The sequence below is a fragment of the Lycium ferocissimum genome, chromosome 2 (genome assembly GCF_029784015.1).
Source record: "Lycium ferocissimum isolate CSIRO_LF1 chromosome 2, AGI_CSIRO_Lferr_CH_V1, whole genome shotgun sequence".
NCBI classification, from domain to species: Eukaryota; Viridiplantae; Streptophyta; class Magnoliopsida; order Solanales; family Solanaceae; genus Lycium; species Lycium ferocissimum.
The window spans coordinates 70103189-70164136 of NC_081343.1; the positions used below are offsets into that span (position 1 = coordinate 70103189).

At 34.7% G+C, this 60948-nt stretch overlaps 6 protein-coding genes and 1 long non-coding RNA gene across 11 annotated transcripts; 3 read left to right on the top strand and 4 right to left on the bottom strand.

Moving 5' to 3' along the window:
• Positions 1–7068: 7068 nt before the first annotated feature.
• Positions 7069–10456, bottom strand: LOC132047212 (MYB-like transcription factor EOBI). The gene is made up of 3 exons (XM_059438172.1): positions 10239–10456; positions 9950–10079; positions 7069–7487 (listed from the first exon to the last, which is right to left on the bottom strand). Exons 1-3 carry the CDS (start codon positions 10372–10374, stop codon positions 7169–7171), a joined length of 585 nt encoding a protein of 194 aa, XP_059294155.1. The 5' UTR covers positions 10375–10456; the 3' UTR covers positions 7069–7168.
• A 7701-nt stretch (positions 10457–18157) lies between these two features.
• On the bottom strand, positions 18158–18842 carry LOC132048392 (uncharacterized). The gene is made up of 2 exons (XR_009412958.1): positions 18703–18842; positions 18158–18672 (listed from the first exon to the last, which is right to left on the bottom strand). It is a non-coding gene; the product is annotated as an uncharacterized LOC132048392 (long non-coding RNA).
• Positions 18843–22139: 3297 nt separating this feature from the next.
• LOC132047213 (peptide deformylase 1B, chloroplastic) lies at positions 22140–25813 on the top strand. The gene is made up of 7 exons (XM_059438174.1): positions 22140–22467; positions 22566–22704; positions 23240–23432; positions 24651–24761; positions 25201–25263; positions 25372–25502; positions 25582–25813. Exons 1-6 carry the CDS (start codon positions 22239–22241, stop codon positions 25471–25473), a joined length of 837 nt encoding a protein of 278 aa, XP_059294157.1. The 5' UTR covers positions 22140–22238; the 3' UTR covers positions 25474–25502; positions 25582–25813.
• A 154-nt stretch (positions 25814–25967) lies between these two features.
• LOC132047214 (shaggy-related protein kinase epsilon) lies at positions 25968–35693 on the top strand. The gene is given in 14 exon segments (XM_059438175.1): positions 25968–28054; positions 29498–29698; positions 29819–29911; positions 31956–32015; positions 32149–32421; positions 33466–33537; positions 33609–33668; positions 34363–34503; positions 34607–34657; positions 34724–34778; positions 34781–34818; positions 34925–35008; positions 35196–35298; positions 35395–35693. Coding segments are annotated over 13 exon segments (1257 nt in total). The 5' UTR covers positions 25968–28054; positions 29498–29578; the 3' UTR covers positions 35502–35693.
• A 3398-nt stretch (positions 35694–39091) lies between these two features.
• LOC132047215 (ATP-dependent RNA helicase-like protein DB10) lies at positions 39092–49652 on the top strand. 4 transcript variants are annotated; one of them, XM_059438176.1, is made up of 9 exons: positions 39092–39248; positions 43717–44065; positions 44611–44733; positions 45536–45604; positions 46111–46386; positions 46970–47320; positions 47510–47787; positions 48397–48816; positions 48899–49652. In XM_059438176.1, the coding sequence occupies exons 2-9, from the start codon at positions 43742–43744 to the stop codon at positions 49368–49370; spliced, it is 2313 nt and encodes a 770-aa protein (XP_059294159.1). In that variant the 5' UTR covers positions 39092–39248; positions 43717–43741; the 3' UTR covers positions 49371–49652. The 4 variants fall into 4 exon arrangements, with proteins under 4 accessions (XP_059294159.1, XP_059294161.1, XP_059294160.1 ...); XM_059438178.1 differs by having other exon boundaries at positions 48905–49652; XM_059438177.1 differs by having other exon boundaries at positions 39104–39248; positions 43693–44065.
• Positions 49653–50395: 743 nt separating this feature from the next.
• LOC132047216 (phosphoenolpyruvate/phosphate translocator 2, chloroplastic-like) lies at positions 50396–54229 on the bottom strand. 2 transcript variants are annotated; one of them, XM_059438180.1, is made up of 8 exons: positions 53687–54222; positions 52804–52956; positions 52254–52339; positions 51880–51964; positions 51536–51655; positions 51357–51434; positions 50835–50964; positions 50396–50687 (listed from the first exon to the last, which is right to left on the bottom strand). In XM_059438180.1, exons 1-8 carry the CDS (start codon positions 54143–54145, stop codon positions 50611–50613), a joined length of 1188 nt encoding a protein of 395 aa, XP_059294163.1. In that variant the 5' UTR covers positions 54146–54222; the 3' UTR covers positions 50396–50610. The 2 variants fall into 2 exon arrangements, with proteins under 2 accessions (XP_059294163.1, XP_059294164.1); XM_059438181.1 differs by lacking the exon at positions 51357–51434 and having other exon boundaries at positions 53687–54229.
• A 1827-nt stretch (positions 54230–56056) lies between these two features.
• Positions 56057–59754, bottom strand: LOC132047217 (uncharacterized). The gene is made up of 4 exons (XM_059438182.1): positions 59521–59754; positions 58369–58844; positions 56957–57201; positions 56057–56517 (listed from the first exon to the last, which is right to left on the bottom strand). Exons 2-4 carry the CDS (start codon positions 58818–58820, stop codon positions 56276–56278), a joined length of 939 nt encoding a protein of 312 aa, XP_059294165.1. The 5' UTR covers positions 58821–58844; positions 59521–59754; the 3' UTR covers positions 56057–56275.
• Positions 59755–60948: the final 1194 nt, after the last annotated feature.

A 60948-nucleotide genomic window follows, 5' to 3' on the forward strand; every position in this document is an offset into this window, starting at 1 on the left:
TAAATCAACCATATTTCACACAAATCATTGAAGAGTAAAATCAGGCCCTATTTATGGAACAGTTTTTTTTTTTTTAAAATTACGGGATTCAATTTAAAACTTCCCATAAATCACGTATAACGGTTGTTCTTCCATGAAAGCTTGCGAATCTCTCTCAACTTTTATCACAATCAAAATTTTTTGAATTCAAAAACCACTAAAGATCTAAAAACTTCCAAATACAGAAAAATATACACTGAAATATAATGAAATATGGTTAATTGTTTAAGAAATATAAAGTTGTAGTATGCGTATATACAATGGAATACAATGAAATATATCAGAAATCGTTTCATAAATTAGAAATACAAAATGCGTAAATACGAAAAATACAAAAAAGTCGTGAAAACAAAGTGTAGTAAAAATAGGCTCTATATTTGGAGCATTCACTATATTTACACCAAAAAAAGATAAATACATTGAAATACAGCGAAATAATGTACTGAAATACACTGAAACATTTTATCAAACACCTGGTGGGCATGAAGCTCCACAACTCTCATCAATGGTGTTCTCATGGGAAAGAAGCGAGTCGTCTCAGATTACTACAAAAAGGACGTTATTCGAAGATAAAAACTTTCAATTGTACTAGTTAATAAAGCTTCACTCCGTCGTCCATCACCGTTGTTAGAGCTCTTTTCTTCACTCCGTCGTCGACCATGTCTGCTGCTACTACTGTAGGATTCTTCTGATTTGTAAGAGAAAATGAGATCTAGGGTAGGTGATGGAACAGAGAGAGAAAGAGGGGTGAGGGAGAAAATAAATTTGATAGGTGAGAGAAAATCAATTTAAAAGACTAGCAGATGGAACGGAGAGAGTGTCACGGCCCAACCGGAGGGCTGCGACGAGCGCCCGGTGCTATCCCACCCGGGCACCCCTTAACATACTTTCACATCATATCTAGGTGAGCCACATACTAAATCATGCTTTTCATTCATCATTATTCTAGCCTCAACGGGCAACACACATCTATATCATCATTAACACTATGCCCGTATGAATGAACGTACAGCAAGGCTATCACAATAATATCCCAAAATATAGGCCGACAAGGCCGAACATATCTAACCATATACACATGTCTACGAGCCTCTAAGAAGGGTACGTCATATCATAACATACGGGCGGGACAGACCCCGCCGTGCCCATAAATATATACACAAAAGAATCTATACCAAAAGCCGGCGACTCGAATGAAATGGAGCTCCGCTATGTAGTCCCCGAGATAATACGGCTATGGATCAAGTCTGTCTCCGGCCACCCGCGGGCATGACACGGCGTCACAAATAAAAAGGACGTCGCACGAAGAATGTACCGAGTATGTAAAGCATGATCAATATCAATGTGAAAGCATAATTGATAACATATGAAATATCATAAGATGGGAGATAATAGCATCATCGTCATAGCACGTACTTGCTTTCCATAGGGACGTTCCATTTCTATTGCGTGTTCGTATACATACATTCATATCCGTACTCATTTACCTTTCGTATCCATTTTCGTATCCGCATTCATATTTCCTTTTATACTTATGCTCATATCATATACATAGCCTTTACTTGGCATTTACATAATCTTAACATATTCGTACTCATATTGATGTCATATACATAGCTTTTTATATAGCATACCCGACCACGAAGGTTCGGTGTTTCACATACACAGCCCTACCAAGGCTCGATTCTGGCCCCACCAAGGCTCGGGGTTGTTCGTACCCAATGCTAACGGTGTGGCGCGCGCGCATCGTCATATATAGATATACATATATACATATTCATTATATTCTACCCGGCCATATAAGCTCGGGGTTCACAATAACCCTCTCGCGGGCACACATACATATAAGCTCATATCTATCTTTAGCTTTTTTACTATCGTCATTCATTACATTCTATCTTTAGAGGATTACTCGTCGTATAAGGAACTTAGTACAATCGTATCATTTGAGCATCATAAGCTTAATAGCTTCTAAAGATAGGATCATTGGAGAGTATCATGAACTCGTAGAAGGATAAACATTTGGCCAAAGAACCATGCCTTATGAAAGAAGGGTTAGCCTTACATACCTTTCCGTGCAGCTATTCTATCACTTGTGCGTTCTTCTTCAAGGCTCACGTTCTACCTTCATTGAAGTGCATACTCATATTAGATAATAGATAACTTAGCATACATGGCTTAATCTAGAGAAAATCGGACAACATCTCCTTTATTTATACGACTTCTCCCATATCATATATCAACTCCCAAACATCAATAATAGCATTCACAATGTCATCGCCATAGCCTTTAGTCAACTACCTTACTCTTACTTCACCATTCACTTCAATTCATCCATATTCATAGTCATATCACATAATTCCGTTCATTCATATTCAAGGTCTATTCCACGTTCTCAACATCATTTATAACATGATTATATTCATAACGTATCAAGAATCATAACTCATTCCAAACATTTACTCAAAAGTGACACTATTCACACATTCATGACCCATTTCCTATATTCTTTTGTAATCCAAGTGTTTCAACTTTCAAATACCTTAAATAACATGGAAACATTATAAAACTTACCTTAGATGGTGTAGGATTGAACCTTGGTTGCATATACCTCACTTGAGCAAAACCCTAGATTTTCCTTCACTTGAATTCCTTGCTTTTAATGAACTTTAATGGGTTTTCTTACTTTGATTCACTTAGTTTGATGATAAGAACCTTTGATTTCCCTTGGATTCTTGTTCATGAAATGTATGTGATGCTCTAGAGACTTGAGAGAGAAGTGGAGAAGTGTTAGAAATGAAATAATGAAGTTGGAATCACATTTATAAACTTGGAACATTTCGGCCGTCGGGAGTTCCACGGATCGTTCCACGGTCCGTGGAACATAATGCTGGCCGTGAAACTGGTCGTGGTTCACGACCAGCCAGCCACCTTCTCTGCTGGCAGTTCCACGGACCCATCCATGGTCCGTGGAACATCGCCGTGAAACCCATTGTTTTACCAAAGTTGATCCCGTCGTCTCGTTTGATCTCCAATCCTTATGGAACCTTCTTAGCACTTGTTTATCACTTCATTAACAATCTAAGGGGTGTTATAACTCTTCCCCAACACATCCTTAAGTTGTCATCAACTTGCTACTCATAAATCCTTTCCGATACTTATCGCATACATGGCCTTCTCTTGGCAACTTTCTCGTCTAACATCGAATGTCTTTAAAATCTTATTTAGAATCATTAAATGCTATTTCTTACTTATTGAAACATCGCATACTTCGTACTCCTCATTAGCCTATTCACTGTGCATCAACGGAAAATTTTCCGAGGTGTAACAGAGAGAAAGAGGGGTGAGGGAGAAAATAGATTTGATAGGTGAGAGAAAAATACTTGGAAAAAAAAAAGATTGTGGGTAAGTGGGAGAGAGGTACCTTATTTTTAGGGAAATACACTGCAGTTACAAAAACAAGTTATAGATGGTAATTTGATAAATAATTAAGCTACCAAATATAATTAAAAAAAAAAAAGATAGCTATTACTAATAAATAAGTCTTAGAGATAGTTATGGCCTGTAAATTTTCCTATAAAATTAGCCAATGAAAATATGATCAACCCAGCTCATCTAAATTTGGGTGAGTTATTGACCCGTCCAATATTAGCTCAGCCTATTTCAACCCATCTAAAAATTGGGTTGATAAGTAGTGCAGTCTGTGCAGGTTGAACCATAAAAAACCTTGTCAAAATATTTTCAAACTTTTTTATTTGATATTTTATATACAGTCATTATAAAAGAAGAAGATTATTTTATTAGATACTTAAAACTTATAAACAATCAAATAAAAAAATTATAACTTTGTATGAATTGGATGGGCTGTGACTCGCTTTTCAGTGTATTTCAGCCCAACTCATCAGCTCAAGTAACTTTTACGCGAGTGGCGGGTAATCAATTTTTTGTGCGGAGTGCCCTTCAAATGCACTGTTCTTTAATTTTTCCCCCTCAAATTGGAGGTCTTTAATTTTTACCCCTTTTTCCTAACACCATGAGATTTGAGGTTCGAACCTCGGTTTAGTATAAAAAAAAAAAAAAAAAAAAAAGACAATTTCGCAAGGAAGATTTTTGTAGTTAAGTTAGGCCTGTTTGGGCCAAAGTTAGGCCTTACGGTATAGTTTTGGCATGCCTGAAGGAAAAAATCTACCTTAAGGTAGAGTTTCAAACTCTACCTGAAGGTCGTAAAATTCTGCCTAAAGGCAGAGTTTTGCACGCAAATCTCTTCTTGCAAATCCAAACTCTACCTTGCAATTTATTTTTTTTAATTTTTTATTGAGTAGGGGTTCGAACCCGAAACCAAGGAGTTCTAGCGAAGGACAAAAATTAAAGACCGCTAATTTAACGGGCAAAATTAAAGACCACCCCAAAATAAGGGCATTCCTGCAAATTGTCCGCGGATAATTGGCCCTCTCATTTATTAAATCAGCCCATTTTGGCTCTCTCCAGAACTGGCTGTGAGTGTTGGGCCATGGGCGGGCCTACTGGATTGGTGATGAAATAGTAGCAAGTGGGTCGGGGCGTGGGCTACAGAGCTGGCAGAAGTAATATTGGGGTACTATGCATTGTGTTAATCAGTTTTTTTGTTGTGATTTTTTAAAACACCTCTCTGAATAATTACAACAAAAATGGTAATCTATACGAATTACTTCTTTGTAGTTTCTAACAAATTTAAATTTTATCTAAACATGTCGAGAAATCAATGGTTAAATTCACAACGAAAAGTGAAATATATTGATCTTGGTACTTTTAGATTACATATCCCACATTATAAATAAATACATGTAATTATCTTTTTGGATAGCTGATATAGTGCAAAAGTCAAATGTCAAAAATCTTTTCCGAATGGCAAGCGTATACCATGGCCGACCCAACATGTGATATATATCATTCACGTGGAGAGTTATCCTTTATTGCTTCATATTTTACCCTTGAAAAACATGTGATGAAAAACAACGAGCGGACCAAAATTGTGGGGAATTTATTTCGTATGAACTTCGTACTACGAAAGCTTACAACAATATTCCTCTTACGTAAAATTGTGTGGTAACTAAGACCTACCAAGCTTCGTGACTTTTCCATGTCTTCTTCTCATTCAATATATTACCACTTCTTCTTAAAAGAAAAACTGTTCTTTCAGTGAAAAGTTTCGCTGAAATCTTGAAACCTTTTCACTACTTTTTTTCAACTTTGCGTCTCCTGTTTAAAATGAAGAAAACCGTATTAATACACACACACCCGCTAGTTAATCAAATTCATCTTCTAATAGCCACTTGGCGAAGCCATCCTTGTTAAGGAGTGTCAATTGACACCCCTTCACTGAAAAATTATACTGTGTAGATAGGTACGATATTTTTGTATATACATATACTATATGTTGAATTTCCTACTTTTTCGTGCGCTTACTTCTTTATATTTCGCTCTTCTCAGTGAAAATCTAGGCTCCTTCATTGCTAATTAGAACCAACCAATTCTTGATTGTTTATACCACAATAATGGGAGAAAAACCAATGAATCAAGACAATGGTCCATCAACGATAAGCTTATTATGTATGCTTCCTAAATTATAAGTATCAGATTAAACACCAAATATGTGTAGACTGTAGTTATTAATGATTGAAGTGCGTAAATGGGCTGTGTTTTTTCATTGATACATTGCCCGTAAATAAGTTAACACTTATGAATAAACATCAAGTACTTTTGATCAGTAGAGCAATGGGATTCCTTATAAAATGATGAAGCACTTTGTTGAAAAAGTTGGTGTGAATTGATAGGGACCATGTGGAGACTTCCTTAAGAGTACTTAAAGAGTTAGGCACACGTCGGACTTCATGCATGCAAAGCCATGCACAGAAGTAGTTAACTATTGAAAGCAAATATTGAATTTTCTCAAAATAGTTATATTCCCTTTCCACATGTCGATTTCTTGTGGATTTAGTTCGGTATATGTTGGCAGCAGTACATATTTATGAGTGATTTAATTTATACACAGATAAAGTAAAGATTTTTTACATTATCGGTGAACTTTGACCTGTGATAGCAGATCAGTTACCATTTTAACTAGATTACCAATCACTACTGCTCCAATACCTATAAAGAAACTTACCTGCACATAATTGTAATGTAAATTCTTAATAGTTTAGTGGTTGGCCTGGTTACCTTAGCTTTACTTGTTGGTGAAGGTTCAATTCCTCACTTTGTACTCCGCTTCTAGCTCGTTTTTCCTCTCTCCTATTAATTTTTTAAAAGTATCATAATTGTGTAAATATTTTCTACGTTGTTCAGTATACAATTACCAATTTCATATTTTATAAGTGATTACTTGTATTATCTTTTAAATGAACTATAAATTCTTATTTTACGACAACAGAGTATAGAAGTTAAACTTAAATTACATGTCCCATGCTCTTTTTGCAGATATGCATGCATGATGCATATGTCCCTGCCCATTCACATGCCATGGATGGTATATCAATATACCAATTACAATTACCTTTCCTTCTACAAATTAAAAGCTAACCCTGATGGACAACCGTGGAAACTTTATCTAATCTTCTGTTTAATTTCATAATCGAATTAAATCTCTCAGCAGTAATCTAATATAATCAAAGTGATGTCTTTGTCTAAACGATCTCTCCAATCACTGAGTAATTAGCTAGATGAGTAGTTGCTGAGCTTGAACATTCCTCAAATGATTATCTCAGGTTCCCATCACATTTTCGATTTAGACGCTGATCAAGACAAACATAATCATTTATGTTTTGTTTTAAGAAAACTATCCAAAACATAAAGAAAAAGAAAGAAACAACTAAAAACACTTTTCAAAGTACTGTTGATTTGATGGATTAACTCACCATCATTTCCCTTAATTAGTATTTGGCTAGATAATTATAATTTCCCCACTTCTAGAATATCTGAAGGAAAACATATGTACATCCCATTAGTATATAAATAGAGTTATAAAAGTTTATCCTTGTATTACACAGAGACTCACCCAAACAGCATAAATATTGGAATATAATTTTGAATTTTTAATGCTTTACATAGTAACTAGCTATAGCTCGCAGCTTAATTAATTGATGATTATTAATTAGACGTTGGTTGCATCATTAAGCAATTGCATTGACCAAAGGTCCTCCATGCTCCAAATATGTTCATTTGTTTCAGTTGGAAAAGTAGTGCCCATAATATTATTATTGTTATTATTTCCAGAGTAGGCTTCGATTGTATCTGCAGGACCAGTAGATGCTTGGCTTGTGCTTGCTTGTTGATCATTGTGTTCAGAAATATTTGATGATAATCTGTTCGCGTTTTCTGCTTGCTTTATGTGCTTCTGAATCCTTGTCCTCCAATAGTTCTTTATCTCATTATCTGTTCTTCCCGGCAAATGCTTCGCAATTTTTGACCACCTGCATGTCACAATAATTAATTTTATTTGAGTTTACAATAATTAATTTTATTTGAGTTTAACTTCTATATTTTAACAGTTTAAAAGAATTTATAATGCGAGGTCACTTTAAAGATGATTACAATAGTTATTCATTAGAAGCAAAATTAGCAACATGAAAAATAAAGCAAGCTGCATGCAATATGTTAAATTATACTAGTATATTCCATATTGAAATACTCCAAGTATTTCCAGTCACGTTTAATTTGTGGTTAAAATCAAGGGTGTGTCCATGTTCTGTGGCTGAATTCAAAGTCCACTTCTTATATACAGAATTTAGTTATATATACTGACAGTAATATTTACACTGTCAAATCAATTTAACTGGTCGTAAAAAGTTATTCTTCTATTTTTCAGATCACCAAATCAGGCTTAATATGAAGATTTACCAATCATTATAAGTAAACTTAACATAATAATGCAAAAAAAATTATATTCTGACTGTGCACAAAAACTAAAACTCTTCTTATATAAAGGGAACTCAAATTTCAAAACGTTGAAAGTTGAAGCTAGAGAAGGCCACCCAAAACTCCCAACTTCCAATTTAAACTCGCTTCCTATATTCTCCAATGCATCCAGAATGATAAAATGTTGACGAGAATATCTTATTAACGTCTTTGCTGTGTGGTAGCTCTTAACAATCTTTGTATTCTTTCTCTACTAAATTTCTATTTCTCTTTCAATTAGCATACGATATATAAGAGGTCTAATCTGATCAGCTTTTAGGATTGACATCCTAGCTGGCGGTTTCCAATTTAACGACTATCGATCTACCATTTTTCACCCTTTGTTTAGTATGACTGGTCAATTTCAAGTAAAATTTCATACTAAATACTATTCCTGAAAATTAGTTTCTGGTTAAAGAATATTTTGAAGATTAATAATAGTATTAGCAAACATAATCGGAGAGGGTTTAGCAAAAAAAATTAGTACTAAGGATTATTAATAATGTCTAATTATTAGTTAGATGGGCTAAAACAACTCAAAGATACTCTCAACATGGTGTCATATTGTCTACTTTGAATTAAGCCCACACGGTTTTCCGTAAAAAATCTCACATCATCAATTAAGAGTATCTAACACTAACTTCTTTCTCTTTTCTACTTTTCATGTCTGACTTTGTTCTCACACACCCAACAAAAACTTGTATTACGAAATTAAAAGTTAAAATAGCACTAGTGAAGAAAATAACTTCCGTCGTACCAAACATGCGCTTACTCCTTTGGATTTTCATTCCATTTTCTAGGATTATGTTTAATATACACTAAAAAACTAAGGTACAAGAGGGTCCCGCTGTCTTCATGAAGAGCCAAAAAAATAAGGTAGCTGTCTGCTTCAATCAAAGCAAGTTGGAGAGCTGGTGCTTCTGATATTTCATCTGATAGAACGAAGGCCCTTAGGTTTTTTGTCTCTCGTTCACAATATGTCATGAGTTTAATTTATATAATCTGATATATAACTATCAGGTTACGTACTTAGAAAATAACTATTACGTATGCGTAAATGTGCATAATAAGTGGAACTTATGATCTAGTATAACATAGTATTAAAAAATTCAAAGTGTATTTTTTTCTTACAAATAAGGAAGTTAGATCCATATGCCATATCCAGTGCTATAATGGAATGCCGAATTCCTGTCGAGCCACTGTCCTTGCTTACTAAATATGGTGACCGAATGAATCTATAATCATATTAATTTTTCCTATATTGTAGAGCATAAAATTAATGTAATTACTGTAGAACTGACATGGTTTTGTACTTTGTGCATGTTAATTAAATTGACATGGACGGAATACCCCTTTACGTGATTATGCTAAAAAAGATTTAGACTGTCAAATCAAGCCGCAAACCCAAAAATGGTTTCGAAAAAGTAATTGATGAAAGAGACAATCTTCCCATAAATAGCAAATAGTAGAAGATCGTAAAAGTTAAGCGCATTGATCATTAGAAATTATATGAGTATGTTCTTTCATACTATGGTCGTATTTCTAGTATGAAAAAACACAAGGGATTTCAATAACTTTGAGTAGAAAAAAAAGGGGGAAATGTGTACATCCTCAAAATTTTGCTCAAGGATCATCAAAAGGAATTGAAGGAACTAGGAAGAAGAATATTTGACAGCCAATAAGAAATACTTAATAAATAAAAATTTCAACTTTAGGTGGTGCATTTATATGATCACGTTGCAAATTCTCCATCACTCTCTCTCATGATACCAAATCTAGTACTATGAAAAGGTTATTTATTTTAAAGAAATTTTAGTGCACGAGTTCAGAATCATTTTGGGACAATTCCTCTTTATCCATCCAACACTTACACATGGGAGAATCAAAAACTTGAAAGAGAAAATTCCACAATTTTCCAATTTTCTTTTCTATGGTTAATTAATCATCAAAACCCTAGAAGAAACTAAAAACAACTCACCTGTTTCCCCACTTGGCATGTAGTTCCATAATCAAGAGCTGCTCTTCAGGTGTAATATTTCCCCTCCTCACATCAGGCCGGAGATAATTTAGCCACCGGAGCCTACAACTTTTTCCGGTACGCTTGAGACCTGCCACAATAAAAGTTAAATTATATTTACAACGCGCCTCAATCCCAGCAAGTTGGTATCAGCTATATAAATTGACCATTTTAATTTACGTTGACCATCAAAATATATAATATCTAAAAAGAGAAAGAAAAGAAAAAGTTATTTGGGGTTTTATAATACCAGCAGATCGAGCAAGGGAATTCCAAACACCTTCACCATGATTAGCTATGTAATTGATGAGAATTAAATCTTCTTCCATAGTCCAAGGACCTTTCCTAACTTCAACATCTTGAGAATTGCATGTTCGTTTATCCATTTTTTTTTTTTTCAGTTGGGAAATAAAGAAGAGAAGAGGAATGGGAAGTGAGGAAAGAGTATTTTTTGGATGTGGGATTTTGACGAGGAACTAATGTTAGTTGGGGCTGGTATTTATAGGGGCCAACTAAGATGAGGATTTAAACTAGTAATTCAGTCTTTAATCAGCCAGGCATAAAATAACTTTTAACCTAACTTGCTCAAACTATAATTCATATATAAAGGTCTTAGCTTAGTTATACTTAATCGATACTGCCATTGAATTTACAAATGTGGAGCAAGCTTAATTTGGATTTGATGAGTTGTATACACAAATAGTGTAAAAGAGAATTATGATATCACTGCAATTTAACATGCAAGTAATAAGTATATCAGTTACCATGCATGCTAAATCATATGATCGTATGAATATTTTTTACCTCGTTATTGCATAGGACTTCAACTCTGTCGCAGCGGATTTAAGTTAGTTATGCACACTTGATATTGCACATCTTTTTACATTGATTCATTATCAATGAATGGTAGCCTGGTAGCCTATTATAGTGGGTTAGTTACCATTTTTACCAAGTTGACAATTCCTATTGTCAAGAAATTACCCATAATTACCTATTATATAAGTCATCTAATTATGTAAATATTTTTCACACCGTTAATGCATAGAAGTTCAACTCTTTAACTATATGTACACTGACTGTACAATTATTTCTTAATTATCAATTGATTCTATCATGTTATAGTAGGTTAGTTAAAATTTTAACCAAATTATTAATTAATATTTTTCAAGAAATTTACCTATAATTATCCTAATTAATCATTTGATTGTAAATTTAGAAAACAATTTTAACTCTTCCACTATATGTATGTTACCAATTAATATTTGTTATGGCTATTTACTTGGTGATTTTCGCATTACTTGCGTAATCGCGGTCGTGGTTTAAAGGAGTTCTAAACGACTGGGAAAAAACAAGTGAACAAAATAAGTACAATATCGATCTTTTCCCCCAAAGAATAACTCACGTATTAATATAGAGTCAACTTGGTTCACTAACAGCTCGTAGCAATTATATCCCAAATTAGGGATGTCTGGCAAATTGGACTGAATTTGTGTGGATTAAAATAAGCTGAGTTGATATGTATTTGGATCATTAACCAATTAACCCGTCCAAAGATTACTTGGCTAAGATATGGATTGGTTCAAAATGAGCTAAATAACGAGTCATAGCCCTACCCACCACCCTCTTACCAAGTTTTAATTTATTTATTTCATAATTACCTATAACGTATTAAATAAAACAAATTTAAATTAAAAATATTTTGACAAACTCTATAATTTGATCAATCTTTATAAGTTGGTCAATCTCGACTACATATTTAACTCAAATCAACTCAACTTTTGAATATCTTTGAATTGGTGGATCAAAATGAATTGCGTTGAATGTTAATAAATGAATGGATAACCCGTCCAAACTTGAACGGATTGATCATATCATATTTTCACGGGCTGGTTTTTCTACGTGTTTGTGAAGCCTATTTCACCTTTTCAAGTATTTATTCTCATTACACTATAGAGTACTCTTTAATTATTATTATTATTTTTTTTTTTAGAAAAAGAAGCTCACAATGGCCAGTGTTAGACATTTGGTAGAGAGCAATCCTACGAACAAAGGCTTACTGATAAGGGAAACGAGTAAGGTTACTCCTTGACCATATAAGCACAAATTCTACAATTCCATTGCTTCATCGGGGAGGAAATTACAAGAAAGAAAAAAAAAACTTGCATAAATTAAACAGAAAAGTTAGGCAAAAGGTGCATGTTACTTACATGTGATTCCCTTTAATTAATTTGTTTGAACATTCATAGTCTTCCCAATTCAATGTACAGACACGCATAGTGCATCCTAGAAAAAGATAATCTCCTAATGATTTGTGATGACTGGATTTTTCAATGATGCCATTATATTGAACTCCATGACTAGCTAATTTACGTTTATTAGTTTCTATCAAAGCCTATATATGGTAATCCTTGACAAACAAATTCCTCATGAATTAATCAAATAATTTTTATAGTCAATTAACACTTAAAACGTATTTATAATTCGTAAATCATAATAAATGATATTGATAATTCTGTTTCAATTGAACGTTTAAATAGCCGCGGAGTTTAAGAAAATAATAGAGAATTTTAAATCTTGTGATTTAAAATTAAAAATATGTGTAATGTACGTATCACAATGTTCTTTAAATCATGTGGTCTTAAACATATCATGTAAATGTTGGAATGACAGAGTTACTAAATAATCATTTTTATTTTTTTATAACAGAAGAAAAGTACTCAAAAAATTATGACAAGTCATCTATTACACTAATATTATGAAGTACGCTAATAATGTAAATAATTCTTTTTGGATTATGATTTGACCTAGTTTGCTTCCAAGTTCCAACATAATTAAGTTTCCTTAGTGATGTCTTTATTTTAAAGTCAACATAGACTTTTTCTTACCAGATCTAAAAAGTCTAAAATAATCATGCATAGGGGCCGGATTTGAAGAAAAGTACTCATTCCTTCATTGAAAACTGCCCAATATTTAATTTCAACGACGACGAAGAAGCAGCTCTTCAACAAATTAGGACATGAGTCCTTTTGAAAGTACATTTAAAAAGACGAACACACAATCCCATTTTAAGTGCTTAATTTGACTGATTAAGGATAGTAAGGTAAGAGTTGAAACTTGAATATGTGCATGGGTTTATCACTGTTCATCACAAGGGGGAGAGAGTCAACATTTTGAAGTAGTCCTTAAACTCTAATTGATACTCCCTTCGGTTTGAAAAGAGTGTCCGCTTAGTCATTTACACATTCCTTTAACAAAATATTAATTACTAGGTAAAAATAAGTAATTTGACTAAAATGTCCTTAAATAAATAGGTATTATGATTTCATCACTTAACACTTAATAAGGGCAAATATAAAAAAATAATATTAATTCTTTCTTAATTTGATAAGCGAATTCTCTCATTTTAATCAAAAAGTAAAAGCTAAGTGCACACTCATTTTTAATCGGAGGAAGTAATTTTTAACAATCGGTATCCACCTTGTGTAGTAAACATAAATTGCTCGCCAATATGACTGTTGGATTAAAACCTTAATTAGTTGCATCTTCAGTTACTTTAACCTATTTAATGGTAATTGTCCTATAAAGTACAATGTGACTTAAGAAAGGCCATAGAAGGTAAAATAAAAGATCTAAAGTACAATGTGCCTCCCCCTCGCGCATTATTTATTAGATTTGAGTCAAATTCTAAGTTGAACCAAAAATATTATTCTAAATTAAACAACATTTCAAGTGACTCTGGCGTTGGATATTCCAATATGAATTAATGAAAATTCCACAAAAGTAATTAGAATTAAAGACTTCAACTGATCAACAGTCAATGAGTATTTGTTTAATGACGTGATGGCCCGAAGGGATCGTTTGGCTGCTCATTAGAGTTATGTATGTATTAAGAATGCAGGAATTAATCATGCAGAGTCTGGTCACATAGAATTAGTTGTGCATAATTTAGTTATTTCATGTTCTACTTTATATGAAATACTGCATAAAGTGACTCATACCTCATGTTTGTTTTATTTGTATGGGAATGTAAAATGATAGTCAAACTTTATATTGTGTGTGCTGAATTTCATACAAATCAACAAAAAGTACCAAATATAATATTTCTATATTAATTTAACACATGAATAATTTTGGAAAAAGATCCAATCAAATACAATTGTGTCAAGTAATGTTGATAGTGTAGGCTTACTTCGTATCACGTGTACCATAAAACAATTAATGGCTGAGATCCATTTCAACTCGTATGCTTATCAACATAATAAAAAAGGGCAAAATATACTAATAATATACTAACTGAAGCTGTAAACTATAAGCTATAACTCACATTTACTAATTGAAAAAGATATAATTCCCTACGTTTTGAAGTGGAAAATCATTTGGAGCTCCTGCAATCTTGTCATGAGAGGACAAATATTTTGTGGGGTAGGGGTGTCAATGGTTTTTTAAAAATTGACTCGACCGAACCACATATCGTGATATTGTGTTCCAACTTATTTACGAATTTTATATGACAGTTTAAACAAATACTGAAAAATAATTGTATCCTACCGATATGAAAGAGAAACCAACATGGTTTTACAAAGTCTAATTTTAATTATACAAAATTAAATTTATATAAATTTCACAAACTAATCGGCCAAATCGTACTAGTGACACCTCTATTGTGGAGTTGGATTAGTAAAAAAACAGCATTGCACTCCTTCTCTACAGGGGAATTCATTATTTTTCTTTCTCTAAATGAGGTATACTTATATTGATTGAGGTTAATGTTGTTGTTAAGAAATTTGACAATATTTGACCATTCCGTGAAATCCTTTATGAAGATCTTATTTATATGGTAAGAAATGTGGGTTATAGTTAACAGCTTCCGTTAGTATATTATTATTAGTATATTTTGTCATTTTTATTCTTTTGATAAGCATATGAGTTAGAAATGGATCTTAACCATTAATTATTTTATAGTACACATGACATGGATCTATAAGACCATTAAATATTATTTGACATAATTGTACTTGACTGAATCTTTTTCCGAATAATTCTCTTCCTAACCGGCAACCAAACGACTAGCGTTAGATAATTCTTGTTTTCATACTAGACTATTTGGAAAGAATCAATGTGGCAACGCATTTTATGATCCACGTGTCAGCCTCTCACTGACCTTTACCCACTTTCTGCTGCTTTATCCCCACATCTATTTCTTTTTCTTTACTCTTTTCGCCTTTTCCCTTCTTGGCTTCCACTCTTTCTAAAGTACCTTCCGAAGTAAACTCATTCACCAAAATTAAAAAGCAATTACAAACAAGCTCCCGATTTCACACATTAAGGGTGGCATGATATCTTCCGTGATTTAGTCAATTTTTCTTTAACTTTCTTTAATTTATAAAAAGTAGCCTAAAGTGTTAAAAGAGAAATATATGGCCATGAACTGGATTATGTCCAAATAATATTCGTATATCCCTATAAATACATCATTAATTTATGATCTTAAAAAATAATAATAATAATAATAAGCTGCGAGTAGTGTTGCTTCCAAAGAACTTTAGAAGTGAAGTATCAAGCTTTGTATAGTTAGGAATAGGATGATTAAGAAGACAGGTCCATTAATTCTTAAGTATTTATGAGTGGTTGATGATGCATGCATAATCCAAATGGAGGACCATTTAAGGGGTGAGATTTGTTAGGAACTAGTCTTGTTACAAAGATTCATTAATTTAGTGTAAACCATACTTCTCAATTGTATTGTTTTTGTTCCCTTCTTGTCTTTCTTCGACAAAACTTCTGTGTGGATGACAAATGATTATACCTAATTCTACAAACTCCAAGTGCACTTAATCAATCTTCTATCCATCTAATATGACTACGACTGCTCAAGAGACTTACCACTTACCAAAAATGGAGAATTACTTTTATGTCACTGGTTAAATTTTAAAGTTTGTTATAGCCTATTTTACCAACCTTCAAAAAAATTCTTATTTTTTTGTAATTAATGTTTTTCGAAAAAAGTACTTTTGAAAAATAGCAATGTATTTAACTAATCAATTTGAAAATTACTTTTGTCAATATTACAACAACATTACGTGTTTTACGAATGTTCCAAAAATACTTATAAGAAAAGCTAGCTACTTTTTGCAGCTTTGCTTCTACTTAAAATACTTACTCCCTTTGTCTCAATTTATGTGGCACCGTTAGGATTTCTAGAGTCAAAACAAGTTTTTCATTGACCATAATTTTTTCATATGCCTTTTTAAATATTTTGAATTGTTAATTTGTGACTTATAGTACTTCATACATAGTTTCCAAATATGTAACTTTTATTTTAAAAAAAATAAAATATTATATGTCGACTCTCAAAATTTAAAAAAGTGACACATAAATTGGGACAAAAGAAGTATTTATTTTCCTAAAAGTTTGGTCAAATACATCAACTATCTAAAATAAGTACGTTTTTTTTTATATTACAAAAAAAAAAAAAAAAACTTTTAGCTTCCCAAAAACTTGATATCGCCTTTATCAAAATTTCCTGCTCCATTACTATTAACATCCAATAGGTACAAGTATAATGGGGTGTCCTTAGTTGGAAAGCCAAGAAGGAAAAAGACACACAACTTAAAGCAATGCCAGTGGAAAATGAGATGTTCAATTGATAAAGGGTGCAGGGTGATGACACTGCATTTGCCATTAATCCAAGCCATTTTTTAAAATTTTTTTTGGGTAAAATTTTGGAATTCGAAGGGCTTTAAAATTGGCCACTTTTATTGAGTGGATGAGAGAGCATGGGCCATTAATTAACTAGCGAACTATGAGCCATAAGCTATAACGAGTCTATAATTAATCAAGCTTTTTGTTGATTGACCCTAAACGCCAAATTGAAGATGCATAATTAGTATCGATATCAAAGTATTATCCCTTTAACAGGGGATAAATAACACATTATGGTAGCAATTTGTTGTAATTATGAGATACGCCGTACAGCTATAGAGGATTCATACTTTAGTTTTGAATTAAAGTATGGTTGATTGATTGTTATGTTGATCGATTGTGTTGAAATATGATTTAAATCATTAAGTATTATCTCAAGAGTGAAGTTGTTATGGTCCTGTGACCACTAATGAACCTCTGTGGATCAGGATCACCATATCTCCTTGATTGTACTGTTAAGGTCGTTTGGTAAGAGTAATCGGATGGGATGGAATTATTAGTCCGATGAAATTGGAATTATTCCATGTTTGGCTAGTGGGATAACTTCTTTGGTATTCCACCTAATCCCATTTATACGGGATAAAATGTGGAATAAGTTATCTCATCCTAGCCTACCCAATCCCATCTACATGGAATAACTTATCCCTCCTATTAAACCACCCCTTAGGATTCTACGTGAAAAATTCTCCGGACGAAGAATCAATAACAACAGTTACAGTTGTGGGAATATTTTTTTCGTGCCTGCAGAATTGAATTAAAAGAGAGCCAAACAGAACACTGGGTCAGTAAAACTGCATATTTACTGATCCATTTTATTGTTTAGTTTTTTCCCCGTAATTTATTGTTAGACTAAGACAAAGGGAACGAGATGACAAGTGACTATTCATATAATAACCAAAACCAACCCCCACTTACTTGGCTTTGAGGCTTAGTAGTTATTGGTCTGCCTTGATAGCAATTTTTGTTGGAAACCAGTCAAGGCCCCCCTTTTTTTGTTTTGTTTTTCACCCGATGTCCGATACTGCCATTGGAACCCCTACTAATTTGGATTTGTGTCAAATAAGGCCCACATCACCAGAAAAATTATGGAATGAAGATAGGACTGCCTCCGGTGGCTAAATTCAAAACAGCAGTGCAAGCAACAAACTCTCTGTAACAGTTGTGCCTAAACTATCGTCAGATGTAAATGATCAGCAAATTTTTCTTCATACAGCACACATGTTTATGATCAAATGAAAAGGAATCTGCGGATATTGGAGGGAAAGATCAAGAAAGTGAGGAAGATATAGGTCTATCATTCATCATACATGGAGAGAGGAGTGATGGCATGTTAATTGTGTACTATTTCATTTATTCAAATTATTTACATTAATGTCATTATTTGATTGTCAATTAGAATAACACAGTGGTTACAAGGTACAATAAAGAGACTAAATATAAACAAAAGTAAAGTTAATCTAAAGTTGCTTTTTTTTGGTAAATAAATGATTTTATTACCAAGTGAGAATTACAAAGCTAAAAAATAGACTCTGGACAGCTCCCAGTTCTGTGCATAACTACTACCTCTTACTCCAAACTACTCTATCAAAACATAAGCTTCAGAGTATCACTAACACATGTATACAAGTCAAGCTTCACTGTGGATAGAAATTCATAAAATTCAGCAGCATGGCCAGTCTTGGTTTCAATCATCCCCTGATATGTACTTCCTGAACAATCTGCCTCACAAGTGTTGCAATATCTCTAGTCTTCCCTTGAAAAATTCCTTAATTCCTTTCCTACCATATGTAGTAAATAGTCCCAGCTAGTCCCATCTTGTAAATCTCAGCTGCTGGTTGTTTCCCTCGATATTGATCAATATCCCACTTCATTTCTTCATCCCAGGTTTGCGCTTGTCTATGGATATTGATCCAGTTCAGGATCTTTTGCCAGATCTGAGTTAAGACAATGCAACTAAAAAACAGGTGGCTTATTGTCTCCACCTCAATATCACATTGGTTTATTGTCTCCACCTCAGCATCACATAGCACACAAGTTACATCTTCCACACACTCTCATCCAGCCAGCCTATCTTTGGTTAGTAGTCTTCTATGGAAAGCTAGGTATAGTATGAACATCCATTTGGGGCAAGCAACTGTATTGCATATTAGTTTTCTCCAGGAAACCTTTTGATACTCCCCCTTGAGTTTGAGATATACTTGTTTGATTGAGAATTTTTCCAATTGCATCACATAATTTTCATTCTAGCCAAAGACTTTGAAAATATTCACAAGCTTGAGTATTTTCTCATTATCCGTAAGCTTCGAGGTGCCCCCCCCAAATTCCTTGCTTACCATAGTACATATGCACCTATTGAACCCGCATCTTATCCTTTTTTTTGCAAATGTTCCACAAAAGCTTACAGATTGCAGCCCTATTCCAAGTCTGGATGTCCAAAAAATTAAGACCCCCTGCAGTTCTACGACTACATCATGTCTCCCATGCAATCAGTGCTTTCTTTGATGTGTCCACACCTCCTCTCCACAGGAACTTCCTACACAAACTTTCAATGCATTTAATCACTTTTTTAGGCAGTATAAAGACTTGAGACCAAAATACTTGAACTGAGAATAATACACTTTTTATGAGCTGAGTTCTCCCTGCATAAAAGAGGAACCTGGATGTCCAATTCTGCATTCTTCCCATAATCTTATCTATCAAATGTTGGAATTGGAAGGATAGACTCTTTTTAGCACACACCCATGCACTCCTAAGTATCTAAATGGGAAAGTACCTTGCGAGAACCCCAAGTCCTGCAATATTTCCTCCTGATCTTCATTTGAAACACCTCCAAAGTAAATGGAGCTTTTATCAGTATTAGCAGCCAAACCAAATGCAGCTGAAAACTCTATGAACAAGCCATATAACAATTTAATAGACCCTGTATCCCCTCTGCTAAATAACAATAGATCATCAGCAAAACTTAGTTGCACAATGTTCATTCTCTCACATTTAGGGTGGTAATTGAAGTCTGGGATGTGTCTCAACTTCTTAATAAGTCTGGTTAAGTACTTCATAGCTAGCACAAACAAATAAAGGGACAATGGATCACCTTGTCTTAATCCTTTCTTTGCTGGAAAAGGGGGACTAGGTTGTCCATTGATGAGAATTGAGTATGAAACTATGCTAATGCATTGATATATCCAATTTACAAATTTATCAGGAAACTGAAGATGGACTAGGATTTGCTTTAGATATCTCCACTCCACAGAATCATAAGCCTTTTTCATGTCAACTTTTAGCATACATCTTGGAGACACCCCTTTTCTCCCATATCCTTTAACCAACTCATTACTCAGGATAATATTGTCATTAATGAGTCTCCCTGGTAGAAATGCAGACTGACTCTTATCTACCAATCCATCCATCACTAGTTGTAATCTATTAGTAACCCTGTACCACTTCCTGTCTTATTACAACTTCAATTAACTGTAGTTGTTGAAGCCTGTTTAATACAGGTCCCTCTCATTACAACTGAGTTCACTGCAGGTAGTTGGGGGGCACAAGCTCCTAAGAGTTTCTTGTAAAAGCTAAGTATTTCCTCCTCGATGTCCTTCCTTCTAGTGATCCAGTTGATGTTTTTAGCCTAGTTATTCTATTTTGAGCAGCTCTATTCCTCAAGCTAGCATGAAAATAAGCTGTATTTCCATCCCCAAGTTTTAGCCACTGAACCCTTGAATTTTGCTTTACTATACTCTCCTCAATCATCAACCACTTTTCCAAGTCTAGTTTAAGCTGCTTTTCTACATCAATTAGATTTTGTGGGGTCGGTTGCACTGCCCTCGTAGTGCTGAGGTCCCTGCATTCTTGCCGCCTATACACTTTAAGTCTCTCCTTCACTCTATGGTATTTAGACCAGTTTAGTAGTTTCAAGGCTTGCTTCACATCTTTGAGTTTTTACCATACTCCTGCCAGTTTATAGGTCCTCCTGCTCTTATGCCAAGCATCATTTACTATCTTTTGGAACTTCTTATGTTTAGCTAGGTGGTTTAAGAACTTGAATGGTTTTGGTCTTTTATCTTCCTCCTAATTCATAGTGATGCTCAAGGGTGAATGATCAGAGCACCCCGGGTCTGTTATTAGTACTTCTAATAGAGGCATATCAAGCATCCACTTAGCATTCACTAGGGCCAAATCAATTCTACTATAGGTGTGATTATTTGTTCGAGTGTATTCCCTTCCACTGTACTTCATTACTGCCATACTTGTATCCTCCAAGAATGATTCAAAATCTCAAACCCTCTGTTGCCAGTACAAGTGATCCAACCAATCTATCTTCAGCTATATATATTGCATTATAGTCACCCATGGATAGCCATGGTCCCTGTTGTGCAACATGAATTTTTCTGAGGCCCTGCCAAAGACTTCTTCCGTTCCTCAAGGCAGTGCACCATAGATGGCAGTAAATGCAAAGCTAAGGTTCAAATTTATGATATTAACTTCAGAGTTGCAAATTTAAGATGCTAAGCTTAATACCGTGAGGAATGCATTGAAATAAATGAGAGAACCATTAGTGGAGATTCCTTTACTCCTATAGTAGTATAGTGGATATATGGGTGTGAATCCAAGTTAGTCCGATTCAATAAATGTTTAAATAAAAAAATAGGAGGAAATGATCAAAATAGTCCTTAATTTACGGGCTTTGATTCGATTTAGTTCTTTTTTGTATAAATATGATGGAAATAGTCCTTAAATGTTTTTCAAAAAGTGATTAATTTATCCTAAGTAATATAAATAAAGATAATTGTTACTTTTGTTGTCAAAATAAATAGACACCCACGGCATGTGCATTGTACGTGTAGAGACGAATTTAGGATTTCTAAAACACGGTTGCACAATTAAAGAAAGGGAAAAAAAAACGCACTAAGTGAGAATTGATCCTAATTCTTATTGGTGAATAACTAAGCTATTAACCAAGTGCACCATTAAGCCTTTTCATAGCATGAGTTCCATCAGGATACATTAGATCAATTTAAAAAAATATGTACATTAAATATCTAATTTTGCAAAAAGACCATGTGTTCATGTGCCCTAAAATCACATAAATTTGCCTCTATGCACGTGAGCTGTGAGCTATTAAATTACAAAACAAAGACACCTTCTTGTATGCCTTCGATGAAAGGGTATAGCTTGAAGAAAATTGCAATCTTATGGTGGATATATTTAATGGAGTATGAAAAAAGCCCTAGAATATCTATTATGTATGGAGGAAGATGACGAGGGCCTTAGTTTATTTTGATAGCAAAAGTAACAATATCCTTTACTTATATGACTTAGGACCAAATTGATCATTTTTTGAAATGCATCATGAACCATTTCCATCAAAACCCATACATTAAGGACCATTTTGTTCAATTTCGCAAAAAAATAGCAAGCTTGATGCATCAGGAAAATATTTGGGGCAACTGAAAAATGGAACCCAAATGGTTAGTAAATCCTAAATTCGAATGCAACAAAACGCGAAGAACTAACATTACTTTGCTGCACATAGCCGAGATAGCGTGTGGCAATGGCTGCCGCAATTTGGGCCTCTTCTTCTTCTTCATTCGCTCGCGCTCTCCATCCCTTCTTCATTCACCGCACAGCTGTCTCCCCTATTAACTATAGTCTTCATCTATATAAATCAGCTAGCTGGTTATTTTTCTCCACAAGTAGTAATAAACCTCCAAAATTGGCTGTATACGCTCAAGCTAGGCGAACTTCATCTTTCAAAACCAAAGGAGACGAACTGGCTACTGGTAAACATATTTATACTAGTTCTAACCTAAATTATTCACTCACTTTCTTTTCGCAAATTGATATTTTTTTTTTTTGTCTCTGTGTGTGTGTGGGGTAGCTGCTGATTTGAGCTTTGAGGGGCCTTTGAAGATTGTAGAATATCCAGACCCAATCCTGAGAGCAAAGAACAAAAGGATTGCTACATTTGACGATAATTTGAAGAAGTTAGTTGATGAAATGTTCGATATTATGTACAAGTGAGTTCACTTGTTTCTTAAAAATTTTCACTACTTATCCTTTGGATAATTTATTTTAGGGTCATTTGCACTTTTGCCCCTATTTTGTGTTGCTCTTTAATTTTTGCCATTTTTTTCGCCGGTCATAAGTTTATATTTTCGCATGACCTACAAGTTATACCGCGCCCTTAAAGAACTTATGCCCCGCTAGGCATAAGTTCGATGATGAAGGGCAAACATTAAAGACCAGCCCATTTGAAGGGCAAACCCTGCAATTTCTTCCTTATTTTAATGCAAAAATTAGCTGCTCAATTAGTAAACTGGATAACTCATTCTATGTGAGCTTCACAAAGCATGACTGGAGTGGTAACATAGATTTAGCATAACGAAATCCAACTAGTCTGGAATTGAGGTGTAATTGATTGATTTATTGAGTTGGTAAGCTGGATTGTTGATGTTTTAGTTAGTAGATACTTTTTTTGTTTTGTTTTGGTTTATAAGAAAAGCTTGCTGTTTAGAGGAGTGTAAAGGATTGCTTGGTTTTGTTTTTATGCAGAACTGATGGCATTGGGTTGTCTGCACCACAAGTTGGAATGAACGTTCAGCTAATGGTATTTAATGCAGCTGGTGAACGTGGAGAGGGGGAGGAGATTGTTCTCGTCAATCCACGTGTTAGTAGATATTCTAGGAGGATTATACTTTATGATGAAGGTTGCTTATCTTTTCCAGAGATATATGGTGATGTTCAGGTATTTGGACCTATTAACCATTATTTGTTTGACAGCAAATCAGTCTACTACATTACTGTATGTGTGTGAGTGTGAGAGAGAGATCAAATATGAACCGCGTGGTCGAGTGTGATCAATTATGATTGAGTTCATCTGTTCGAATCTCTCAACAAGCTGCTGTGCAGTTGATACTTTTCTTTTAAAAAAAATATATATGTGTGTATGTGTGTATATATGTTAAATAAAAAATTAGAAAATAGAGAAAACTCCTAGTACTTTTTATTTTCTATCTTGTATAATATTGGTATATTATGAGCCTTAATGGAGCGACGTAGTCAGTGAGGATTTATATAGCTGAACCCGACTTGCGTGGGATTGACGGTAGTTGTTATTGTTCATACCATATTACCAGCTCATGACATGACGAGGTTAGTCGTAAATATATATGAAAGGATGGTAAGGTTGCTAAATTTCCAACCTGTGCGAGTCTTTCCTAGCATTTATCTTGTTGTATTTGGTATACTACACCAATGTGAGGAATTGTATTTGCTGTCTCCTGCTCTGGGAAATATTGCTCCAGTGAGCTGGTTCTAGCTTTCATGGAAGCCTGCACCTTCTCTTGATTTGGGGAAATGCAAATGTGATTCATACTAGCAGTTAAACTTATATGTATCTAATCGATACTTAGAAGTCCTTAAATGAAAGGCTGCCCGGTGCACTAAGCTCACGCTAGGTGCGGGGTCCGGGGAAGGGCCGGACCAGAAGGGTCTATTGTACGCATCCTTAAGTCACTCAATTCCAAACTTTTCAACGAATGCTCAATTTTGTTAAATAGGCTTGCGTGTATCCCATAAAGTAGACAGCATCTCAAGAACTTAACATCAAAAGAAATCCTAATCCTCTAGTTCGCAAGTGTCTCCCTATTCAACAAGGAACTTCAATTTATACGTTATACATCTTCTTCTGGCTCATTAACCCGGTAAAGAGTTTACATAGAGCTGCTTATTCTTCCATCTTTTGGATTATGTATTATGGGTGACTTGTGCAAACAGTGTCACTGTATTTGAAGTAGAAATGCAAGCCTAAAACACTATGCATTTTACAAATGCTTACCTGATAAATATTTGTTGGCGAACTGCTTTAGCGTCTAGAAACCTGAATCTGCTATTTGGATTGTGAAGTCTTTTGCTTTTCTAAATTTTTACTCACTAGACTATCTATATATGCTCTGTGTTGCAGAGACCAGACTCAGTTAAGGTCGACGCACAGGACATTAATGGTGCAAGGTTTGAGATAAGCTTGTCTGCGCTTCCAGCACGAGTCTTCCAGCATGAATTTGATCACCTGCAGGTTCTTTTATCATTTCCATGAATGCAGGAGCTGTGTTTAGCTGAATTTACCCAAAACTTATGGTTGTTTGGAATTTGCATGCTCTCTCACTCACACATTTTCCCTTTTCGTTTACTTTGATTCAGATATAATGTTGTATAAGTCTTTCTCACTCTCAATAAAAAGGTCTTTCCAATTGCAGTAACTGTACGTTGAGCAGTCCAATAAAAATAGTAAGAACTGGAAAGACTTGAATTCAGAATTCTTCCCAGTTCTGATTCTTCTTACTAGACTACGCAATAGTGCTACTGGTTGAATCCAGAAATCTGTATTAGTGTATACTATGTATGCAGTCTTTGATGAATGTTCATTAGAGAACACATGAATGCACAATTTGTTTTAAATACAATACTTAGTTCCCCTTGGACATTTCTTTTTAACTTAAGTCAGCAATGTGCAGGGAGTTCTTTTCTTTGAAAAAATGACTGATGACGTCCTGGACACCATCCGTGAAGAATTAGTGGTTAGTGGATGATTGTTAAAGTTTGGAGATATACATCTAGTTTTTTGTTGATTATTAGTCCTGGGCACCAAGTTTTTTGTTGCTTATCTTTGTAACTGGATTTCACAGGCTCTGGAAAAGAAATATGAGGAGAAGACTGGGTTGCCAACCCCTGAAAGCATAACTACACGGCAAATAAAGAAGGCAGCTGTTGGATTTGGCAAATCATGAGTTTACTGATATCTATGAGATATCCTCAGGTTTTTGATGCCTTACCTTTATTTCATTTGCTTATTGTCTTGCTGCATGTGCTTAATACTTGCTACTTGATGTATGCAGAGTTTGTGTGATGAAGCACAAAATGGGAATACCAGCTTTTCCTGAACTTTGGTCTGCCATTGATCGAGACACCTGTGCTATGTGGAACTTTCCAAAAGTGTGTCCTCTGAGGTTTATCCTTCTACTGATACTGCTCTGTTTAGGAATGATAGGGTTACCACAGTAATTTGTACTGAAAAAGAACTGTAAGTACATTTGATCAAGCTTGAAAATCAAGAAATGGCCTTGTTGACCTCTCTTTCTATTTAATTTTCCTTGAAAATTGCTATACCTCTGACAGGCAAGAAATGACCTACGGGCTAAATGAAGAGCTTTTAATGTATATGTTCCTTTTAGTAATTGGTAAATATCCCTAAACAGCCACTGCTGATGTTTGGTGATGGCAGTTTTCCCATCAAAATATAATTGATCAATCGTGATGGATTTTTTAAGTCCAGAAACTTGAATAAATTGAGTACACATGCTAAGCATGAGCCACAGTTTGTAGAGAGACTGTGAGGGTGCGGTACTGTCTTAGAGATTTAAAAAAGGGTGTTTGGGGGGGGGGGGGGAATATATTGTGGAGTTACGAAGTAAAGTTTGAGATAAAGCTTTAGTATCATCCTTCCCCAGACTGCCAATGCTACTTCCATGCCCAGGTCCACAGTTCGTTTGGTGTACGTGTGCTGCTGAACATCTGCCCTCTATGGTGCGAGAGTCGTCTCCTGCAAAATAACTTCAGCTGGAAATTACATGTCTCGGGATCGTCCTGTGTGGTGCATGTTTGCTTTGGCTACAGGAAATGAACTTAAATGTGTTTGAATTTGTCACACATTTGGTTAGTTACTGATGTACTACTAGATACATCATGATAAACAATGTCAGTCTAGAGCTGCATTTGTTGGCATGTTGCGAGCAAAATCTGGTGGATCACGTCTTGATCTTGAGTGGCGCTCCGCTCCAATAAAAGCTGAGTGTTTGGAGAAATTTTGAGCCTCCATAATGTCAGATTTTGAAAATGTTTTAACAGATTGTAGTTAGAGCTGTGGTCGCAATTCAGTTAAACTTGTGCTTGTGGTTTACCCATTGTTCTTCATATGCTGGAAGAAAGAATGACGAAGGGAGGGCTGGAACAATTAATTGATAGCATCAATCCAGTGAACTACTATAATTTGTATCTTGAAGAGTTTGCTTTGGGTTCTCCTGTTGGACTGTTCATCTTCGGTTTGAGTTCCGTTCATTTTTTTCCCTTTTAAAATTTGAGAACTATATAGCCATTATAGTAATCCTGATGATCTTCATGTAGCGGGGTTTGTTGGAGCAATTATTTTGCCTTCCAGTTGCAGGACTTGCTTTGTGTATAACTGAAGTAAATGTTTGGTTAATTGCAAAACGTTTCAAGTTTCAACTGGAATACTATTTTGAGTTGGCAGTTGTTTCCTGAGAATGAGATAGGTTTTGCTCGAAACACGAGCTCTGGTGAACCAGAATTATAGGTTTTCCTCTTTACAAGCAGCTTCCATAGCTGCTTCAAATACTTGATAGAATCTTAAGGAGTATTGGTTGACCTCTTTACAAGCAGCTTCAATCTCTGGAGTATTTACAACATTGGATTAAGGAGTTAAACAATACACTCACTGAAAAGTCCTCGCCTATGTGAGTTGAACAGCGCTATTGACTGATTTGGGACCTAATATAATTGGAGTACCAGTTTCAATCTTGATGGCTGTTCCAAAGCCTGTTTTAACCTCAGTGAAATAAACTTGTTAGAAATAGTAAAAAAAAACCAATATATATTCTTTTTTTTTTTAATAACAGTAAAAATAAAGTGAGAACGCTACATTCTTCTTTTTTTTTTCTTTATAATTTAACTTTAGCTGGCTCATGTTCATGTTTGATCGCCCCCAGGAAAATTCATCTGAGCCTTTTATTCTGTTTTTGGCAAAATTAAGAAATGGGAACAAATATGTGGTGTATATATTTTGTGGAAATGGAATATGCTTTTTAATTAAAAAATGTTTATATATAATAATAAACTCTTAAACGAGGTTTAACTAAATTCTGGCTGGCGGAATTATCGGCCACCTTCTGAATACTACCATAAAATGATTTATTTCATAAAAATTACTATCATGAATTAACCAGGAATGATCCTCTTTTTATTTTGGGTTTGAGGCTGGTAATCTGTGCACGCTCACAAAAAGCTTACACGTGAAACAGAAAAAAAAAAACACTCCAATTAAAAGAATCAGCTTACGTGGTTCTTCGCTAGAATTAATACTTTACCAGTCAACATAATGACACGTAAGCATACAACTCCATCTAGAAGCTTACACGTGGCCATCTCGTGCACCCAAAACTCCAATCAACTAAAATGGGATAAAGTTAGTTGGGGTCCGCTCAGCTCCTTCAAAATTCACAGAGCATCGAAAGTGAGAAAGAAAAAAAATAGAGTAATTTGCCGAAATGTGAGAAATTCACTTCATTGCCGCAGGTACATATCTTACATTTACTCTTTTTGTTGCCTTTTTTGCTCAGCTCAGTTTTATTTTGTTTGTATTTCTGTTTTCCCTGTCCTTGTTAATTGTTAAGTTGTAGGAGGCAAGTTATTCATCTATTAAATCATAATACCACTTTTGGTAATTTATTAGGAGGTAAGTTATTCATATATAAAATTAATACGGTGTTCGGTTTGTAATTTAAAAATCCACATAACTAATACATATATAACTTGTGAGAGAATTTATGTATTATTTTTTGCAGGTGGAATAATTAATACATGAATAATTAAACCCTGCATAAAGTAATACATAGATTCCCTCGTAACTAATTCCTGTATTAGTAATAGCTGCATAACTCTAACCAGCTATCAAACGACCCTTACATCATATAAATTTGGTTGATGCAATAATCATAAATATGTTTGCGGCAACAAGTTTGATCTCATGCATTTTTGTGGTTGAGAATGTAGGATGTTAGTAGCTTCCTGTTAAGGCTCGTAAGCTAAAAAAATGGCCGCAATTTAATGGAAAGCTATGTTTTCTTCCAATTAGAAAATTCCGGAGGCTTTATGATGAGCTAGCGAAGTTTTTGTAACGTCTAGGAGTTCTCTGAACAATGGTAGACAGTTAAAAAGCTAAGTTTTGGATCTTCTAGAGGCTCACTTGACTAACTTTGAGTACTTAAGCACGTATTTAATTGAGAGGGGTTTCAGGATGAACACAATTTTTGAAAGGAGCTGTTTGGCCATGAGAATTATTCACTTTTTTCGGGAATAATTTTTCACTTTATTTCAAAATCAGTGTTTAGTTATAAAATTTCCAAATCCAACTTGGAGTTGGATTCCAAATTTTGGAAAAGTGCTCCAAACCTTTTTTCCGACTTCATAAATTCTAAATAAAGGCGATCTCTTCTCTCCTTTGCAAAAAGTATAACAAAACACAACTCCATCTTCAACTCCAACTTCATAAATTCAAATAAAGTAGGGAAATATATTTGAAATCTATGGCCGAGCACCTACTTAATATATCAAACTGCTTCATGTTTGCAACAAGCACTGAACTTCTCTTTGTTGGTTGTCGATAATTATCTGAGTATTTATGTAATAACTTATTTTTGACTTATTCACCTCTCCTATCAAAATGTTAAAAGTGCCTTGGTATCAATTAAAAGATTTCATAAATGTCTTTTTATGTGGAAGTTATCCTTTCTTATCATAGATATGCCACAAGGACATTAAATATGTGAAGATAGCGGTAGTATGCTTTTTTATTTGTCTTGTTAGGGGACAAGGGTTCTGCTTGGATCAATAAGGGTCAATGTTATATGAATGTCTACATAGGGCGATTCTAGATTCGATGATCTGCTCTGACACAATACTGAGTGTTAGTATGGTATCACTTGCGTCCTGTCTAATTTATGTATCTTTATGATTCAGGTTTTGAGAAGCTGAAGATCTGTCATTTGAGTCGTAACCGTTTATCAGTACCATAAGCAAGTTTGTCTGTAATTCGGTGATATGGCCTCTGGCAGTATAATGCCTTCAGCAGGTGGCAAACCTGTAACTGATGCCATGCTTATTGACAACCTCCCTAAAGAAATAAATGAAATGAAGATCAAAGATGACAAAAAAGGAAAGGTTGTTCTTGGAAATAGGATGCATACTCTTTGTCTTGTTTCTTTTTTCTTGTCTATGCTTGGTTATCTTTCTTGTCTATGCTTGGTTATCTTTGCAAGTGTCACTATGATAGCCTGAAAGGAAATGGAAGCAGCTGTAGTGGATGGAAATGGAACTGAAACTGGTCACGTCATTGTGACAACTATTGGAGGAAAAAATGGTCAGCCAAAGCAGGTGACATTTTCAGCCATTTGATTCAACCTCAAAAATGTTATGTTACACTTGTAACTAATCTTTTATTGTTGTTCCTGCACCAAAACTGACAAATCCAGAGGATAAGAATTTGCATGCTGTGAGAAAAAATGGCATTTATTTTCGTGGATTTCATGAATAAATCCCTTTGCATTAGTTTCATTTTGGTTTGAAAATCAGTAAATAAAACTCAATCTATGCTACGGCTGGTAATTGATCTAAGGATCTGATGAGTAAATCTTTTCTAAATTAGTATTATTATGGCTTTGCAAATCAGAAAGTCAGATTATCCTGATTTTCGTATTATGTTTCCGTTGATGTAATTTAGACAATTGAAAGAAAGATATGTTCTTGGATTTTACCTCACGAGATTGCTTTATTCTCCTTTATTAATTTAGTATAGGTTTTTGTATTAGAGTACCAAGCATTTTCCCTCTTTTCCTTTATTCTTTTTACTTTTTGAAATTAAAAAAAAAATAAAAATAGGTCAAGTAACCATCGTACATTCGTACCATCTGATAGAGATGTTTAGCCATCTTATAAAATTAAAAGTAACTTTTGGCTAAAATGGTTCCACTTACTGGGGCATCCTTGCAGTAACCTCTTTTTCTTCAATTTCTTTTGACTTGCCTGGCAGTTGTGATCGAGACATTTTGTTTTGTGTATCACATAACATCCATATGTTTCTGCAAGGAACTTTAATTGCTTAACAAGTAACAAGTGACTTTGTTTACCATTTGTTTAGTTGAAGAACGAATCAATAAAGGTAATTCAAAAGCTTTCCAAATTAAGGCACTCTACGAAGGACCCAAAAATCAGTGACATGCATCTCCCTAGACGTGAATAGCAAATGCTCCTCTTTTTCACGGTTGAGATGGAGTTATATTTACTGTTCAACGCTACTAAAAGACGCTAAGGTTGACGGTGCTTTACATGAGCTTACATGACTTTTCTACTTTTGCTTGTATATTTTTTTATTTCCTAATGTTCTTTTCCTTTCCTCTGCTTACGCATGGGATTATCGAAAATTCACTTAGTATTTTTGTTCTTTCTGATAAATTCATAAAATAAATAGGACTATATTACTCTAAAAATCCTTATCAATTTAATCCGCTACCATGAATCAAAATAACTTTAATAAATCTTTCTCAAAAAAAAAAAAAAAAAAAATCTCAAAAAAAGAAATAACTTTAATAAATTTTGCTTTGTTCCGGTGCTTAATTCGGAAAACTTTTGTGTTGCCTTCTCTGGTAAAATCTTCAATTAAACAACGGCAACCACAAGTTCACTTGTCAAGCAATTAAAGTGTCTCACGTTACTTATGTTTGTTATGTGAGACATAAAATCAAGTTTCTTGCTGTAATCTAACAATCTCTTTTCTTTGTCCTCCCAAAAAAGGAAGCGAACATTATATATCAACTCCTTACTTCCGGAAAAGGTTTAAGGGCATGAAGTTAGTTAACCTTCTCATACCATATTGACTTGGTGCGTTCCAGATGTAGAAAAGTGTTTATTTCCCCGAAAAACTATTCATTCCCCATACGTTTGTTCTAAATTTTCCTGAATTTTAGATGTACAAGGTATTGCTCTCTGTAAAGTTCAGAAATTGGACCTACAATGGGCGTCCAATGACAGGAATAACTTTGCTTGACATTAAGTTGATAATATCTTAGGAGAGTCGGCGAGCACTTTGGTCTCTGCCTTATTTAAGATGTAGCTTATAATAGTTACGGAAAATTGCAAATTAGGTGAGGTTACACGGTCCTACTCAACATAATGTTGTATTCCTGACTTGGGTTGATAACTGAAATGCTCTTCAGTTACCATGTCTGCTAGACTGGCATTGTTTTTGTGAATAACCTATCCATACTTCATCCCACATATAAATAATTAAATAAAATGATATGAGCAAGTTCTTTTAAACTTAGGTTGCTGATCGTTTTTATCATTCCCTCTGCATTCTCTCTTTCTGGTGTGGGTTTTTGGTGTTAAAAGCTTTATTGCTAATTTTCTCTTTGGCTTTCAGACCATTAGTTACATGGAGGAGCGAGTTGTTGGACAGGGTTCCTTTGGAATTGTATTCAAGGTATAAGTGGTTATATGTCACAGATAGTCACTGCCATAATCATGATTTTTGTATCACAGGGGCTGGAAAAAAAGTAATAGTACATACCCCCTTCACTAAATAAATTGTCACTGATTTTGAAGCTAAATTGCAGGCCAAATGCCTTGAAACAGGAGAAACTGTGGCAGTAAAAAAGGTCTTGCAGGACAAGAGATACAAGAATCGGGAATTGCAGACTATGCGACTTCTTGATCATCCTAGTATTGTTTCACTGAAGCACTGCTTCTTTTTTACCACAGAAAAGGACGAGCTCTATCTAAATTTGGTTCTAGAATTTGAACCTGAAACTGTCTACTGTGTGTTAATACATTACAGCAAAGCAAACCAACGGATGCCTATGATATATGTCAAGCTGTACACATATCAGGTATTCTATTTGAGTTCAAATGCAAGTTTCTCTCATTGTACATAGCGAATTACACGAATGTTGCCTATAATGTAATAGAACTAAATGGACCTGGCCCTATAGCTTAAGATGATGGTGACTTCTGCTCTACGGTGCCTCAAGTTGTTATGGAGACCTCCTTTGCCTTTAATTTCCTTTATTGTCTTCAAATTGTTATGGTGTATGTAAAAAGTGTAAATGTTGTGTCCCTCATCAAAATATTATGTCAATACTAGCCTCTTCAATGTCAACCCTGGTACAAATTTTCTTAAGGGACCAAATCCTTCACGGATAAATAACAAGAAATAATATAGAAGGTTATCTTCGATCAGGGAAGCCCCTAACTCTACCCAATTAGTGCTCTTTTCTATTTTCAGAAAACACTGTAGTACTTATCTCATAGTCAAAAACGATAAGAAATAAATGAGAAAGGTATTTCAGTAAAATAATCTTCAAAATTAATGACTTGCTCTCAATTATCAGATTGGAGATGTCTCTTTAATTTTTTAAATCAAAGGAAGATTCTTTTAATTTCGGCTAAACTGCATATAGAAGAGGTTTGACTAATTCACCCCTGTAGCTATATCATTTTTTTCATATACCGCTTAATGTGATATTAATTGTTTTTTGGAGGTTAGTGCACTTCCCTTTCCAACCATTTTGTCCTACATGCAACCCTAATTTTTTTTTTTTTTTTTTTGATAGCCCATGCAGCTCTAAATTTAGGTTGTGGCCTAAACCATTGACCTCATGTGCAGTGGTAAAGGTTCTTCCATAGTTCTAATATCTTTTAATAACTAGTTCTCTGTTGTAGTAATAATTGTTAAAGATTATAATATTTAGAACTGTTGCCCTTATCTGGCACGAAGTAAAATCGTGCATCATTTTGTTTGTTGTTATTATGCTGTAGAAACTCGTAGAGTGAACAGTTGTTACTGCTTATGGCTCGTAGCAATACCTCTTCTTTACACCCACCTTAGCATATCTTTGTTGCGACCTATTTTTGATTGATGATGTACCTTACAGATATTTAGAGCTTTGGCTTACATACATGGGATAGGAGTCTGCCACAGGGACATCGAGCCTCAGAATTTACTGGTTTGTACTTGAAGCTAAACTCAATCAACTAAAAGCATTGTGATATTGAATACTCCAATTTACCATGGCAGGTCAACCCACACACACATCAGCTTAAGCTTTGTGATTTTGGGAGTGCAAATTTTTTTATAGCTCGCAAAAGTCCTGATATTACTTCTCAAGCTTGAGGCCTAAGTTGGACTTTCTCTTTCTGCTACTCGTCACTCCGAAGTTTAGTAGTAGCATGTCATCGTTTGATTGTGACTTGTCCGGAACACAAATATTCTATTTAATCATTTTTCCACAACTGTGAAACACTGCAACTTGTTATTTACAACTGTAAGTAGTTGATGACGTCTATCACTTCTAGTCATGTCTGCGGAAGAGGGTTTCTTAGAATGAGTTTAAGATGTAAATACAGCTGCGTTATTTTTGTTTGATAATTCAAGGAACACTGGTGGTTGTGGATTGTCATAACTATGACACATTTACAATATGTTACAAGAAATAGAGAAAGTTGTATGAAGTTATATTGTGTCCATCCTCAGGAAATGAAAGTGTTCCAGAAAATTATGGAATCTCTTTTGATTTTGTTTTATGGGGCTATAAGATGTTCCTATGCATTTGATTGTTTGGTTATTGGGATTTATCAAATCGAAAGAATTGATGAAGTACCTTTCAGAACTCAACAATATAAGAAAGAATTTTGCTGAAATAACATAACTTTGATTCTTTTCTTGACTTTATTCATCTTCCGTGTGTGTTGGGTGGGTGGAAGAATTGGCTTAGTCTTATCTAGTGATCTTGTTTAGATAGTTCATGATCCTATTTTGGTCATCCTCACAGGTCAAAGGCGAGCCAAATATTTCATATATTTGTTCACATTATTATCATGCGCCTGAACTAATATTTGGAGCAACTGAGTATACCAATGCAATTGACATTTGGTCTGTGGGTTGTGTCCTAGCTGAACTGCTTCTTGGTCAGGTTGCATTTCCTTTGGAGTTCAATTCCATTTATTTTGAGACAGGAAAAAACGTCATAGAAACTGATCGTTTTGTGCTTATCTTTTCTCTTCCAAAACCTGTAGCCCCTCTTTCCTGGTGAGAGTGGTGTAGATCAGGTCGTCGAAAAAATCAAGGTACCCAGCTAGTTGATTCAAATTTTTTGGCTTGCACAATACAATAAATCAAACTATTCTTTTTAGGTTCTTGGAACACCTATACGTGAAGAAATTAAGAGTATGAATCCAAATTACACTGAGTTAAGTTCCCGCAAATCAAAGCTCACCCCTGGCACAAGGTAAGAATCTTGAGCTATGTTCCTGTATAGAAGATACAGTTTCTGATGCATTGCATGGCATGCATGCGCATCTAAAAACTCATGGCCGCAACCCTGCATTATACAGATCTTTCATAAGCGGATGCCTCCTGAAGCTGTTAATCTTGCCTCAAGGCTTCTCCAGTATTCTCCAAATCTGAGGTGCACCGCGGTGAGTGTAATAAGTTTCTCTCTCGGTTTTCATTTTCCTTTTCTTCCAGTTGCGAACACAGTGATGAGAGGCAAAAAAAAAGTAGTACCTGTTGAAAATCCCATATCAAATTTGAGGCAGCAAACATTTGTGTGAGGAAATTTTAGTATATGATGTTTGTATGTGATCTATTTGATTCAATTTGCAGTTGGAAGCTCTTGCTCACACTTTATTTGATGAAATCCATTACCCTAATGCTCGCCTTCCTAAGTGTCGTCCATTGCCACATCTGTTCAACTTTAGGCCTAAAGGTTTCATTATTATCTTCTTCTCCAGTCTTAGGAATTGACTTTTCCCCCTTCATGTATAGTTGTTTTTCTTATTATAAGATATAATATCCTTTGCAGAGCTGAAAGGACCGTCTTCAGAACTCTTAAACAAATTATTACCAGAACATGCTAAAAAGCAGTCTCACTTGGTTTCTCGTCTGAAAGAATCTCTGTATCTTTTGTAAACTTGATCTTATTTGCTATTACTGTCTTTATTCCCTGTATATATTGACCAGAGAATTAGGAAAACCTTTTGACGTATCCATTCCATTATTATACCACGTTTAGCCATTATGTAATCAGCTGATTTTGCCCCTGTATTCTACTCCTTGAGACAATTATTTGTAAATAATAATGTATCGTGAAATTTACCTTATTCGTTATCTAAATTTTTATTTTTGTATGCCCAGCTTAGTCTGCTATTATCTTACTGCGTATTTTAGTTGATTCTATTACTTTACTCAACATTCTAACTAGAATCCCAAAGTTACCGTTAAATGAAAATAGACACGGTATTGTTGTCGTCATACGGTCATATTCCAATTCGATCTGTAACTTAAATATTGACATACATATGCTCATGCCATTTGATATTAGTTTTGATTAGTCAAAATTATCATAATACCTTTGTTTATTTAGGCAATTTTCAAATTGTATATACCTCCTCTATAATTATTATTTTATAAAATGAAACAGCATAGCAAGTTACAGACTGGAATGGGAAGCAAATATGAATACAAATTGCGGTTCTACTAAATCTGGATATCATGAGTCATTGACTTAAATCATGATAATCTCACCAACTTCTTGACAATATAACTACGTTTAGAAACCTTCGACATTTGAAAAAAATTCAATCTATAATCCAATAGGCGTGAGAAGTTCCAGTGTCTTTTTTTACCATTTTAGATCACACGCTTTGCGCTTCTCTCCCAATAACACTATTTTCTTTTTTGGCAAGTGTTTGACAATTGACATCATTCTATCTACAAATTGTAAAAATCTAATAAATCAAGCAATATGTTTACATCTATTTTTTCGTTTGTCAATCTTGCTTTTCAACGATTATTTACAACTAGGAAGTATGCCCCCATGAATGATATCATTGAACTTGCTACTAATCCTTTTCCATATTTGAGATTCTTATAAAAGTTAGAAATATTGAGAATATTCCAACATAAAACTAATAATAAAAACAATAAAAGGCAAACTCTCGTAAAAAATTTAAATGTTGAGAATATTCTAATTTGAAATTAAACAATTTAGCAGTCACATACTCACGTAACTCTAATGGATGATATAAAAGTTTTGTTCTTTGATCAAATTTTTATTATCTTCTATATATTCACTGATGTAAAATTTGTCATTTTATATATATTTGTGAACATAAGAAATATGGACTCTAGACAGCAATAATTATCATCTTTTTCCCTTTCCAAGTATCATATACAAAAAAAATCTAGTAAATAGTAATAACAAATAAGTCAAACCATTTTTTATCATAATTTTACACATAAAAGTAAAAAAATTGTGTTATTACTAACTAATAAGATTTGGACAAGCTGAAAATTTAAAATGCGTCGTTTACAATAACAAAATAATACTTTCACAGAGATTTATTGCGTTTCAAAACCCAACTTTTGTTTCATGAGATTTTAAGATTACTAAACAAACATATCTAATCGAAGCTTCCATAAAAAGAGTTGATACAAAAAGATAGAATAATATCTTGACAGAGCCTCTACGGTATTTTCTTTCTTAACTTGTTCAGTAGAGTAATCACCATTATCACTCTATTACTTGCACCTTAATTTAACCATGACAATTCAAGTGATTAAATGCACATAATTAAGTCACAATCTTAAAACATGCTACATAAGTACATTATCTATCTGGAAAGTTACACTTAACGACTTGCCAGAAAGATGATTATTAAAACGACTATATAATTGCATGAACAACACTTTCTAAGAAATAGCATGACAATAACAGGCATAACTGCTATTTATAGACATGGACCTAATAATACAATATCAAATTCATTTACAGTAAAAGGCGCGTTTCAACTTGAAAAAGTTCAATCCCCAGTTTTTCTCCTCTAATTTTTGTAGCAAAAAATTCTCGTGCTCCTACAAAATCAATAAATAATACAAAGTATTTTCATTTCCTTGATTAGTTTCTTTGATCATTCCTATAAATAATTAAAAGAATTGAAGAGAAAAGGAAAAGCTGAAATGGAAGAGAAAAAAAAAATACATGCACAACATATGATATTCAATCCCTAGTTTTCCTCCTCTAATTTCTTTAGCAAAATTCTTATGCTTCTGCAAAATCAAGAAATTATAAAAAGCACTTTTATTTTGTTGATTAGTTCCTCTTATCATTCCTATTAAATACTTTAACGAATTGAAGAGAAAAAGAAAATATCGAAATGTAAGAGAGAAAAAATATACATGCACATGCACAATCATAAGAAATTTTAAGAAGGCACAGAACTATACCCATAAATGGAAGCTAAAGTAATGTTAAAAAGCGAAAATAAATTAATAATTGTAGACCCATATATGGATGCAAAAGTAATGTTAAAAAGCGAAATTAAATTAATAATTAGTTTAAATAAAGAGAAAGAAACTTTATATTGATATCTAGGAAATGGTACCAACAACAACAACATACCTAATGAATTTAGAGAAATGATAGCGTAAAAGACAAATGAAGTCTTCAATTTTGAAAGTACTGGACAATTGAAATGGATGAATATAAAAATACATTGAACGGAAAAGAAACGTGGGAGTAGAAAATGGAGAGAGAAAAGCAATTTTTTTTGACAACTTTTTACTACGTAAAACTTAGAAGATACAATGTTCAAAAAGTGAACACAAATATTCGGAACAGATACATCAAAGTAATTTTTTTACTAATTAATTAATATAATTAAATATAGGATAAAGGAAAAACTTTGGGAACAACCGTACCACATCACCGGCTTTTGTCCCGGTGTTATAGAGATAGATTAATAATAATTAATTTTTTCTAATAAATTACTATATTATACAGATATATTATTAATGAGTATTTTTCGCATGAATGAGAAATGAACACTCCTATTCGCATAAGGGTCTTTTTTCGAAAAGACACATGCCTTTTCAGAAAAGACACACCTCATTTTGCGAACAAACACCTCTCGTTGGTTATAAATTTATAAACCTTGTCACAAATTTTACACACTAAAAAAATTGTTCTTCTTCCCCTCTTCTTCCGCATTACTTAGGAAAAAAAAGTGTAGGTCCCGTCTAAAATACTTGTGATTTTCTACTCTAATTTGTTACTCGCTTTGAAGACATAAAAACTTAGTTATTCTATCAAATCTGAATATAACAATTACTTTAGTTTTGACGGCTAATTAGAAGTGTATGATAGAAACTGCTTGTTTGCTATCAATGAACGGAGAGTATTTTATTTATCCATATGGAAATACTTTTCCTCTATTATATTGTGACTTTTTAGTAAAAAAAGGGTATGGTGGGCCTGGTAGTCATAAACTCATACGTTACAGAATACTAACCTAACCATGGTTAATTAACTGACATCAGGACAGAGTATTGTATTTTGTTGTGACTTGTGAGGATGTTTTTTGTTGGTAGAAAATAGGTGAGGTGGCATATAGTCATAGCGCAGAATACTAACTTAACCATGGTTAATTAAGTCCTGAATCAGCACACACTATTGTTGGAGCCAACAATTTGTCTGCTGTCATATAAATATCCACCTGTTAGCCCATACTTTTGTCCCTTCGCTTCTCACTCCACTATAAGAAGCGTAGGTTTCTCTCCGGTTCTATAGCTTTGTATATATCGATTTCTATATATATATATATAAATTATTAAGCAGTGAGAACGGACGGTGGAGATCATCGGAACGACCTTCGTTAGGTATCATTTCTAGTGGCGATGTTTTAGATCTGAGTTGAACTTGCTATGTTTGACATTTGAACCTTGTTATGTGTTAGGAAAATGATAATGTAGGGTTTTATATCGGATTTTTTAATTTTTTTTTTTTGATTTTTGGTTTTGAGTTGGTTTATTTTTACTTTTTCTTTTGATTGTTTGGGCTTGAGTTGGTTTAATTTTTTTTTATTTTTTATTGTTTGATTTTGAGTTGTTGATTTTTTCGTTGTTTTTGCTCCTTTTAACCCTGCTATGTGTTAGTAAAATGATGACTGTAGGGTTTTATATCGATTTTTTTTTTGATTTTTTGTTTTTGAGTTGGTTTAATTTTTTTTTTTTTTTTATTGTTTGGTTTTGAGTTTTTTTTTTTTTTTTGGGGATTGTTTGGTTTTGAGTTGTTGTGCTTTTCAAACTGTTTATTTTTCCATTATTTTAGCTCCTTTAACCCTGTAATGTGTTCGTAAAACTGATAATGTAGGGTTTATATCGTTTTTTTTTTTTTTGATTTTTTGGTTTTGAGTTTTTTTTTTTGAATGTTTGGTTTTGAGTTGTCGTCCTTTTGAAGCTATTGATTTTCGCGTTATTTTAGCTCCTATATACCAGTAGGTTTAGAAAATTTGTGTGTTTTAGTTTTCATGGCTGTTTGTTTTGTTTTTGCTATGTGTTAGTAAATGATAATGCAGGGTTTTAGATCGATTTTTTTGTTGATTGTTTGGTTTCGAGGTGTCGTCATTTGATTTTCCTGTTATTTTAGCTCGTATATACTAGTAAGTTTAGAAAATTCGTGTGTTTTAGGGTTCTATGACTGTTTGTTTTGTTTTGACTATGTGTTAGTAAATGATAATGTAGGGTTTTAGATCGATTTTTTTGTTGATTGTTTGATTTTGAGGTGTCGTCATTTGATTTTCCTGTTATTTTAGCTCGTATATACTAGTAAGTTTAGAAAATTCGTGTGTTTTAGGCTTCCATGACTGTTTGTTTTGTTTTGACTATGTGTTAGTAAATGATAATGTAGGGTTTTAGATCGATTTTTTTGTTGATTGTTTGGTTTTGAGGTGTCGTCATTTGATTTTCCTGTTATTTTAGCTCGTATATACTAGTAAGTTTAGAAAATTCGTGTGTTTTAAGGTTCCATGACTTTTGTTTTGTTTTTGCTATGTGTTAGTAAATGATAATGTAGGGTTTTAGATCGATTTTTTTGTTGATTGTTTGATTTTGAGGTGTCGTCATTTGATTTTCCTGTTATTTTAGCTCGTATATACTAGTAAGTTTAGAAAATTCGTGTGTTTTAGGCTTCCATGACTGTTTGTTTTGTTTTGACTATGTGTTAGTAAATGATAATGTAGGGTTTTAGATCGATTTTTTTGTTGATTGTTTGGTTTTGAGGTGTCGTCATTTGATTTTCCTGTTATTTTAGCTCGTATATACTAGTAAGTTTAGAAAATTCGTGTGTTTTAAGGTTCCATGACTTTTGTTTTGTTTTTGCTATGTGTTAGTAAATGATAATGTAGGGTTTTAGATCGATTTTTTTGTTGATTGTTTGATTTTGAGGTGTCGTCATTTGATTTTCCTGTTATTTTAGCTCGTATATACTAGTAAGTTTAGAAAATTCGTGTGTTTTAGGCTTCCATGACTGTTTGTTTTGTTTTGACTATGTGTTAGTAAATGATAATGTAGGGTTTTAGATCGATTTTTTTGTTGATTGTTTGGTTTTGAGGTGTCGTCATTTGATTTTCCTGTTATTTTAGCTCGTATATACTAGTAAGTTTAGAAAATTCGTGTGTTTTAAGGTTCCATGACTTTTGTTTTGTTTTTGCTATGTGTTAGTAAATGATAATGTAGGGTTTTAGATCGATTTTTTTGTTGATTGTTTGGTTTTGAGGCGTCGTCATTTGATTTTCCTGTTATTTTAGCTCGTATATACTAGTAAGTTTAGAAAATTCGTGTGTTTTAGGCTTCCATGACTGTTTGTTTTGTTTTGACTATGTGTTAGTAAATGATAATGTAGGGTTTTAGATCGATTTTTTTGTTGATTGTTTGGTTTTGAGGTGTCGTCATTTGATTTTCCTGTTATTTTAGCTCGTATATACTAGTAAGTTTAGAAAATTCGTGTGTTTTAAGGTTCCATGACTTTTGTTTTGTTTTTGCTATGTGTTAGTAAATGATAATGTAGGGTTTTAGATCGATTTTTTTGTTGATTGTTTGGTTTTGAGGCGTCGTCATTTGATTTTCCTGTTATTTTAGCTCGTATATACTAGTAAGTTTAGAAAATTCGTGTGTTTTAGGGTTCCATGACTTTTGTTTTGTTTTTGCTATGTGTTAGTAAATGATAATGTAGGATTTTAGATCGATTTTTTTGTTGATTGTTTGGTTTTGAGGCGTCGTCATTTGATTTTCCTGTTATTTTAGCTCGTATATACTAGTAAGTTTAGAAAATTCGTGTGTTTTAGGGTTCCATGACTGTTTGTTTTGTTTTTGCTATGTGTTAGTAAATGATAATGTAGGGTTTTAGATCGATTTTTTTGTTGATTGTTTGGTTTTGAGGTGTCGTCATTTGATTTTCCTGTTATTTTAGCTCGTATATACTAGTAAGTTTAGAAAATTCGTGTGTTTTAGGGTTCCATGACTTTTGTTTTGTTTTTGCTATGTGTTAGTAAATGATAATGTAGGATTTTAGATCGATTTTTTTGTTGATTGTTTGGTTTTGAGGCGTCGTCATTTGATTTTCCTGTTATTTTAGCTCGTATATACAAGTAAGTTTAGAAAATTCGTGTGTTTTAGGGTTCCATGACTGTTTGTTTTGTTTTTGCTATGTGTTAGTAAATGATAATGTAGGGTTTTAGATCGATTTTTTTGTTGATTGTTTGGTTTTGAGGTGTCGTCATTTGATTTTCCTGTTATTTTAGCTCGTATATACTAGTAAGTTTAGAAAATTCGTGTGTTTTAGGTTCCATGACTGTTTGTTTTGTTTTTGCTATGTGTTAGTAAATGATAATGTAGGATTTTAGATCGATTTTTTTGTTGATTGTTTGGTTTTGAGGTGTCGTCCTTTGATTTTCCTGTTATTTTAGCTCGTATATACGAGTGTTTTAGGGTTTCATGATTGTTTGTTTTGTTATTTGCTTTGTGTTCCAGCATTTCAAAAGCTTTTAAACTAGTCCATTTGCGCATACATGCATGTGGGCATGTTTTTGCTTGAGAGGAGTCCACCTTCGTGTTATGATCGTAGGCATTTGGCCATAGGAAACAAATACTTTTCACTTTATTTGGAATTTTTGAAGTTGGAGTTGTGTTTAGTTATAGTTTTTGCAAACAACCTTTGGTTGTTTGAATGTACTGAAAGTGAAAACACGTTTTTAGGTGTTTTTCAAATGTTAAGTTGTATTTGGAATTTTCATGGCCAAACGCTGATTTTCAAATAAAGTGAAAAATTTCCGGAAAAGAGTGAATACTTCTCACGGCCAAACGGAAACAGACAATATTTACTTCCGTAACTAGTGGATGATAATGTAGGGTTTTAGATCAGTTTAATATTTTTTGATTGTTTGGTTTTAAGTTGTGCTTCTGAAGCTGTTGGGGTATCGAGTCACCAGGGGAGCAAAGTGGCAAAGATGTCTGGGTCGGGGTTTTTTGGTTGGTGAGGGGATTGCGACAAAAATAAATAAATTATGGGCTGCGTTTTGCTTTTATCATACACTTTGCAAGGGGCCCGTTTGAAAGTGTTGCTTTGTCTCCGTTGAGACCGTACCGACTACTGTTGAAGTGACGTGCTCTCTTCCGTTGTGTAGTTTGTCGTCTTTCTCTCTTTCGAGAAGCCCTTATTTTGCTGTTTTGACTGTAGTACATTATCAATAGGTTTTGAATAGTTTAAGTTAGTCCATTCTTTGACCTTTTAGTGACTCCTTTCAAAAGAGGTAACATCCGGTGAATCAGAGACAATTAATTAAGAATTCAAACCTTTTTTTTATGGAACAGACATATGAATATGCGTGGATCATAGTCTAAAATAACGATTTTTATTAGTTGTAGCAAAGAAAGAAACTTCATGTAAGTCAAAATAGGAAAATAAAAAAATGCCTAGCAACTTCTTTCTATGGAAATAAGGGCTTAGTTGATCCATGATTTATGTTTCTTCTTTCGTTTCCTTTTCGTTTGTTTCGAGATCGATTCTTTCTTTTTTTCTTGATTCTTTTCCGATCGAGATGTATAGAATCCACTTTTTTTTTTTTGTTCTTTCTCTTTCCTCCCTTGTTCTAAAAAGGGGAAAAGAGAAAAGAGGGGGAGAGGGATTCATCACCAATATTGCTGTTTCTATATAACACTTTTGTCAATTCTTCGAGGTGATGGAATATAATACATGAAAAAAGTGACTCATGGAGTCCTTTTCCAGTATAATTGCTTCTTTTAACTCTAATTCTCGCGCTTTAAGACGTCGTGTGTTTTCTGGCGCCAGGGGTCATTGGAGACTGAAGATTGAGATGGCTGCTACTGCAACTGCATCTTCTGCTGGTCCACGTTATGCACCAGAGGACCCCACCCTTCCCAAACCTTGGAAAGGTCTAGTTGATGGTAAGACTGGATATCTCTATTTCTGGAATCCAGAGACCAACGTTACCCAATACGAGAGGCCTGTTGCTACTTTCCATGGGGTTACGACTGCACAACATAAATCGTCTGTATCTGTAAGTTCATCAGTTCAGAGGCCTTCTCAAAGTCAACGTCCTGACCGTGATGATGACAATGAATACAACAGAGGTCCCAATGGTGGCTTGAGCAAGCTTTCCTCTGGAGAGGGTATTCAGGTATCTAGTTCTAATTAATATATGTGAATTCAATTTTCTTTTCTGTCTGACTTTTGGTGACTTAGTTACAAACGACAGGCGACATCAGCGTACCTTTGTGTTGAATATTATCTTGGATTGTCCATTGTCATTTTGAGAATCACTATCTCAGATTTGACCTTACCCAAAAAAAAAAATGGAATTGTATTCCTATGCAATAAATTTCCAGAGGTTCAATACGTTCAACAAAGAATTTGCAATATCACAAATGGTTTGATGGTTGTATGTTTAAGAGGAGATTCATCCGTGTTCTTATGCGGTTGTAGTTGTTGTAAAAGCCCTTAGTTTGGACTTTTGGCTTTGGACTAATTGCAATTATATCGTGCTTACACCACTCCTGAGTAATATGCAAAGGATAATTACTGAACCTCTTTTAGTCGAATATGCTTGGTTTCAGCCTCAGTAGATTTCTTTTGATCTCAGCAGATCTTTTCTTTTGCCCTCAAACAGTTTCCAAAATTTTCCCGTGTTTTTGATAACATAAGTTTTTCCCCGTCATTTTGTAGACTGCAAGAGGGAGTGAGCCTTCCCCCGACGTAACATCTGCTCCTAAAGGTTATAGTGCTCCAGCTGCTGCAAGTGACATATCTCCAGATGCCTATCGCCGTCAGCATGAAATTTCTGTTGCAGTAAGCATCTGTACCTTTTTAATCATGTAGAAACCATTCGTTTATTAGTCATTTTTCTTCAAATTGGGAAACTGGAGCCCCTGTTGGCCTTTGATTTAACTTTCGGAAATAATTGGGAATTAATTGAGGTAGTTCTATAAACTTCATAAAAACTTTGAGGTAGTTTCATGGATTTTTGAATTTCAACGCTCGAGGATCGGAAGGAACTTGTGGATATTACTAATGAAGTTGGTACCAACTTAAATAATTTTCTCTATCTTGCTTACCAGGAATCAATGAGGACACTCGTATTTTTGTTGGCCAGCGGCCACAATAATGGCTATGGGTAGTGCATGAAATTATGTTGATGTGAATAACAAACTTTTTGTAGATTTCAGAAAACACAAATACTTGCAATGTAATAGAAAGTTAGGAGGCAGCTACTATATCTTTGGTGACAGCAGTAAGGAATTTATTTCGGGGTGGTTCTTTGTTTGATGAAACAAGAAAAACAATACAAAAAATAAACAAATTTAATGAAACAAGAAATGCAACTCAGACTGGCCTTTTTGTTTGGTTCATCTAAGCCAAAGATCAACTGTTTTTGGTTTCTTTGGTCTGTGATAATCATTGTCAATACAGAGTTGACTCGTAGCACTGAGTGTGGCAAACTCATATGTATGATAACTTCATTACATGACTCATGTTGTTCATTGAAAAACCTGCGTATTCATCTTTTATCATCTTTCAAGATCCATCCTTCCATGTAAACAAGCCCGAAAAGGCATGTCGGTCATACTCATGTCTTATTTTATTTTTCCAGGGAGGTGATGTGCCGCCACCTTTCACGTCATTCGAAGCGGCTGGGCTTCCTCCGGAGATTTTGAGGGAGGTATAAATGTAGTCCGCTAGTTTGTTTTAATCCCTTTCGGGAACATCTCTATTGGAGAGCTTATTTTTTAAGGATCAAGTCTTCTGTTAATTTCAATGGCCGCTGGAGGTCCATTGCAGTACTCATCCAATTTTTCCCTCTATACTTTGACGCAGATGCGATATTTGCTCCAGGGAGGAGCTAAATGTCGTACGCTGTGCGGCCCTCTTTTTGGTCTTCCATGTATTTGGAGTGCCCTTATTTGGTGGACCAATTTTGAAAGGCTTTCTGAACCATCCTTGTTCATGGCTGGGACTGCTGTTGGTGGTGTCAGTCTGCCACATGGTCTGAACTGAAGAAGAGGCGTCCTCCTGCTCTTGCTTGCATATGCAAGCGTTGGCTGCCTGCGTAAGGGGGATATGCTTCTTCTTGTGTTGGCCACTTAAACAAATCGTAGAAGTAATCTAGGAGTAACTTCCAAGCTTGTACAATTGCTGATGGAGGTTTTCCAACTTTTTCATTTCCAGATTCGTCAAGCTGGGTTTCCTGCTCCTTCCCCAATACAGGCACAATCCTGGCCCATTGCACTTCAGGGCCGCGACATAGTAGCTGTTGCAAAGACTGGCTCTGGGAAAACTTTGGGTTTCTTGCTTCCTGGCTTTATTCTTCTAAAGCGACGTCGGAGTACTCCTCAACCAGGCGCAGGCCCTACTATTTTGGTTCTGTCGCCAACAAGAGAGTTAGCCACACAGATACAAGACGAAGCTGAGAAGTTTGGTAGATCTTCAAAGATATCTTGCACGGTATGAATTGTTATTTGACTATGTTTAGTGTAAAAGTTTGATACCAGAAGCAGATTTTTCTGTAGATTTCCATTTACTGATGCTTGGCCTAACTAAGTTATTAATATCTAGTAATCAGAAGGCAGCTAGCGCTGTCACGTCTTTTACTATACTCAACTCTGCCATATTTTTCAGTAAAGTGTGATTCTAAAGTTCTATCTTTTCAAATGGTTGTGTGGCCAGAAGTGAAACCTAGGGTTAATCATTGTGTTTTTAGTGTTGTTATACAGTATACACAATTGTTTAAATGCATATCTGATTCTTTTGGTCAACCATAAGTTTTATAATGTAAAGGCCCCATATACCAAATGATTATATTAGTGTTTACATCAGTGTATTCTTCTGCGCCTGCTCGTAGAACAATTAACAAATATTGACATGCTCATGTTTGGAACAGATGAACTAAGTGAATGTCTGTTTCACATTTTCTTGAAAGTTGATAATGCTGTATGGTTTTTGGTTAGTGTCTAAATGGAGGCGCCCCAAAAGGCCCTCAGCTTTGACATTTCTTGAAAATTGACAATGCTGTATGGTTTTTGGTTAGTGTCTATATGGAGGCGCCCCAAAAGGCCCTCAGCTACGAGATCTGGACAGGGGAGTAGATATTGTTGTTGCTACCCCTGGTCGTTTGAATGATATTTTGGAGATGAGAAGAATTAGGCTGGATCAAATTTCTTACTTGGTGTTAGACGAAGCGGATCGTATGCTGGACATGGGATTTGAACCTCAGATAAGGAAGATTGTGAAGGAGGTGCCTACTCGGCGGCAGACACTGATGTATACAGCAACATGGCCAAAGGAGGTTCGTAAGATTGCAGCTGATCTATTGGTTAATCCAGTTCAGGTTAACATTGGAAATGTTGATGAGCTTGTCGCGAACAAGTCTATAACTCAGGTGCATTTCTGTTTTCTTTTTCTTGGACGTTGCTCATTGGATGTTTCTAAACATTCTTCCTCTCTCCTAAACCGGGTTAGAGGACTGATGTGTCATGGTAGAATGTCTCTCCTATTTCCCCGAGCCCGAGGGCGAACCTGTACTCGACATAGTGAGGTTACATTATATTGAATTAATTTTCTTGTGCAGTACATTGAAGTCTTGTCATATATGGAGAAACAAAAGCGGCTAGACCAGATCTTGAGATCCCAGGAGCCTGGATCAAAAATCATTATCTTCTGTTCAACAAAGAAAATGTGCGACCGACTTGCTAGCAATCTTACACGCCCATTTGGAGCTGCTGCAATTCATGGTGACAAATCTCAGGGTGAGAGGGATCATGTATTGAGCCAGTTCCGCACTGGTAGGTCCCCCGTTCTTGTTGCCACTGATGTTGCTGCTCGGGGCTTGGATGTCAAAGATATCAGGTTGGTGGCATTAAGAATCTTGTAGTATGCTTCATTATTTGTGGGTCACATGCAATTCTCTTTTGATGGCTAACTGAATGGAAAAATAGTATATGCCTTCACTTTCTTATGGAGTGCATTCAGACTGATATATATTCTTTATAAGTTCTCTTTCTATGTTAGTTCCCCTTAGTCAATAGGGTACGAACAGTTGTGTGGGGTGTGGAGGTATGTCTGCTTTTGTTTTGAGGATTGTTAGGTGATTTTGGGAGAGCATATGCCAAAGCTGCACCTTTATACCTTTCTTGCAACCAAATCACAGGTGAATGTCTGATGTCATATTTAGTTGGAAAAGTTGATGGATGAGTAAAGTTCAGATTGTATCTTGTCCTAGAAATTACATTGTGAGTTCTTCCAGTTTGCTGCCAGGATACCCTATAGCTGTTAAGTTAGATAAATAAAATGTACTCTGGCATGGTTTGACATCATCCTGGGATTTATGGTTTTACATTTGAAATATTGTGCATCCTTATAAATATTCTTTAAAAGAGTAGTTTTTCTTTTTCTTTTTTTGTCGGCGGGGGATTTGTCTTTTGTGTAAGTTAATAGTTGATGAAACATTTGTGGCAGGGTGGTGGTCAACTTTGACTTTCCTACTGGAATAGAGGATTATGTTCACAGAATTGGAAGAACTGGTCGGGCTGGTGCGACTGGTGAGGCCTACACATTTTTTTGTGACCAGGATGCTAAACATGCTTCAGATCTCATTAAAGTTTTAGAAGGTGCAAATCAGAAAGTGCCTACTGAACTACGTGATATGGCTTCTCGAGGTGGTGGTATGGGAAGGCCTAAGCGTCAATGGGATTCTGGCCCAGGTGGACGTGAAGGAGGACGTGGGGGACGTTATGATGGCGGCTATGGTGGACGTGAAAGTGGACATAGGGGACGTTATGATGGCGGCTATGGTGGACGAGATGGAGGAAGGGGTGGTTGGGAAGCCCCATCATCGGAAAAAAGTGGACGTGGTTATGACTCGGATTCACGTGACAGGTCCCTAGCTGTGTATTTAATTATACATGTGTATCTTTTCCCCCCTTTTCTCCCATGGTTCTGACTAGTTTTTGTGATTTAGTGATAGATATGATCATGGCTCTCATGGTACCGATGCTCCAGCTAGCTTCCACGCTCGTAGCTTCCATGAAACTATGATGCAGGCTTCACAGAGACGTGGTCGAAGTCCGAGCAGAAGCCCAAAAAGAGGTTCGGGATGGGGTGATAGTAAAAGTAGGGAGCGCAGTCGCAGCCGTAGTGCTGAAAGATCTGATCGGTCTCCTCCTCGTCGAGGCCCAGTTGGGCGCAGTTTTCACGAAAGCATGATGGGGCACGGTGGATCATCCCCAGTGGCCTCAAAACACCTATCTCCTTCAGCCTGTGATTCCAGAGAAAAAGTTGGAGGGTCATATGATGATAGCCAAAAGGGCTGGGAAAGAGAAAGATCTCCAGCTAGATCGGAAGGTAATGGAAAATTTGGCGATGGACCTCGTGCTGACAATGGAGAGGGGGAAGAAGGTGTGATTCGCGAAGAAGACAAAACAAGGGCCTAACTTGGCATGCCGTATATTCTGTGTTGTTTTCTGATGTGTTGTAGCTACCCCGTAGGAATTGCTGGAAAGAAAAGGACCCCCGTTTTGTTTGGTTTAACCATCACCGGTACATTTTTTGGTAAACAACGTTTTCCGATAGAAGCTTTTAGCGTATTTTGGAAGTAGATAGCTGAAAGTTTGAAAGTGGATAGTTTTAGACTGATGTAAATGTATACAGTTTGACATCAAACTTGGTTTTAATGGTACTTAAACCAATCATGCAGTGCTATGGAAAGCCAACTTCTGTTTGCGTTGATTCTCCTTTATCCTAACTGATCATTAAGTGCATGAGTTAATTTCAGTGGTTCATGCATTACTTCAACAATGTGATTTAAACTAAGTCTCAGAAGCCACGAGCAAATTTTCGATCTCATTTTATTCTTAAGGAGGAGGTATTAGATGAGCATTTTATAACAGTTTCACATTATTTTACTGGACAATTTGTAGCAAATTTTGTGGAGTGTGTCAATGTAATGAGCGACTATATATCTTGTTAAGCGATGTCGTGTATTTTCCTGAATTTTCGCACACTCAACCCACCCTCAACGATATATATATATATGATTTTTGTCTTTCTTTCTAATTATTTGAGGGGCAATACCATTTCATTTATGACTTTAGTTCTCTTAATAAATTCGTGGCTAATAAATCTTTCAGAAATAGAGTTTATATATATATATATATATATATATATATATGATTTTTGTCTTTCTTTCTAATTATTTGAGGGGCAATACCATTTCATTTATGACTTTAGTTTTCTTAATAAATTCGTGGCTAATAAATCTTTCAGAAATAGAGTTTATGTAAGACGCAGACACAGGACAAAAAAAAGTAGCAACTTGAAAAAAATATTGGATTCTCATAAACAGTTTTGCTATATATCCTTCTATCCCCTTGTGTAAGATGGTCAAATTTTACTTTCGAGAAGCGCTTCATTAGAGATCTGTTACTTCTTAAATAAATGTAACGATGTAGAAGGCAGATAAAAAATGGATTGCTGATTTTCAGAATTAGACCTTGGTGCTGCTGTAGAATTCAAAGGGGCATGAACAAAGGGCTGAAATGACAATGATCAAAAGGTAAAAAGAAAAAGGGGTGAAATGACTATATTCTATATGAGAGTGTTTCCTATTCTTTTACACAGTTGCAAATTTAGTTCTGCATTAAGGCCACAGACTTTGGTAATTTTCTTCACTTGTTATGCAACTTTTGACTTCCGTTGTAACCTCTTTGCTCTTGAATAAAGAAAGACTCCAGCTAGAGCCAAAGCAGTCCCTGAGAACATTGAACAGTTTCTCAAGCTAGTCAATTAGTAATAAATTCACTCAGCCAATCAACAGAAAAAAAAAAAAAAAAAAAAAAAAAGAGAAACTGATATACTTTTAAAAAAAATAGTGTAGTAAGTACAGAATCAATATTTACCAAGGGAATTAATTGGTGAGACAGGTGTTTGGAAAAAGATGACTGAGGATACAATGACCACCACTCTCTTCACACAATTGCCAACTGCATGTGTCACTGGTGATACCATTTGTAGGATCATATATGAAACCTTCCAAAAAGAAACAAATCAAGTAAAGAAAAAAAAAATACAGAATCTAAATTTGGCGGTTCAACTTTTTAGGTTTTTAGCACTAAAATAATTGTGCTATTGTAATTATGCGTGCACATTGTTTTAGTGGGTTTTCAGATATATATATATATATATATATATATCTATGCTCCAGTCGATAATACTAAGTTCAGTTGAACCCAATGCACAAAAGCTGCATCAGCCCCTGGTTAGAATGATAGTGCTTAGTAATATAGTTTTCACTTTTCAAGAGATATTAAAGCATTGAGAACTAGAGTTAAGTTTCGATGCAGATGTAGAAATTATGCCCTGAAAATGGGCAGATATTTGAAAGAAAAGCAGATTATAATGTAAAATTAAAGGAAGCTAACCTGTTGGTAAGTGTGAAAGCAGAATCCAGCTAAAAGAAGTCTCATACACATTTCCCTGACATTTAAACCTTGGCTTGCCTAGATTGACACGGAAGATGAATATCCACATTGTAGCAAAAGTAGAAGATAGAAATCACTTCAAACATGGCTGAAAGTTAATATATACTACTACTACTTACAGCATATTGTAGATAGGATGGAGTAAACTTGATCCCTTCCATCAAAATGGCAGCAGGTACCAAAAGGATGAATGAAATGATTGTAATGATAGAGAAAAGATTGATATTGTCCAATGCCTCCTATTTGACAGTCTTTGCTGGTTAGTGGTTTCACAAGACAAAATATTGCATCTCCAAAAACTATGATTAATCAAAGACTAAAAAGGGCGGACCAATGCACAAAGCATCTCAGGGGCTATGGCTCCGTTTGTTTTTATTAAGAGTAAGATGTAAATTTGAATACGTATGATATTAGAATAATTGATACTTTTGTTTCTTAGCATCCAAATGTTTAGTGTCTATACCTCCTCTTTAACCATGAACTTTTTGCTAAATACATTGCGCGATTGGTTAGTTAGATTGGAAGCCATTGCACTGCCAAATCCTATCCTGTTCCAAAGACAGAGAATTCATAATCAATGTATAACTTTTTATTAGGAAACGTAGTAATAACAACGAACGTGCTAAACTATTAGTAGGAGTAGAAACCGCGATGGTTAAGAAATTACAGCCTTCAAAATAAGAAACAGTGAATCCGTGGGTATACCATGAAGTTACAAAGGTTTGTACTTGTGAATCAATCCCCTACAGCTAAATGTAGGCATAAGAAAAGAGCAATAAAAAGGACTAGCCTATGAAAATGAAACGACAAGATGTACAAAAATAGGAAGAGGCATACCAATTAAAAGAGGCCTCTGTCATTGATGCTAATGCTACTCCACCAACAATGGGAACCAGGGAAGATACAATCCAGAGAGATGGCCGCTACTTGTGCACAAGAAGACATCATTTTAGATGCTAAATAATCTAATAATGCTTAAGCAGGCTGAATTTCTAATGTAATTCACAAAGGATAAGAATAATGGCATGTTTGGTCAAGCTTTCAAAATCTGTTTATTATTTAAAGTGTCAAATGTGCCTTTTAAAAAGGTACTTTTTGAGAATAACAATTTGTATTTGGCAAATCAATTTGGAGAATAGCATTAGAGCAATACTTTGTTCTTGGCAAATATCTTTTAGCTTTTGAAATACAGTTTCTCCTACAGGCTATAAGACTGTTACTATTAGAGATAAATGAGGGTGTTTTCGTAAATTTATACTACGTGGTTTTAGCTTATATTACACGTTTAGTAAACATAAAAAGTGCTTATAAACTAATATCAACTGAATGTGATACATTCAAAAGAGTAACAGCTAAATGGTGCTACGTGGTTGAAAAAGTTTTATACCTCTGCAAGAAAAAGGGCAGAAAGAAGTACAGTGAAAAAAGGTTCCATTGCTTTGATAGTGTGAGTGAAGGAAACTGCTACTCTCCCAAGACTGATGTTCGTTAGAAGATTACCCAATGTGTGAACTGCAGCTAGTGAAAATATTGCTCTAAACTGGAAATTCAATATACACAAATCAAACAAAAGAAGGTTAGTTGTACCGAAAATAAATTCTCATAGAAGAAAAATGGATCATTGTGTAAGTTTGATACGAATGGAAGTCATTTTCTATGGAAAATGCTTTCCTAGGGAAACGTTTGCTGTGATTTTTTTTTTTTTTTTTTGTAAAATGATTTCCATGTTTGGTTGGTGAGTAGAAAATATATTCTAGGAAAAATATATTAAAAAACTCTCTTTCTTTTCAATTTATGTGTCCTGATTTGGAGTACAAGTTAGGCTAACTAATTTTCGGTGTTAAATTTATTTAGAAACTATATAAAAGTAATTATAAGTTACAATAGTTAACAATTCAATATTTATACAGTATTTGAAAAATCGTGGTCAAAGAAAGCATCTTTTGACTCTCAAATTAGTAACTACTGAGCATAAATTGATACAAAGAGAATAATATTAACAAATCGGAGTGTGTTTTGATGAAAATTTGGAGTGCTAAAGATTAATTATAATGTCCAATCAGTAGTCGAAAAAAGTATTATGAAGTTTAAAGTTAAGGTAATCGTAAGGAAAATAACTCAGATTCATATATCAGTAAACATTATTTCCCTCGTTGATCAAATACCAGAAAATGACTTTTAACAAATTTTTTTTTTTTTTTTTTTTAAGAAAATGACTTCAGAAGTACAAACAGAGTAGAAAAAAAAAAAAAAGGATAAGAAAGAGTAACTTGAGATTTAGTGATCTTGGGTATTGGATGGAGACGAAATCCCCACATAAACAGTATTAGCATAGTGCCACACCCAAATTGGAAAGCCGTAACACTTGCCGGAAATGGAAAGACCTTGAGAACCTGTTTGTTGTAAATGTTGTAATATATATTCAAAGTGTACCATGTTCCAAACATAGCACCCAATTGCATAGTATTTACAAATTCACGTGGCTTTGCAGCCTCAGATTCTTCAGCATTTTCTGCAACTGCCTTAACTTTGAACAGAGCAAATCGACATCGATTTTTGAGCAAATTAGGAACACTAAGTTGGTGAATTGAGTTACTGTTTGGCTTGTGGAAAGCATAATGCTGATGAGGTGAGTTGAATTTATTATTACTAGTAAAGATTTGATTGGGAGGCTTATGAGGCTTTAGAAATGGTGTGGAAAGAGACATGTAAAATGTACAGGTTTCCATTTTTGCAAAGCCAAAAATAGTCTGAATCGACTAGTGGGGAGCTTATAAGTGAAAGGTGAAACTTCTTAACGACATTATGTTGGAAGGTAAAAATTTAAATTTTCTGCAACTTTGGTGGGGACGAGAAGAACCATTATTATACTCCCTCTATCTCATTTTATGTGTCTTGGCCAGAGGCGGAGTCAATTTTTTTACTAGGGGATTCAAAAATATAAAGAAGTAAACATACGAAAAAGCTAAGGAATTCAACATCTACAATATATACATAAAAAATAATTTCAACTTTATATATACAAAGTAATTTTTCGCCAAAGAATTCAGATGAAGCCCCTTACCCCTTACTGGCTCCGCCCCTGGTCTTAGCGTAACTAAGCATAGACAGTGGCAGAAGTACCTTAGCCAAGGGCCTTCGCTAGAAAATTATCGCGTAAAAAGGTTTAAAAAATATTTTCTATGTATATATATATATTATATAATATTTGTTGAATTTCTTTGGCTTTTTCGTGTGTTTATTTCTTTAAATTATGAGATTTTTCTTTGTGAAAATCCTGACTCTATTAGTGAAAAATTTAGAAAATAAAGAATACTTTTGAATCTTATAACATTGAACTAAAGATGTATATTATGTATCAAAATATATCTTGACTTGTATTTTTAAACATGTTACGTGGGATATTGAAACTGAAAGTTACTAAATACTATAGTAAATAACATTCCTTTTTAAACTTACTTAAAAAGAAAGTCAGAGGATATTATTCAGAGATATACCTTAATATTGGCTTGTAGTATAAGTTAATAGCTGTGATAAAGGGAGTGGACACTGGACTAGTGGTGTGTGGTGGTTTAGGTCCTTGGCGAGTGAATGGAGATCAGTAGTACTATTTCCATGGTCACAATCTATTGTGAGCCGACATGCATTTATTACTATTGATGTGGCTAGGGAAGTTCCTTTATGCAACATTTGTACAAAGTTTATTTACCCTCTTTTAGGCATAATACATAAATAGGCCCTCAAAATTGGCCTCAACTTGTAAAAAGTTAAACACATAAACACAAATGTTGATGTGGCGATAGCGTGGTATTGACGTGGCACATACTTTTGGAGCTGCCTAGATGATCATTTTGTAAGTTAAAGTGTTTAATTGACAAAGTGGAGATAAGTTGAGGTGCCTACCTTTGCACACTCAAAGTTCGAAGGCATATTTAAAAAATGAGACCAAGTTTAAGCGCCTACTTATGTATTATGTCCCTCTTTTATGTTGGCAGCTAGGTAAAAATTAATTGCATGTGACTTTGGCGGGACCAGAACGAACAACTGTTATTATTATTATTATTATTATTATGATTATCACTCAAATCAATATACCAGAACGTACAATTATTATCATCATTATTACACAAATAAATATCTTATTATTGAGTTAATATCAACAGCCTGGGCAAGGGACTAAAAGTATGTGGCATGCTTGAAGATTGACAGAAGGATTGTGATCAGAGCTTTGTGGTCGCCATCTAATATGACGAATGATGTCGCTTTCCAGGTTCCTCACTGTCACACAGTTTATTTGCCCTCTTTTGCCAGTAAGAGCTTTCAACAATTTATCTCAAACTTTAAAGCAAGATTTGAGCTTATCCTAATTTATTTGACATTCGACATTTTGACATGTTTTTGACAATTGACATTTCCAATTTAATTGGTTAACCTAGCAAGAAAGCTAGCAATTCCAGGAAAATGACCTGACAATATTTACCTCCTCTCTGTCCAAAAAAAAAAAAAAAAAAGGTTTTGCCATTTATATCATTTCATATCACTTTCTAAGCAATGGTAACTCATTCTGCTTAACAATTCAACATGGAAGATGAACAAAAAAATAAAGTAATGCAGGCAGCACAAAATCTGATGCCGTAGGATGACATAAATAGAATTTGTAATATTGAAAACAAATCCCCTTCAGGTAGAAGCAATTAGTTCGTTTTTTGTCAATCTCAAGCCAAAACTGTCGGATATCACTTCTGGACAGTCCGCTCCTTACGAACCGATAACTACAAGGATATCCACTCGTAGAATCATCAAGAAATAACCACAAACAGTGTGCTTGACCACAAAATTTGGACCTTCATTGAAGCATATTACACAAAACATTTAAGTCTGGCAAATGTCAAATAGCCAGTATGACCTCTTGCCTCACCAGAAGGCCTAATCACAACCGTAGGAGAAGAAAAGCATTCATTCCCATTGCTTCCTTCCGCAGAACCCTGCCTCCTCTTCCGTGGAGGGCGCTCAATAGAACCTCCTTCATTTACTGGGCAGCTCTCTAGTATCTTTTGTCTAACTTCATAGGTGCGTAGAAGGACTTCAAATGTTCTTATATCTACACAAACAAAAACACATGCCACATGAAAATCTGTAGTTTCTATAGCAGCTTTTTAAACTGAATGAGATCAATAGCCTATTTGGCTAAGCTTCCAGCTTCCAACATCTGCTCATTTTGAAAAGTGCTTTTCGAAAAAGTACTTTGGAGGGTATCAGTTTGTGTTTGGCTAATCAATGTGAAAAGCATTTTTGCCAATATTAGAATAGTACTTTATGCTTGTCCAATTTTCCAAAAGTGCTTTTAGGGAAGAACTATTATTTTTAGCTTCTGAAAAGCAGGTTCTGCTAATACTCAAAAGCACTGATTTTTCTGTACAAGCTTGGCCAAGCACCTCAACTTTCTAAGATAAGCCTTTTTTGGAAGAATAAAAATAAACACTTTTGGGTTCCCAAAAGCCTGGCCAAATAGGCTACAAGTCTCCAGGAGAATAACTTACCTGTAAAATGTGATTTGAGTGCTTCACAAGAGCGCTGTACTTGCTCAATACATGGCGAGAAGGAGCACAATACCCCATCTGGTTTCAACATTTTGCCAGCAGAAGGAATGGCAAGCCAAGGTTGAGGAAGGTCTAGGAATACTGAATCTGTCCTCCCACAAAATTCATCAGGGAACCCTTCGCCCTGTATATCTCTTACTCCTACTGTTACCAGATTGCTCAACCCTGTCTTTTCAAAGTCCTCCCTATATTCGGAAATATTAAACACCAAGTTAAACTTACATAAAATGAAAATTATAAATTTATAATGAGCTCCTCTAAAGGAAAATTATAAATTTATAATGAGCTCCTCTATCTCATTCTCCTCTTTTAGATGGGCGTGTAGAGCTGAGGGAATTTGGACAGATCTTAGCCGACCATACAATTACCTTTCTTTGGGAGTTTTGATTGTGTTACAGTGAAAACAACACATAACGAAATAGAAGAAAGCAAATTTAAATCTTGTTAACAATAAGCCATTAAGTTCCTTTCAAGAAACTTTTATTGATAGCATCTAGGGTTATATGTGCCAGCAGAAGTTTGAGTCAAACAACCATCTATTCCTCACTGTACAGTGTCTGCAGACTTATGATAGATGTTTTTTTCTATTTTTGGCCTTAACTGGGTAATACCACAGAACACTAAAGAAGCCTTTGAAGGTTGATGATAAAGCCATTAAGCAAGTATAGAAGATGATCCCTGCTAGTATTTTTGGTGTATTTGGACAGAAAGGAACAGAAGATGTTTTGATGGTTTATCAACTCCAATCCATTTCCTTAAGGCTACATGTTTAGTGTATTTATATAGCTGGAATAATGCCTCACCTGTCGATCCCCTGAAACTTCTGTCCTTTGTTAGCTCTCTGATCCTATCATAGTTCCTGATGTATAGCAGCTAATAAAGTTTTATTTTGTCCACCTATCATTTGTAACTTTTGCATCTACTTGATGCCAGTAATGATATTACTATTACTTAAAATAAATAAAAAGCATCTAGGGTACAACACAATATTTTTTTGATAATGTACAACACAATATTTTTTTTGATAAGGAACACAATATAAAGATCGCTTATAAACACAGTATTTATTGATAGCATCTAGGGTACAACACAATATACAATATGTACCATGAATGACTTTCATAGCCTCTTGAGGAATGCCCCTACAACTAAAAATGTGTCCAGCATGAATTTTAAACATCTCCTAAAACTAATATTTGCACTAGTATGACTGTAAAGGATAGTAGATGCACTTAAAACCAACAAAAGCATGGCAGAAATCACGCCAAAACAATTGAAGACTTAATGACTGTAAATTCACGAATAAGTTCCTAACGAAGTAGAATACATAAACATGGTATTAAGAGCCTTACCTGGCTGAGGCAGCTCTCTGTTCATGGAAATCAAAGGTATAAACATGGCCAGTGGGGGCCACAGCCCTTGCAAGGGAAGTTGACAAAGATCCACTTCCAGTACCAGATTCAAGAACCAAACAACCAGGAACAATCTCCAAATACATAATGACGAAACTAATATCGGCTATATAAAGAATCTGAGTTCTGTGACTTAAAACCAATGTCCATAACTCTGCAGTTGGAGCTAACAAGTAAACAAAACTTCCTTTGTTACTTAAAACTTTGGACCCGAATGGTTTGCCTATCCATTCAGAATGCTTAAAAGCACCAAAACGATTCTGCAGAACCCCATCCTCACTGACTTTCACTGCTTTCATTGTATCATGCCTCTCATACACAATGACCAAATCTCCATCTTTAATGCAGCGCTTAAACGATAATTTATTTGCTGAGTCAATCGGAAGAATCATTTAAAATGGTTGAAGCTTAATTACCTGCCAAACACAATCCAATAAATAATCACTCAAGAGCTTCAAAAACTGCAGAAAAGAAAACAACAGAAACCCAAATAAGCTACAGAATTGTGTAGCGATGAGTGCCACCATGCATCGCCATTTTTAATAAATCTCTAAAGTAACTAAAAACTTCCTCTAACCTCATTCGCCCAAGAAAGCAAGCTACAAATATAAACCTTCCAGAAAATTAGTATATTTTCCGGCGCTTTTGCTGGATTCTAGATAATGGGTCTTTTTCAGCTCAAAAGGGGATCATAGGGAAATAAAAAGAAGCAGTATGAAGGGAAAAAGAGGAATAAAGTTGGTATTTTGTAAGGTATAGAATGAAAAATCAATGAAGCTTGAAACAAAATCGGATTTTTAAATTTCTGATCAACGAAAAGCTACTGAGAAATTGTTTTGTTATTATTTTTTCCCCTTTTCTATTTTAGGAATTCCACTATTGTAAACCAGGTTTTCTATCCAGTTTTATTTTTATTTTTATATATAGACAGGACTATCCAATAAATAATTACTCAAGAGCATCAAAAACTGAAAAACATAACAATAAGCTTAACAATTCGTCAAGCCTAATGTGCTTGTATTTCCAACCATCAATATAGCAATGATTACAAAAAGTTAACAGAGTTATATATGTATATAGTTGTGCACTCACTATTTTTCAAATTCTAGATCCGGGCCTCTGAGTATGTGTTCTTATCCACAATGGAAACAACTTCAAACAGAGGACACACGAGATTCTTCTCTGCTCTCAGTTTCAATTGAAAACAGTTTTCAGTGACTGGAAAATATGAAGATGTGGAAACATAAGAGAGGGTTTATGTTGCGAGGTTTTACAGTTTACTTTCAAGGGAATAGAGCATGATTCTATTTTCCAGGTATTGGTGGGCTTACAAATTGGGTTTTGAGACTTGCCCGTACTGAAATTATTGGGCCGGGAGAACTAAATGATTCCTTCTTTTGAGGTGGTCTTTATCCCTCAAATTGCTGGTCTTTAAGTTTTGTCCTTCACCTAAAATTTATGAACTTTGGGTTTGAATTCTGACTCAGTTAAAAATTTTAAAAAATTTATAAGGCAGAGTTTGAATTTCGCTTTGCCCCCTTCGGCAAACTTTTAGTTATGCTTAACTAAAGTCTGTCGGAGGGGGTAGACTTTGCCTTGAGGCATATATATATATATATATATATTTTTACTTTTCAAGGTAAGCTTTTAATTATGCCTTAAGGAAAAGTTTCGCCTTATGAGGCATACTTTTAATTATACCCCATAAGACAAGTATGCCCCATAAGACGGAACTTTTCCTTAAGGCATAACTAAAAGTTTGCCTTATAAGGCAAAGTTTATGCCTTAAGAAAAAGTTTTGTCTTATGGGGCATACTTTTGGTTATGCTTTAACTAAAAGTCTCCCCCATAAGGCATAACTAAATTATGCCTTAAGGAAAAGTTCTGATTTATGGGGCAGATTTTTAGTTATGTCGGATCAATTTTTCCTTAAGGAGTGTATGCCGGATCCGACACACACGCCCCCAGCCTTGCCTTGCGAAATTATTTTTTTATTTATGCCTGAGCGGGGGTTCGAACCCAGAACCTCAAGTATTCGCCTACCTTTTTAAGCGAAGGGCAAAACTTAAATACTACAAATATGAGGGGTAAAATTTAAACACCACCCCAAAAGAAGGGCAATCTGCGCAATAAAATGACTAAATGACCTGTTCACTTACCGTTAATTACAGACACTTTTAAGAAAGTCATACTCGTACATTTGTGTTGTGTAAAAATTTATAAATTTATTCGAATAATTTTAAATACGTGTCATCTGAAGTTTGGTTGATATGATTAAATTCATCATCTTTTTCATAAACTTCAGTCACATGTAGTTAAGTTCATTTAATTTTACCTACATTTTGGTTATATTTGATTTAATTCAATCAATTTTGCATGAGCTTCATATTTGAGCCGAGGGAGTTTCAGAAACAGTCTTTCTACCTCCGCGAGATAGGGATAAAGTCTGCGTACACTCTACCTTCCACAGACTCTACTTATGAGATTACATCAGGTATGTTGTTGTTGTTGTCATCGTCG

Bases quoted from the DNA above. Each gene is read 5' to 3' on its own strand.
- LOC132047212 (XM_059438172.1), bottom strand. From the start codon at position 10,374: ATGGATAAACGAACATGCAATTCTCAAGATGTTGAAGTTAGGAAAGGT. The intron at 10,080-10,238 runs GTATTATAAAAC...TTATTGTGGCAG, and splicing joins TTCCCTTGCTCGATCTGCTG to GTCTCAAGCGTACCGGAAAA. The intron at 7,488-9,949 runs GTGAGTTGTTTT...TGTGACATGCAG, and splicing joins CATGCCAAGTGGGGAAACAG to GTGGTCAAAAATTGCGAAGC.
- LOC132047213 (XM_059438174.1), top strand. From the start codon at position 22,239: ATGGCTGCCGCAATTTGGGCCTCTTCTTCTTCTTCATTCGCTCGCGCT. The intron at 22,705-23,239 runs GTGAGTTCACTT...GTTTTTATGCAG, and splicing joins ATGTTCGATATTATGTACAA to AACTGATGGCATTGGGTTGT. The intron at 23,433-24,650 runs GTATTTGGACCT...TCTGTGTTGCAG, and splicing joins AGATATATGGTGATGTTCAG to AGACCAGACTCAGTTAAGGT.
- LOC132047215 (XM_059438176.1), top strand. From the start codon at position 43,742: ATGGCTGCTACTGCAACTGCATCTTCTGCTGGTCCACGTTATGCACCA. The intron at 46,387-46,969 runs GTATGAATTGTT...GTTTTTGGTTAG, and splicing joins CTTCAAAGATATCTTGCACG to TGTCTATATGGAGGCGCCCC. The intron at 47,321-47,509 runs GTGCATTTCTGT...TTTCTTGTGCAG, and splicing joins CGAACAAGTCTATAACTCAG to TACATTGAAGTCTTGTCATA.
- LOC132047216 (XM_059438180.1), bottom strand. From the start codon at position 54,145: ATGGAAACCTGTACATTTTACATGTCTCTTTCCACACCATTTCTAAAG. The intron at 51,656-51,879 runs GTATAGACACTA...ACTGTCAAATAG, and splicing joins AGTTCATGGTTAAAGAGGAG to GAGGCATTGGACAATATCAA. The intron at 50,688-50,834 runs GTAAATATTGAT...CAATGTTCTCAG, and splicing joins CTCACCAATTAATTCCCTTG to GGACTGCTTTGGCTCTAGCT.
- LOC132047217 (XM_059438182.1), bottom strand. From the start codon at position 58,820: ATGATTCTTCCGATTGACTCAGCAAATAAATTATCGTTTAAGCGCTGC. The intron at 57,202-58,368 runs GTAAGGCTCTTA...TTCCGAATATAG, and splicing joins CAGAGAGCTGCCTCAGCCAG to GGAGGACTTTGAAAAGACAG. The intron at 56,518-56,956 runs GTAAGTTATTCT...TTGTTTGTGTAG, and splicing joins ACTCAAATCACATTTTACAG to ATATAAGAACATTTGAAGTC.